The sequence below is a fragment of the Simochromis diagramma genome, unplaced genomic scaffold, assembly GCF_900408965.1.
Source record: "Simochromis diagramma unplaced genomic scaffold, fSimDia1.1 OVJJ01000085.1, whole genome shotgun sequence".
NCBI classification, from domain to species: Eukaryota; Metazoa; Chordata; class Actinopteri; order Cichliformes; family Cichlidae; genus Simochromis; species Simochromis diagramma.
This window is the reverse complement of record NW_024387315.1, coordinates 223,012-287,773: the sequence shown is the minus strand read 5'-3', so window position 1 is coordinate 287,773 and position 64,762 is coordinate 223,012. Positions and strand designations below refer to the sequence as shown.

At 41.7% G+C, this 64,762-nt stretch overlaps 2 protein-coding genes and 1 long non-coding RNA gene across 4 annotated transcripts; all 3 read left to right on the top strand.

Annotated features, from left to right (window-relative positions):
- The first annotated feature begins 7,552 nt into the window (after nucleotides 1-7,552).
- LOC120717240 lies at nucleotides 7,553-8,688 on the top strand. Its single transcript, XR_005692127.1, has 2 exons — nucleotides 7,553-7,884; nucleotides 8,304-8,688. It is a non-coding gene; the product is annotated as an uncharacterized LOC120717240 (long non-coding RNA).
- A 4,097-nt stretch (nucleotides 8,689-12,785) lies between these two features.
- Nucleotides 12,786-30,746, top strand: vstm2b (V-set and transmembrane domain containing 2B). Its single transcript, XM_040005139.1, has 5 exons — nucleotides 12,786-13,600; nucleotides 13,931-14,109; nucleotides 14,622-14,651; nucleotides 15,052-15,487; nucleotides 29,800-30,746. The coding sequence occupies exons 1-5, from the start codon at nucleotides 13,528-13,530 to the stop codon at nucleotides 29,886-29,888; spliced, it is 807 nt and encodes a 268-aa protein (XP_039861073.1). The 5' UTR covers nucleotides 12,786-13,527; the 3' UTR covers nucleotides 29,889-30,746.
- LOC120717235 (prostatic spermine-binding protein-like) lies at nucleotides 21,208-22,908 on the top strand. 2 transcript variants are annotated; one of them, XM_040005141.1, is made up of 3 exons: nucleotides 21,208-21,690; nucleotides 21,857-21,904; nucleotides 22,001-22,908. In XM_040005141.1, the coding sequence occupies exons 2-3, from the start codon at nucleotides 21,862-21,864 to the stop codon at nucleotides 22,615-22,617; spliced, it is 660 nt and encodes a 219-aa protein (XP_039861075.1). In that variant the 5' UTR covers nucleotides 21,208-21,690; nucleotides 21,857-21,861; the 3' UTR covers nucleotides 22,618-22,908. The 2 variants fall into 2 exon arrangements, with proteins under 2 accessions (XP_039861075.1, XP_039861074.1); XM_040005140.1 differs by having other exon boundaries at nucleotides 21,208-21,904.
- Nucleotides 30,747-64,762: the final 34,016 nt, after the last annotated feature.

Genomic DNA, 64,762 nt, shown 5'->3' with positions numbered 1-64,762 from the left:
AATATGTTTAATTCATTCATAATACTGATTTCTTTAGTGTCATTTCTTTTTTTAAATTTCTTTGCTTCGCCTTATTGCCGCTTCCCTTACCTTGAATTTGAAAAATTCCTATTTTAGTGTGTGATTCATACTGGTATCCCCGAATATCTGTTCTGCCGTTTTTTCCACTATACTACAAAATGTATCATCATTCAATAAATTATTATTTAGCTTCCAAAAACCACGTAGTTTACTTTGACTTTGTTTATTGCCAACTAAGTGAATTGTGATGAATTTGTGATCAGTTAATGGAGCAAAATCATGAGAAGATTCTGAAACAAAATGTAAACACGAAGAAGATACTAACCACAAATCAATTCTGGATTGTAGAGATCTATTTGCATTGCTCCAGGTAAACTCTTTTGTATCAGAGTTGAAGAATCTCCATACATCTATAACTGCAAGTTGTTCACAGAAAAATGCAGTGCTTTTAAATTTTGAGTGTTGAGATGTTCTTATTGGTACTCTATCTATAAGATCGTCTGGAGCATCATTATAATCTCCTCCAAGAATCATGTGGGCTCCCTTATATTTTGATTTAAAAAAATCAAGTTTCTCAGATAATTGTATGCACATAGATTTGGCCTGAGTTGTGTTATTATGACTGTATAAATTACAGACTATAAAGAAGGTGTTGTCCAATTTGAAAACCAGAATAATCCATCTGCCTTCATCTGAAGACAATGATTCAATAATATTACCTTTAAAGTTGTTAAGGAGAATGGCTACGCCTGCCGAATGTTGAGAGGCATGGCAAAAATAACACTGATCACCCCACTGTGTTTTCCAGAATTTTACATCATTATCACTCGAATGAGTTTGTAGCGAACCCCCCCGAATGAAGGATGACACTTTACTGATGACGTTTTGAAGGTTTAATGGCAGTAAACCATCAATCTCACCGTAAGAGCTGGGGATGTATACATAGAAACAGCGTGTAAGCAAAATAATCCACACTCTTACAATCGTAAACCTTATAACATGAAGTTCGTTTCAACGTAACATTTAACAAATGTAGCGACTGTCACAAAAACATCTAAACGTGTCCTCATTTATATCATAACCATACCTTGTGCCTCTATCAAGGGGGCTGCTAATGACAAAAGAAATCTCCATAGGCTCCGTTAAGCCATCACATTTCAAAACTCCCGCGACTGCCGCTGAAAACTGCGCCAAAAACAGTTTTACAGGAAATCGTCCCATCAAAATAAAAGCTTCTACACACGAACAGGAAGTTGGTAGTAGAAAACAGCAATGAGTGCCAAAATAAGGTGCAAGGAAAGGCATTCAGAGTTTTTTACACTCCCACCAAAATGTAGAATAATTGGTTTACATAAGAACCAAAATGAATAATTTTCCCAAACAAAATAACTCATGTAGGAGTTACCTTAGGAACTTTCTAACAACAATACAAGTTTTTGTACTGGACGCTCAACAACTGATAGTTTAGTAGAGCGTTGACCTTTATTATTGAGTCTCTTTTCTCCAAGTGAGATCTTTACCCTTCGCACAAGTCCATCTTTTCCACTGACAGTCTCTACAACTCTTGCAAGTCTCCATTCCCCTCTGGGTGCCAGTTCATCCATTTCCAACACAACATCACCTACTTTTAGATTCCTCTTTGGTGAGTGCCACTTTTGCCTTGAAATGATGTTGTGAATGTATTCTCATCTCCAGCGGCTCCAGAACTGCTCTGCAAGGAACTGCACGCGGCGCCACCTGTTCTTGCTGTACAGGTCCTCATTTGAAAAGGCACCAGGTGGGGGCAACGGTGCATTGGATTTCATGTGCAGCAGATGATTGGGCGTGAGCGGTTCTAGGCTGTTGGGGCTGTTCAAGTTATCTATAGTCAGGGGTCTGCTATTGACTATAGCCATGGCTTCGTAGAATAACGTCCGTAATGAAGCATCATTGAGTCTGTCATGAGCCAGTGACAGAGTGGTATTCAGCACACTTCTGACAGTCTTTATCTGACGTTCCCACACTCCCCCTGCATGACTAGCATGGGGTGCGTTCATCACAAAGTCACATTGTTTTTCAGTCAAGTATGTATTTAGTCTCTGAGTGTCTAGCTCATTTAAAGCTGCTTTAAACTCATTCTGAGCACCAACAAAGTTCGTTCCCTGGTCACATTGGATGTGTCGAACTGCACCTCTGATTGAAATGAAACATCTTAATGCATTAATAAATGCATCAGTAGACAAGTCCTCTAAGAACTCGATGTGAATGGCACGAGAACAAAAGCAAGTAAGTAGGAGTCCGTACCGTTTGTGTTGTTTTCTTCCCTCTGTTGTCACAAATGGACCAAAACAGTCCATGCCGCAGTGTGTGAAGGGAGGAGAGGGCTCTAAGCGATGTGGAGGTAGGTCACTCATCCTCTGACCCTCTGGAGCTTTGCGGAGTCTGTGGCAGATCACACATTGTCGGATGAATGAGGCAACTGTTTTACTCATTCCAGGAATCCAGTAGCCACTGGATCTGATTTCATTTATGGTGAATCCCTTTCCTTGGTGTTTTACTTTGTCATGACAGTGAGATATTATGAGTTTGGCTGCACAATGTTCTTTTGGGATCACGATCGGGTGTTTGAAGGTGTCACTCGTTGCATGCTGGAGTCTCTCTCCCACCTTGAGGAGACCATCTGTATCCATGAAAATGTCCAGTTTAAACAGTTTGTTATGATGTGGGAGCTGTTCTCCTTTCTTCAGCTGTTTTATTTCCTGTTCATACGCTTGACTTTGTACATGTCGAATGGTCACAAGTTCAGCATTTTTCTGCTCACTCACTGTAGCTGATGCATTTGACTTGATGTGTCTAGCCCTTCTTATGAGACGTGCTACAGCCTTAATTGCTTTGGACCAGGAGGAGAACTTACTTAGACATTCAGCAAGACTTACAGTGTCTGTGACTTTAGTTAACATTGTCTGTACTTTTCTGACTTCTGGATCTCCTATGGTCAGATCCAGCTCGACAGGTTGTGCTGTGGGCAGTTCATTTTTGTAGTTCTCATTCTTGTTCAACCTTCTCCTTAAGTGTTCCAGTCTGATCTCTGCAAGCCTTTTGTTGTCTGGTAAGTTTGGCCTTTGCTTGAATGGAAGAGGCATCTCACAGTGTCCTTGTTCGTTTTTCTTTATCCCTTCCTTAAGTTTTTCCAGAAAAACGAGATCCTCTTGTGAGACCGTTTTGTCACGTGCCTTTGTGTCCTTGAAATCCGATTGAAGAACATTGATCATGTCCATTGGTGTTACAGCAGGCATTTCCTTTACCATGACCCTATGGCACAGACTTGTTTCAGTTTCATTTGACTCTGATGAGCCACCAACAATGCTCCACCCTAGGTCTGTCTGTATGGCAAATGGCTCATTGTCTTTTCCGAGTAGAACCTGTTTTGGAGCTAGAGTTCTGGGACAGTTAAATCCAATGAGTAGTCCAACATCACAACTCAGGAGAGGAGGTATCTGATCAGCGATCTCTGACAGATGGGGCCATTGCCTTGCAGTTTCATTTGTGGGTATGTTGTCATAGTTAAATGGGATGTAGTCCTTTGTGTAGGAGGGTGGAAGGTCAATGTGAACATCTGAATTATAACCTCTCACACGTAACCCTGCTACTCTCTGACTTTTGACTGTCATGTGAACTCCCAGCATCGTGGTTAGTTTTAGCTTAACTGGATGGGATGCTGCTTGTAACTGGTTAGTTATCTCCTCACTGACAAATGTGTTGTCACTTTGTGTGTCTAATAAAGCGTACACGAGCTGCTCTTTAGATGGACTCTGAGTAGTGGAAACCCACACAGGAACAATCATGGAGGTACTACCTGATTGACCCACCTTAGTAACATTCAGAGCTGTGGCTGCCATGGTATCATTTTCTGTGGTTGAAGCGACGTTTGTAGAGCTCTGAGGCCTTTCATTTGCCATGTGACTCTCATTGTGCAAACAGGTGGGGTGTCGTCCTTTGCAAGTGTCACATTTGTGGCGATGACGACAGTCTCTGGCATTGTGGCCCACCTTTAAGCACCCGCAGCACAGTTTATTTTCCTTCACAAATGTCCGTTTGTGGTCTAGTGACTTCTCTGAGAAGCTTGGGCACTTTGACAACTGATGACTTTCATCTTTGCAGAACATGCAGGCCACCTTTAACCTTGTGTCATTTGACTTAGTTTTTTCTCCTTGTACTGTGGCTTGTGTAGTAAAGACTTGAGTCACAGATCTGTTTGGTTTGGTCTCCCTTATGTACCTTTTCTCCAAGGATGAGCTGCATGAATAGAGTGCATATGAAGAAGTCACAGGATTACATGCAATTTCTGCCTCGAGTGCTACAAACTCTGCAAAATCCTTGAAAGAGGGAAAATCTTTGCCTTTCATGAGAGCAACTGTGACTTGATGGTTCCAACGTGTGGCAAGCCATTCTGGAACCTTTTGCAATAACTTTTGGTTTTCCTCACAGTCACTTAGTATCTCTAAGCCCTTTACATGTGGTGTTGCTTGCAGACAAGTTGTGAGAAAATCAGAAAAGGCCCGTAGACCTTCTGCATCTTTTGAGTGGATTTTAGGCCACTTTGACAGTTTGTCTCTGAATGCCTTTTGAACAACAAATGGCTGACCGTAGCGTTGGTCAAGTCTTTTCCATGCATCTTTGTATGCCTCTTCATCACTGCGGTAGAACGTGCCCTCAAGACACTTAAGAGCAGGACCAGTGATATACCTTTTTAACAAATGCAGTTTTTCAGCTGGAGATATACCTTTGTGGCCCACCAGTGAGATGAAGGAAGCCTTCCATTCGATGTAGGTGATGGGATCTCCGCTGAACACGATGGGCACAGGCACTGGAATTCTGCTTACTGCTATGCTGTCTTGAATAGCTTTAGCCAGCTGCAATACGTCTGTGGGAGGCGATGGAGTGACAATTTGTGAGTGCAGTTGTTGTAGAGGATTATTGACAGGGATGGATGCATATTGTTCCACATGTGGGTGATATGAACCTGTAGAGAGCTCTGAGGCTGGTTGTGCAAAGCTTTGGTTGATAACAGACATCCCATTGCTCTGTAACATTAACTGACTGTCCATATCAACTTTAAACTCTTTATCATAAATCTCTAATTTTGCACTTGCTGCTTGCCTTTCCTCTTCTGCTTGTAAACGCTCTAGTTCAGACCTTTGTGCATCCAATTCCCTCCTGTGTTTCTCTTCCATTTCTCTTATTTTTTGTTTTTGTTTTATTTCCTCTTGTGTGATTTTATACTGAGCTTCTTTTGCAGCTAATTCTGCAGCAGCATCGATTCTTTTGGCTGCAATGCTTGCTTCAGATTGGTAACTTGACTGTGATGCAGTACCAAATATGGACTTAGCATGTTCATAAGCTAAGAGCTGATGAAGGCGCTGCCTTTCTCTATCTGCATCATACTCATCTATAGCTGCTAAATGCTCAGATATGATTTTCATAATGTCCTTTGTCACTGATTCACAAGAGTCCATTTTGCGCCTTATGACATGGGATGGTTCATTACGCTCTCTATATTCACTGTATGCTTTTGTCATATCATTTACTGTCCTTTCAATATCATCAGCCATTTCTGCTAACCGTGAATCTGATAAATCATTTTTCAGGGGTTCTCTGTATACTCTGACCTGGCCTTTCCAATGTTCATAAATGGTTAGCAGTTTCTTCTGTCTTTTATTCTGTTCATCCCTTTGATATAAGAGCATTTTCTCCGTGGGCACACTGGGCTGTTCTGATCGCCTTGGGAACGTTTCATTAGCTGTTTCATCAGCTTCGCATGTTAATTCCTTTCGTTGTTCCTTTTCGTTTAACTGACCTCCTTCTATATTTTCCATTTTGAGAGTAATTGCTTGTTACCGGACCGTTGCTGTAGCTTGCTGCTCCGTGCCGTGCCGTTACCGTTCCAATCGCAGGAAGCTCTCTCTTTCGCTGCTCCCGGAGGCAAGCTCTTACTGCTCCCGGAGGTAAGCTCTTACTGTAGCGAACCCCCCCGAATGAAGGATGACACTTTACTGATGACGTTTTGAAGGTTTAATGGCAGTAAACCATCAATCTCACCGTAAGAGCTGGGGATGTATACATAGAAACAGCGTGTAAGCAAAATAATCCACACTCTTACAATCGTAAACCTTATAACATGAAGTTCGTTTCAACGTAACATTTAACAAATGTAGCGACTGTCACAAAAACATCTAAACGTGTCCTCATTTATATCATAACCATACCTTGTGCCTCTATCAAGGGGGCTGCTAATGACAAAAGAAATCTCCATAGGCTCCGTTAAGCCATCACATTTCAAAACTCCCGCGACTGCCGCTGAAAACTGCGCCAAAAACAGTTTTACAGGAAATCGTCCCATCAAAATAAAAGCTTCTACACACGAACAGGAAGTTGGTAGTAGAAAACAGCAATGAGTGCCAAAATAAGGTGCAAGGAAAGGCATTCAGGGTTATTTACAGAGTTTCTTGTAGAAAAATCAAATCAGCATTTTTCCGTCTACAGAAAATGAAAATTGACTTTCTTTTGGTACTGTCACGAATACCTCTAACATTAAGGGATAGTATTTTTAAGGAACTGAAATGTAAGTCTGTCATAAGAGAAGAAGGGAATGAATAAAGTGAACTGGATGTCTGTAAAATTAACTAGAAATTTATAAGGTGCTAAGGTATAAACACCTAAAGAAGATACTCTCAAACAGGAAAACTAAATGTTGAGTACCTAAGTAAAAGTCTTCAGACTCTATTTGTTTTTCTTTTTCCCATTGAAGTGACCCAAATACTTAAGCAAATTAACATTTATACACCAATAAAAGTAGGATGTTTAACTACTCACACTGTAAAACATAATGTTACGATTCGGTGTTGTCAGTGTTTTGTTTTAGGCGTGACGGTTGTGTTTCCTGCTTTACTTTGAAAGTCTGTCTTATCTCAGTGTGTTCAGTTTACGCTTCCTTGTCTCGTCAGTTCTGATTTGCCCCAGCTGTGTTTCCCTCCTGTTGTCCATTCCCTGATTGCTCCCTCTATGTATTTAAGCCCTGTGTCTAGGCGTATGATTCTCGCTTTGGGTGCGAGAGGTCCCGGGTTCAAATCCCGGACGAGCCCCCATTATGTTACACCCCGGCCTAGGCAACCGGCGTGCAACACAGAAAAAATAAAAATAAGGGAAAAAAAACAAAACAAAAAAAACTACTACGGGTCTCCACAAAAAAATCCCAAAACGAAAGTATCGACAACTATTTACATCAAAGCAAAATAAGACATTTATTTACATCAAAACACCAAACTATTTACAACCGGGGGGGGAAGATCGCGACCATGACAAACTGAAACACAGGGCTTAAATACATAGAGGGAGCAATCAGGGAATGGACAACAGGAGGGAAACACAGCTGGGGCAAATCAGAACTGACGAGACAAGGAAGCGTAAACTGAACACACTGAGATAAGACAGACTTTCAAAGTAAAGCAGGAAACACAACTGTCACGCCTAAAACAAAACACTGACAACACCGAATCGTAACAATAAGCAAGTGTAACCCAGTAGAGAAAACTGCCTTTTGTTATTTTTTTTTCTTGTTTTCGCTTTATTTGTATAAATGTATTTTCATTCTTTTATTTTGAAAAGAAACATTTATTTTGAAAAAAGGAAGTGTGATCCTCTAGCAAACTTTATTTTTCTGTTGCCGGATCACAAGGGATAAATGCCTTTTTCATTGGCCGAAGGTGGTTTTAGCCCCATCTTCCGGAATACCAGACCATCATTTCACATGAGCTAGATCTTTTCGCACGTGGAAGTAGATGAGACAGGCCACGGATAGCTCGTGCGGAATTTTCTAACATTTTGGTGAGTTGAGCCCATGGGTTTGAAAAGTTAATAATGTGTTAGTCTGTTGCTAAAAGTTGTTTCTTCTGTTCATACCGATTCGCGAGTGGTAATTTGCTGTTTAAAAACGGTTGAAATGCTGTTTGTGGTAGAATTTGTTTAGCATACTTGAAGGATGATTGGAAAAATGTATTATCTTGCTGGTTATACCTATTAATCATAATTTCATGGTTAAAAAGAGAACAAGAAATTCATTTGTTGTTTTACATGGTTAAAATAATTTCATGTATGACGAGAGATATATTCAAAGCATGCATGTAATGTATTACTGTGGTAATGTGAAAGAAATGTGAAAAGAGATAAAGAACTAAAGCTATAGCTGTGATACAAGAGAAGAAACGGAGCTGGCTGTGTACAATAATGTTAATATTGTTGTGCAGGCTAGGTTTTTTTCCCTTGTCCGTGTGGAAGGAACTAAGATTTTGGATTCCGATGGATTCTCTCCGGATGGAGATGGCGAGCCTGAGCCCAGACTGAACTTTGCAGAGGAACTTACTCTTCTTCCTCGACGGAGACTCCCAAGTGGTAACACACAAACCACAAACGAAAGAGAAAAAGAACTAGACTAAGAGTTTTTGACTTGACAAATGACCAAAGACAAAAAGACAATTGAATATTGAGCTCAAACGACTATTTTTGGGGTTATTTTTGTTTTGCCGGCTTATTCTTATTATTGTTATTGTTATTATCACTACTACTGTCAATGTGGAATTTGTGTCTTGTTTATTTCATTCTTGTGCAAAATAATAACTGTTGCTGCTCAAATTCCTGTCTCCAGCCATTTCATTCTGCATTCGCCTCGCTTTCTATTGTAGCCCTGCCGAACCTAGCAACTGGTCCGTAGTTTGGCTGTCCTAAACTATTTAAAATGAGTCAGTGGTTACACAAGTCCAAACATAACCAAAATAATGTTTGCCAAATATTGGAACAACTAACTTGGAGGTATGAAAGTTTTATAGAAGATTTAAAGAGGATATTATTGGTTGTAAACATATTACCTAATGAACCTGAGGTATTTCAAGCAAAACAAAACAAACAAAAAAATACAATATACAAGTGCCTCAAAATTATTAAATATTGAACAGTAACACTGGGGGCCTGAGGTAGTTGAAATACCTGTTAATGTTAGGTAACTTACAGGGTGAACTTAAAGTATTTCAGTCATCTTGCTGATCTTTTAATAACCTCTTATTTATGCGGTGTGTCTTACACCATCAATGATGGCCACAGGACCAATCCATTTGGTCTTCTTTCCCTCGTCACGGGCTTGTTTGACAGTTGGCCACAGTTTATTTCTGCACTGTCTCTCCATGTAGGTGAGATCTTCAGCCAACCTGAGATTCTTCTTCTTCATCACATCAGAGTTGAGGGAAGCTCTCCACACTTTGTGTCGGAAGGTGCGCATGGTGAACTGTATGATGATGGGGCATGAGCGGTTTTCATCTCTTGTTCGACCAACTCTGTGAACAGCATCTATCATGAACTCGAATTTGTTTTTTTCCTCTGGGATGATCAGGGCGATTATATCCATCACCTCTTTTCTTATATCTTCGTTACTATGCTCTGGGAGATTCAGCAAACGCAGGTTCCACCACCGACTATATCTCTCCGTCTCCTCTTGTTTCTCTTGAAGAGCAGCAATGCGATCTTTCAGCTTCTTCACAGTAACCTCTGTCTCTTTGCTCTGTATTTCAAGACCTTTCACTTGATCCCGCACGGCAATAATCTCCGCCGTGTTTTTGTTCACCATTTGTTCGAATTTGGAGAATCTGTCATTCAGCCCATTAATAGCTTTCAAGATGTCGGCATTGGATACAGCTTCCTCTCTTACCTCATGCACTTCGATGTGGCTCTTCTTTGGGTTGGGGCTTTTTAGAGGGGTCTGAGGGAGAGGTTTGCATAAGCTTGCAAAGGTTTTATCTGGCTCCAAGTCCATTATCAGTCCTTCCTTTCTTCTTGCCTCTTTTTTGGCCATGCTTATCCCGTGGCTATTAGCTAAATGTTTCTATACAAGCTAACACTTCACCGTGTCAGAATTCGGCAGGGAAAAAAAAGAAAAGATGTCCTGTACGTGTGCAAAACACAAGTGCAATGAGTCACTTCTAATAAAGGAATTATCTGAGTCCGTTTAGATCATTTAAAACGTTAGGTACTCATCAGAAATTCATGAGCTTACAGAGAAGCGTCCACACAGGTCGCCATCTTGGCTCCTCCACCTGTTGTTGACGATTAGTACAGCTGGATGAAGTAATGTGAGATCACTGGGTGGCTTAACAGGGGCTACGCATCGATAGTAGAAACATTGATCGGCAACCCTTTGATTGGTCGGTGAAAATGTCGAAGGAGCGCGCTCAGTATTTTTCGGCAGCAGAGCAAGAACTCTTGATTGAGGGATTTCAGGAGTTTCAGAGTTTAATTAAAACGCAAGGGAACACTGCAAAGGCTGCAAAAGCAAGGAGAGAGGGCTGGCAGAAAGTTGCTGACAAATCAAACTCGTAAGTAATTTAATAATAATAATAATAATAATGGATTGGATTTATATAGCGCTTTTCAAGGCACCCAAAGCGCTTTACAATGCCACTATTCATTCACTCTCGCATTCACACACTGGTGGAAGTAGCTACGGTTGTAGCCACAGCTGCCCTGAGGCAGACTGACAGAAGCGAGGCTGCCATATCGCGCCATCGGCCCCTCTGGCCAACACCAGTAGGCGGTAGGGTAAATTTATTATATTATATTACATTATATCCTCTTTCACATTAGAGCCACAACAGGACCCACTAGAACATGGGAACAAGTAAAAGTGGAATATAAGAATATTCTACAGAATGGTAATATTTATCACTTATATTGCTTTTAGTCTCTTGAAAAGAGACCCTGAAATAATCTGTTTGTTTATAACAGCAACCAAGAAAAGGGCAGAGCAAAAAAAGACAGGTGGTGGTCCTGCACCCCCTCGTCAACAAGTTGGTTAAGTGAATAATACCCTCACGGGAAAATCGATATCTCTCTATGAGCACACTGTCGCGCTGAGCTAAAGGATCCTGTCTGTCCCGCAATATACGCTGAATTCTGAAAACTCTCCTTATCAATCTTGCACCTTCCGCAATGGGCTGCTCGCGTATACGGACAGGACATGGCTGCGACAGACTTCCCAAATCCACCTTCGCTTTTATAGCCGTGGTCTCTCATCTTGATTACACGAAGTAATTTACTATTACTACTCTAAAATATGAATTACATCTGAAATAATCAAATACATGAAATAGAATGATTAATAGTACATTTCCCTTTTTTAGGGAATGACCTGTGTGTATCTGTATGAAATCAATAAAAGAATCAAATACTGCATTAACTTTAGTTACATTGATAATATTTATTTATGGACAAACAGTGGTAAAATATCGCTGTTGCTTTCGTATAAATGAAGCGGACATACCTGAGTGGCTGCGATCTAATCCTGTTTACATAAAGTAAACCTGCTCCCGAGCAGGTTTACGCTTACGGATCTGTTGCTATGCTTTATGGCAGTGATGTCTGAGATGAAAGGAGAGAGATTGCTTTACTTTGGTATGTTTTAATGTAATTTAAGATAAGATAACTCTTTATTGTCATTGCACAGTCATATCTACTACAATAGTACAACGAAAGTGGAAACTGTTCCATGTTGGCACTATGCACAACTAAACACAACTGAGCACAACACAGTAACAACACAACACAGTAACTTAAAGTGCAAGAAAGGTATGAGCAAAAAAAGAATGACTTAATAAATAAATAAAAGAATGTTGTTGTTGTTTTTGTTGTTGTTGTTGTTGTTGTCCCCCAAAAAGTCCAGGGAGGTAGCCAATCAGGTTAGTTGTTAGCACTGATATTGAATATTGATGAGACTGGCATAACAACTGTGCAAACCCCAGACAGAGTGATTGCAAACATGGCACTAAACAAGTCGGGGCAATGACATCAGCAGAGAGAGGTTCACTGGTCACCCTTGTATGTGCAGTTAATGCCATTGGCAACACAACTCCTCCAATGTTTGTGTTTCCATGCATACGTTATGCAGACACTTGTCAGAGATGGGCCAGTAGGAAGTACTGGTAATGGAAATATAGGATGGATGGAGTTCCTCATCTTTCTGAAGCACTTTGCAAACCACACCAAGGTCAGCCATCTGATGGTGATTAAAAAATTGACACAAACGCATACAATTCAGTTAGTGAAGCTGGTGCACAACTACATTTTTTTCATCTTCATTATTATGTTCAAATCTTAGTGCAAGAGTTGTAGGTTACAATGCCCACTGAGCCAATGAGGCGAGACTGAATGAAGGCCAACCAAAATGAATGAAATATTCAGTTGGTGAAAAGTTGTTGTTGTTTTTGTTAGAATAGGTTCAAAATCCATATTTCTGCACTCTGTCACACACACACCTCCAGACACACACACAGAAATGTTTATCCGTGCATTTAAGTGTTGAATAAAAAAGATTACATATTAAGGTTTTGTCAGCACCTTTATTTCATTGTGTTACATTATGTTACAACGTACCCAGACTATGTGGTTAATTGTAAAATTTCACTCATGCCATGCAATTAGTAAATAAAATAAAAAATAGCTCTACTATTTAATAACAGAGACATGCAGATATTTTGGATTGCAGTGTGTTACAACTATCCCGTCTCCCCCACTTGAGCAGGGATGGAAAAATACACCCAAAAACGTGATGCTCACCTTGGATCATGAGAGAGAAATCACAGAGAGGCTGCTGCAAGATTTGAAAAAATATCTGCAGGCTGAGCTATTTTATGTCATCATTTGCACAAGTTTAAAATTACTTTTGAATAGGTTCATTTACAACTATACAACAAATCATAGCTTTGAACATGAAAAGTCAAGCATTTTTTTCGTTATCATTTTACATAAATAGATTTTTTTTAATTCACCGGCTTTGAAAAGTTGCATTTTCATTCATTTCCATTAACAACGTGTCGTCCAATTAATATGACTCAGCTCAGCTTTCACACTAATTCAGCAAGTGTGTGAGTTCAATGCATAAAAGAAAATTGGTATTTATATTTGGAGCCCTGAAGCAGTGGGAAGACAAGACTGGCGGTGTGTGTGTGTGTCTCTTTGCAGCGTGCACAGCAGCGGGAGGGCTGCAGGTCGGTGACAGCAGACAGAGGAGGCGCAGCGACGAAGCTCTGCACTTTTCAGCAGCGATCGCTGTTGGTCTCTGGCTGCCTCAGCTGCAGTGCTTCCGATCTTTAACACACGCACAAGACCGTTAGTGAGGATGGAGCCTTTCTTCTTTCAGGGAAGCGCTGTACCAAGGTAGAGGAAGTCCCTGATCAGGAAGTTCGTTTTCTCAGATGGTAGTCAGCTGGGAACGAAGGAGGCGCCTCTTCTCTGAGGGATCCACTATTTGTAATAATAGTTTAATTATGCCCGAGCTCAGCTTTGGATCCTACGTGTTGCTGCCGCTGCTGCGTCTGAATCGGGGTTCTTCTTTGCCTGTATTTGGAGTTATCTGAGTAGGCGGGTAACATCGCGTCCAGGTCAAATGACCGTCCAACGCTCGTGAACGTGATAAGAATTAACTGTGACATGGAAAAAACGGGACTCGACGGGATCCTTTATTATTTCCTTATCAACTCAGCCTGTATGATTTGTGCCAATGGTAAGTGAAGTGACATGAAGGAAACATCGGAGATAGATTGGCATTAAAAAGCTCCTTCAGCTGAGCGCCACTTGCCCTGCTAATGCTGATACTAAGCCCGCGCAGCTTATCCTTCTCTAATAACATGAATAGATAAATAAAATGCTTTCAATTAAATAAAGCCAGGGGAGATTTTTGGATACCTCAGTAGAAACGTGTCAGTCTATGAAAGGGATGTGATTTAAATAGGGGCAGATGAAAGACCAATCTGCAGAGGAGGGCATTACTCATTTAAAAACTTGCAAAATTGCCATCTCACCTTTTTCTCTCTTCTACCCTTACACACCAAAGCTACATTTACTGAAGTCCCTAAAGATGTGAGTGTGGGGGAAGGAGATGATGTTGAGATGCCCTGCGCCTTTAAAGCTGTCAGCTCAGCACCCATGTCTTTGGAGATCCAGTGGTGGTACCTGAAGAAAGATATGTCTGAAGATGAGCTGCAGATCACTGCTCCGACTAACAGAGCCAAGGTACTTATAGCCCTCACGCATATGTGTGTGTCTCTGTCTCTACCCTGCATCATCCGCACTACAATTTATTTTAACATCCTTTAAGCATTAACACTGACTATATTTGGGAATACTGCTAAAGCATTTCTCCACATTTCAGTAGCCATAAGCAGCACTTGTTGAACCATTTTAAAAGTGAACTGAAAATCCACACATCACTCAGACTTTGGGCACTTGGTGATTGTCAACATTATCTGATAGGTCTGGTGTTTCAAGCCACCATCATGAGCGCATATGGAAATTCATTTCCCCTTCAGCCCATTACAACATGTAGCAGGGGGGAAAGAAAGCAGAAGAAAACACACCCAAGGGACAAAGAGAGAGGCTATCAGCAGTGTCTTTGAGACAAACAGCTCTGCTTGTGCCATTTCCTCTCTCTGAAACAAAATAAAGGAAAACTCGTGTTGTTGCCAAAATGTGCAGCTGACATTCGGTGAGATTTTCAAAACTGATAAAAGTATCTCTTTTTTTAGGATGTTTCAAGAGAAGCCACAAAAATAAGTGTAAGTACCCGCTTTACTGTCCCATTGAAAGTGTTTTATTCCCTGGATTTATTCTATGATATTCACACTTTAGAGAGAGCATGAAATTCTTTCTGGCAAATGAAGATTGATCTGTGGCAGCACAAAAGTGAGGCTCAAAGATTCCTCTTGTGCACATTTAGTTTATGCTAAACAAGCAAATAATATGTTATATAGGAGTTAGTAACATGTGTCCTTATTACAGATAATGAAGGCTTTATAAATCTTTTGTGTTGATGTGTTGAGCAACTAATGAAGAGTCACATTTTGGTGGTTAGTCATAAAACATGGAACTACAGGTCGATGAATAAAATGCATAATAAAAGCAGATGTTACTGAGGCATTGCCATTTTTTCCCATGATCTCTGTGCCTGACTTTCAGACTGTGCGTGTTCAGGGCAATGCCATCTCTCACAGCCTCAGCTTGTCCAAGGTGAAGAAAGAAGACGAGGGCGTGTATGAGTGCCGTGTTTCTGATCTGTGGGCTGATGAAAGTCAGGAATTTAATGTTCATGCTACACTGCATGTCACACTGGCTGACAGCATGGTGGCTGAAGAGGCTGTGTCACACATTCAGAACCGTGGATCACTGAGGAATACCATCACAGCTTTGGGAGGTGCCTCATCTTGGAGGGCCACCTCTGAGCCTCGCAAAAATTTTGCAGGAGGTCAAATGCCAGGGCTGGGGAAGCAGCGGGTGTCTCAAGAGTCTCAGCTTGGTCTCCTGTCTCCCTTCATATCCACCACCTCAGTGGCCAGGTCATCAGCTTCACCCCTGTCAGGAGACGCAGGCATCCTCAGGCAGCAGTATGGGGCTGGTGAGTGAATGCTGGAGGTGGGTGGAGATGAAACAGAGCTACAGTGACCCCCAGGTGTTCTACAATCTGAGATTAAATGGTGCAGTTCATCTCAGACTGCGGCTGCTGGTCTGTTTCGAGCTTCATCTGTCTTAATAAATTAAATAAAAGCAAATGTGCTGTTTACCTCGTAGTTATGTTTATCTACAGGTGCACTTCTATAGTTTAAATGTACAATACTTTTTTACTTTTTGTTCTCATAACCCATTTATATGCCCATGGCAACACCTCTCATGCTTTTCAAATCTATTCTATTCAGATGAGCACATTTTTTGACGTCTCTACGCATGTCTAACACCTATTTTTAGTTAGAAGCTTGGCAGATGGTTAGCAAGGGATGGGAGGGGCGGAGAGTTGTAATCTGCCTCCCTGTAATTCATCTCCCTGCCCCAGTTTTGTTCGATGAAGCGTACTTGTGAATAATTAAAACTCATAGAAGTTTAGGTGCTCTGCTGATGTAGACTGCAGCTGGTCTGAATTGTATGCAGATCTCATGTATTGATTTGAAGTGCCTTTGCGTCGATGTGAATGTACTATGTTGGTAAATGATCAGTCTTTAGACAAAACGGTTAGGGTTAGGGTGTGTGCTTGTTCCTTTTAGGAAACTGTAACTCGTCAATATACCGTCATTCAGTGACTTCTCACAACGGAAGGGAGCAACATCTGATATATGTGTGTTATATTATTAGAAAGTATTTGAACAAAAAGAGAAAACTAGATTTCGTGTGAAATACATGGATGATAGCTGGATCTGGAGAACTTACTCTCTGATTATTTGCAAGAAAATCAGTTAAAGTGACTGTTTAGTGGAATCTTTTACAAATTCACCTGATAAAGAAGAAAGTAGCAGAAGCAGATATATGTCAAAACTTTCACATATCTGTTCAGACCCTCCTGTCACTATAAAACACACTGCTCCCAGCAAACTGTAATAACTTCAGACATCTGGAAGTTTGTCATCCTTCAGTGCCTGGGTAGCTTGCAGTATGCCCCCAAAAGCAAAAAGCAAACAACGATGATCTAAGAAGTTGTGAGGTCAAGTGTCCACTGTTCATTTATGTAAGCAGCATCTGTTAGCTGTCTTCTAGATTATTACTGAAAGGATCCATAAAAGCTCCCAGCCACAAGCTTCCATTGCTGCTGTGAAAGCTTCTGACTATTTTAGACATTTCAGCTGTGTTATGGAAAAATTTTGGTGAAAACACTTGGCCGCTTTTCCTGGCTCATATCCATTTCTGTGAACAACCAAACATTATAAGTGGATGGTAACAGAGGTATTTATTATACTTCATGAATGTATGTAAATGCATGCTGTTAACACTCCTGCATACATCTGGGTGACTCAGCTTTTTAGTCTTGTTCATTTCCGATCTGTATCTGTTGTCTGGAGTTGACATCACTCAGAGTTGTGATCTGTGTCAGAAAGGGTTCTCCAGAGCTTGTCAGTGAGAGACCAGAGCAAGCAATAGAGCGTGATTACACGAGGGAAGCATTTCTCCTGACCTCAGGATGTGGGGAAGCTTTTTTTTTTTTTTGCAATTTTGGCCTCGAAGAGTGCAGAGGCAGGTGAATCAGTGTGAAGCTGGGACATGAGCTTTGAAGCTGAAACTGTGATTCACAATCAGAAGGAAATTATGATTCAGCGGCTTATTGGGAGGGATAGAGGGTTATTGATTGCTATACATGCTTTTTCCTAATATTTTGTTCGGAGCAAACATTTCCATACAGGAGTTACACAATCACATTTGCTTCCTTCACTGTAAAGATTTGTTCTCTCACAACTTCACTTGCTTTCAAAAGCTGGATTTTTTCTGGTGTACTTCTGTTTTATTACTGCACTGTACTGACTTTTTGGACTTTTTAAAGCAAACTGGCCTTTCTTATAATCAGAATGAATCGAATAGACACATAAAAAATGTTCAAATACTGGGTAGTAAAAATATAATAATAAGATTCAAACAGTCCTACAAAGTCCTATATTGCAAAGTGAACTAGTTACAATTTCTGAATGATATATTGTTGAAGTTCCACTTTCTTGAGCTATTCAAAATAAATCATGTAGAATACTTTTTAACATAAAATCCTCAGTTACAAATATAAAGAAAATGCCATTTTATACAACTTTTATGCTGGATTGAGAAAATATGACAAGTTCTACCACAAAAACAAAAATATTAGTAGATAATCTAATCCAGGGGTTTCCATCTCCAGGCTGCAAGGGCCGGTGTCCCGCAGGTTTTAGATATCAAACTGGGTCAACCTGTTCATTATCAGGCCTCTGGAGAACTTCAAGACATGTTGAGGCGGTCATTTAGCCGTTTAAATCAGCTGTGTTGGATCAAGAACCAGTGTTGGGAAGGTTACTTTTAGAATGTATTCCACTACAGATTACACAATACATGCCCCAAAATGTATTTTGTAACGTATTCCCTTATGTTACTCAATGAGAGTAACGTATTCTGAATACTTTGGATTACTTAATATATTATCATGCTTTTTACAACTACATGAATGTACTACTGCTGTGTGATTTATTACTATTACTGAAGAATACTCACCATACCAACACCAACTAGATGTTTAAACCTTAATATAAATGAGTAACAGTAGGTGGACATTAGGTAAGGCTGCACTTTTTGCAGCGATCTTGTATATAAAACAGGTCCGCGGCGCTGAACCATAGTAAAGGGACCTCTGGCTAATATGTCGGGTTCTGTGTTGGACTCGTAGCCAAAAACTAGCTTTACTTTGTTGTCTGGGTCAACTTTGCTAGCGAGAGACAGAGAGAGGCGTTGAAAGGCTGCTTATTGTTTCGGAGAAAAACACGGACACAGTGTACAGACGAGTCTTAATTGCTTACTTACAACTGGGCTACACTGCCCATAAGGTTACATTCTTTAGGACTATGCCTGTAACACTCTGCCTATTGCTTTCATATTAAATCATTTTTTGAACAATATTTTTTCATTATGCGGGCCGCAAGTAGGGGTGACATAGGCCGCTAGATTCAGACACACACATTAGAGCCTCTTAATGCGTGTTTTGTTTGGGTTTCCAATGGCGTGGAATTATCAAAAATAGAGAGGGCATAGCCTAACATATGAAACAGGAAAAGACCGCTGTGTAATCCACTTATTTCAACAAAGTAACTGTATTCCGAATACCACCTTTTTAAATGGAAACTGTAACGGAATACAGTTATTCATATTTTGTATTTTAGATTTTGGGCTGATTGTGGCTCAAGAGTTGGGAGTTCACCTTGTAATTGGAAGGTTGCCAGTTCGAACCCCGACTTGAACAGTCTCGGTCTTTGTGTCCTTGGGCGAGACACTTCACCCGTTGCCTACTGGTGGTGGTCAGAGGGCCTGGTGGCGCCAGTGTCCGGCAGCCTCGCTCTGTCAGTGCGCCCCAGGGTGGCTGTGGCTACAATGTAGCTGCCATCACCAGTGTGTGAATGGGTGTGTGAATGGGTGTAAAGCGCTTTGGGGTCCTTAGGGACTAGTAAAGCGCTATACAAATACAGGCCATTTACCATTTTAAATACGCAACGCCGGTACATGTATTCCGTTACTCCCCAACACCGTCAAGGTCACATCTAAAACCTGCAACCCGCAAGACCGCAAGACAAGGCACCAGCAACTAGAATCAGTGCAGCTTAGAGCTTTTTTTTTCGGGACATGGAGTAGAAGAAATCCTGGGAGGCTGCTGAGACAGGCTCCCCACCACAAAGGTAAATGGACACACACTGCTACTACACATCAAACTACACACCATACACACACTGTACATGCATGCACACTGCCAAGTGGAGATCAAACCTCAACATTGAAGTTTACCGAAAGCCCACACACACGGACCAGTACCTCCTTTTTGGCTCCCACCACCCTCTGGAACACAAACTTGGAGTAATCAGGAACCTGCAACACCAGGAAGAACATGTTCCCTCTAAGCCAGAAGGGAAAACGAAGGAACACACACATGTGAAGTAAGCTCTTAAAATGTGGTTATCTCAATTGGGCTTTCATGAAAATAGTGAAGATGGGTAGGAAAGAAGGTTTCAATTAATTAGGGAGAAACAGAATGACAAATGGAACAACACTGTCATCCCTTATGTAGCAGGTTTATCAGAGGAACACAGCAGAGTCTTCTCCAAGGATCACATCCCAGTGCACTTCAGCCACTCTTAGACAAAAACTGGTTCATCCCAAGGACAAAACTCCCAACCACAAGCTAAACAACGCACTGTACGCTGTGCAGTGTAGTGAGGAGTGCTCAGACCTCTACATAATGGTAAAATGGTAAATGGCCTGTATTTATATAGCGCTTTACTAGTCCCTAAGGACCCCAAAGCGCTTTACACATCCAGTCATCCACCCATTCACACACACACACACACACTGGTGATGGCAGCTACATTGTAGCCACAGCCACCCTGGGGCGCACTGACAGAGGCGAGGCTGCCGGACACTGGCGCCACCGGGCCCTCTGACCACCACCAGTAGGCAACGGGTGAAGTGTCTTGCCCAAGGACACAACGACCGAGGCTGTCCAAGCCGGGGCTCGAACCGCACGGCACAAAATATAAGAGCCACCTCGATGGGACAAGACTCCGCTGTACATGTCACTCTTTCAGGGATGCTGACGTTCACATCTTTTACAGAGAAGACAGATGGTTTGAAAGAGGAATGAAAGAGGCCATCTATGTTCACTGTGAATGATGATCCTTGAACAGAGGTGAATTTTCTGCCACCTATAATGCAGTTTTTCCCTTCCCAGGCACCTTAACCTCCTAGGACCTGGCGTCCACATATGTACAGAGATGGGCGGGTTACTGTAATCTGATTACTTTTTTCAGGTAATGAGTACAGTAAGGGATTACTATTGCAAAAACGGTAATTAGATTACCGTTACTTTCCCGTAGGAACGCTGCGTTACTGCGTTACTAAAACCGTGATTTTTTGCGAGAATGTCTCACGACAGTGACGTAAGTGAGTGCGACGTTCGTGACAACAGCTGTGTGCAGATCAACAATGGATCACATATCGATTGTGGGAGACAGTATGAGCGTGCAGCGTTTAAAGCGTGGAAGTACTGACCTTACTTTGAGTTTGATTCCATAAAAAGTGACAAAAACATTAGTGTCCGTTGTGCGTGGGAAGAAAACTTCTTTTTACAGCGAAAAAAACCCCTAAACTTCCAAACAAGCACCGAGTAGCTACGACGTAATGGGAAACTCACAGAGAAACTCGCGGATTCTTCCACTGACCGCTGCACACCTGCACCAGGGTAACCCTCCGCCTGCCCCACTCCTGCTTTACAGGTGAAAATAGAGCAACAGGACCGCTAGTCTTTGACTTTATTTATTTTCTGCTGTGTTTTACTTGCATCTATTTGAAAGACTGAGTGTAAACACAAAAAATATTTTATTTTATGTGCTGGAATGTGCAGAAAATAGGTTTAAATGTTAAACTAATTTCTTCCAGTCAGAGAATGTTGCATATAATTAAATGTTTGCTTGATGCATAAAGTTAAAAGATTAAAACTAATAAAACAAGTTTTAAAAGGAGACTTTTCCATCTGATTACATTTTGTATGATGGATTATGTAGAAAAAGTAGAATTGGGCTGAAAGATCTATCGCTTTATCACCTCTTCAGGTTGTAAATCGTGTTTTTAAAAAGTAACTAAGTAACTAAGTAACTAATTACTTTTTTGGGGGAGTAATCGGTAATTAGTTACTGATTACTTTTTTCAAGTAACTTGACCAACACTGATCACTACTTAGAAATGGCTGTCTGTTAGCATGGTTATGTTTTTTAAATATCAGTATATTGTGATTTATACTGATTTTTGTGTTAGAAAAGGGCTAACACCTCCCTCCATCAGGGTCATAGGGTACCTGGAGTACAGTGGCTACATTGGTACTCCTGAAGTAAGCTTACATAAGCCCTGATGAAGGCCATCAGAGTTGGCCTTCCTGAGGTGGAATTTTAAGGAACAGTCATGGGATGGAACTCTGGTAGTTCTTATGACATCACAGCTATTGCACAGTTACAGTGCAGGTTTAAATGTTACAACTGAAACATATTTTTGACTTCAGCAACAAGCAGATACACACACAGCTGAAGTAGGACATTTTCATAGAGCAGTTTCTTTGAAAAAAAGGTGAGTTTTGGGGGAACTGCTTTGTAAGTGAAACTTACTTTTGATGCTGTAACTTTGATAGCTGATGGTAGATATTTACAGTGAGATTTTTGAGCATACCCTACAGTACAGATGGGAAATGTACTGCTTAACTTGAATAACTTATGTCTTTGTGGGATCTTTAAAGCTCAGATGATGGAACAAGGAGATGGGGCCCATGCTCAGCCTAATGAGGGTAAGAACTTGATCTGTTATTGTACAAAAGAAACATAATGCAGTGTTGAAGTTTCTTTTGATTAGCTGTGACTTTGCTAACTGAACTTTCATGTAGAGCAACCACTCTTGGCTGAAGGTGGTAACTGGGGAGATATGGACAACGTCTTTGAAAATGGTGTGGAACATGTTATAATATTTTTACCACGTGAAGTTGCGAGACTTTGGGAGCCAGAGCAGCTTAACAACAACAATGATCACATCAATCAGAATAATTTCTTCAACATTCGTTTTGAAATTGATGACAGCAACTCTGATGATGGACATGATGACAATAATGCTGATGATGAAAATGACCACAATAACAGAGATACTGAAAATGACCACAATTATTGCAATTATAATTTTGCCGATGATGATCAAAATGCTGACAGCAGCAACGATGAAGAAGAACGCAATGGAGCTCATCAAGATGAAAGTGACCTTGCTGCTGCTGACGTTGACTATGAAGCCAACCCGGATGAAGGAGAAGCAGCGGAGGATCTGCTTCCTGGAGGATTTAGGAGACAGTTTAGAGAGGAAGACAGTGATGATGAGAAAAGTAATGCAAGCGAACAGTTCCACTGGTGGGATGAATTTGCTGACAGCGACTCTGAAGAACAAGACTCCCTACTTGAAGGCAATAAAGAAAGCGATGAGGGTGATGAAGATGAGGGTGATGAAGATGAGAGGTGAATCCAAAAGTGACATGCCAACCGTCACTCAGAGTGACTGAATGGAACCTCTTTAATAAAAATGCATCTTCTACTCAGTTGTCTTTTGATTAAATACGAGCACTGCAACACTCTTGTTTTTAAAAAGATATAAAACTGCTTTTGTAAAACCAAATTACTCTTGCAGAATAGACGTACCAAGGTATGGTAGTATTCTGATTCTGATATTTAAACACAATCAATGTGCCATCCTACAAAAACAACTTTACAACTTTTTTTGATAAAATCAAAGACTCAGCGGGCCTGTTGCTCTATTTTCACCTGTATAGCAGGCGGATGTTTGCCCTGGTGCAGGTGTGCCGCAGCGGTCAGTGGAAGAATCCGTGAGTTTGTCTGTGAATTTCCCATTACGTCGTAGCGTACTGGGTGCTTGCTAGTGATGTGCGATACCACTGATTTCCTTTCCCATCCGATACCAAGTAATATTCAGGGTGGTATCGACGATACTAATCCGATACCGATACTTTGTACAAAAACGGATTTTATTTATTGTATCTCAAATTATAGCGTCATAATGATCACAGGACATCAGATTACTTGTTCTTATCGCGTAATAATGCAGAGTTCATCATATAGAAATAAAAAACCTGAAGTTGTGGCTATTTGAACACGTTGCCTGCCTGCAGCACTAAAGGACTCCGTGAGAGACTCTCACCCTAGCAGCACCCGTCCCTGTCCTCCTCTTCAGTCTCAACATACGCTCGTCATATTCTGTGATATGATTTACTCTGAGGTGTTTGACGAGGTTAGTGATGTTGCCACAACCATACATGCCAACCCTCCCGATTTTTCCGGGAGAATCCCACCTTTCTCCAGATTTTCCACCCGGACAACAAAGTTGAAAAACCATATCGCAGAATTCATAGCGCGGCCCAGCCAATTCCAGTTTCCAACAATGACGGCAGCTACTTAGTTTTAATATTACTCTTATTTCTCTTTCTGGGTCACAAAAAACTTTTAACATATTTTCAGGTGAGAATGTAGCTGTGTGAACTTCAAATATCTGAGCCGACACATCGTCTTCAAACCCCCACGGTCTTTCACTACTCGGGTTAAACATGATATATATGTCACTTTGATAACCTAAAAATGTTATTGTTTGGCTTTTTCAGTGTTTTATTTGTTCGTGAGTAAATCGGTTTGGCTGAGATTAAAGTTATTAGATTAGATTAAATTTAACTTTATTAATCCCTCGGGAGGGTTCCTCGGGGTTTTCACACAGCTGAATAAATGACAAACAGAAAACTAATTAAACAAAGTGTGAGACGGTCCAGAGTTTACGTCTGTTATATTTTAGATAGCAAGGAGCAGACGGCAGTTTGACTCCACCGAGGGAGCTCGTGACGTACTACCCGGCTTTCTTTAGACCGCGAAGGCCGGTCCTCAGGTGGAAGCAGCCTCTGAATTTGGACACCCGCGCTGTTTCCGGGCCGGCCAATAATAACGGTGACATTTAACGTATTTTATCTGATAAATAAACCCTGTAAAATATATTTACCCCCCCCAAACAGCCCTTTTGAATGGCTCCCTAATTCTGAGGTCTCAAGGTTGGCAAGTATGGCCCCAACACCTCACTTTTTTGCCACATGGATCGCAAACCACGTCTCAGCTGTTTGTGGAGGTAAAATACGTCCGCACAATTACGCTGAGCCATTGTTGTGAGTGCGCACGCCAGGGGGCTGCGAGACATTTATGCAGCAGTATTTCGCACAGTTTCTTATGAAAGGCGGAAGAGGAAGTAGTTCCTTTGAATGTAGACAATCCGAATGTTATAGTTTCTTTCCACTGTGTTCCTGTCAATGATAAACTACAAATTTACCCTAAATTACTAAAATATCGATATTTTAATGTGAGAATCGATTCTAGAACATAAATGATTGGTATCGGAGGAATCGATATTTCAGGATCGATCCGCACATCACTAGTGCTTGCTCGGAAGTTAAGGGTTTTTTCGCTGTAAAAATAAGTTTTCTTCCCACGGACTTTAGGAGGAACTGGAAACCTGCGACCACTGTTTCAATCCAGGGGGTCGATGTTGACATTGTGGAGGGCTATAAATACCTCAGAGTAGACAGAGACAATAAACTGGACTGGGTTCAAAACACCACTGCGCTGTACAGGAAGGGCCAGCAATGTCTCTATTTTCTGAGGTGGCTGAAGTCTTTTAACATCTGTCGGTCAATGCTCAGGACATTCTATGAGTCTGTGTGGTGAATGCCATCCTCTATGCTGTCGCATGCTGGGGCAGAAGGTTAAGAGTCACAGATGCAAGCAAACTCACTAGATATTATCCAAGGTAAGGACAACGGTAGACAATACCTCCCACCCACTGCATTACGTGCTGGCCAGTAAAAGGAGCAGGTTCAGTAAGAGACTGAGATCAACCAAATGCACCACTGAGTAATACAGGAAATCATTCTTGCCTGTGGCTTTCTCTCTGTGTATCTCTCTCTGATTCTGACATATGATCAATTGTGGGTCAACGACCTCCTTAAGGGACAAGGGATGAAATATCCCACTAGGGATTAAATATCTAGGACTCACCACCATTTGGTATTGGAACTGCAGAAGCTCAGATGAGAGGTGAAATGTCTTCAAGAAATTTAAAGAAGCCAAGTTTACTTTTTTTCACAAGCTCCTTAAATCTGTCTTTTTCACTTATTTTTCTGTGTTTCAGATGATTTTTTGAAAATATTTGACAATAGATTAAGGTTAAAAAGAAAATAAAAACTGAAAGATTATCTTTGCTAGTGACAGCCAAAGAGATGCCAGAGGAGGGGGCCACTCAAAAACACAGGCATCTGTCATTTGACTGCAATGTCATCTGACTTAGAGGCAGGAGGGTAATGGAAGGGGAAAGATAATTTGTCAGATGTTTCAAATTGCCTGTCATGTTTTCATCCTCTCCCTTTCATTACAGTACATTCAGGGGCGATTGTGGCTCAAGAGTTGGGCGTTCGCCTTGTAATCGGAAGGTTGCCGGTTCGAGCCCCGGCTTGGACAGTCTCGGTCGTTGTGTCCTTGGGCAAGATGCTTCACCCGTTGCCTACTGGTGGTGGTCAGAGGGCCCAGTGGTGCCAGTGTCCGGCAGCCTCGCCTCAGTCAGTGTGCCCCAGGGTGGCTGTGGCTACAATACAGCTGCCATCACCAGTATGTGTGTGGATGACTGGATATGTAAAGCGCTTTAAGGTCCTTAGGGTCTAGTAAAAGCGCTATATAAATACAGGCCATTTTACATCATATTAATGTGTTCACTGAGCCCTTGCAGCTGTTGGAGTGTGTAAATTATTACATGTGGTGATCATATTTATATTATACAAAGATTTTCTCTCTTATAAGTCATTGTCATTACCAAATGGACAACACAGGGTTTGATCTCTGATTATGAGATAACGACAAAGAACAGTGAGAGACAAAGATAATATATACACAAGAGGGAATCAGGGCAGAGTGGACACACCTGGGGAAAACGGCTGGATGGCCTGATAAGACGGGTGAAGCAAAACTGAGCAGAATTCACACGAGACAAGGACTGTCAAAATAAAACAGGGAACATAAACACAGAGACAGAGACCTTGACTGAAAAAATACAACTAGACACAAGGAAAGGGTAAACAAACAGGGATAAGACCCACAAACAGAGTGACACAGACTTGACACTTGTAAACAGACATGACTGACTACAGGGGCTACATGCTTTTCTCAATGGTGTTTTATTTTTACATTTTTATTGTTTCAAAGTGTAGACCTTCAGACCACAGTAAAACTTTAGAAGCGAGAGACAAAATGGAGGATCATGCAGTCGTTTTCCCTCCAGAACACCTTTCCAGGGGTAGAACTTCAGGAGAATAACGCTAGTCCCAATGTCTGAGAATGGTTTTTCTGTCTTATGCCAGATTGCGGATATCTCCCTTAGAGATGTCATGAATAGCATTGTTACCTTTATTGATTAAAATCGATTCTGGGTTGGATAACGTGAAATCGATTCATTAAAATCCTGAATCGATTTTTTAATATAAATTTATTTTGCCCGAAATGCCAGAATCTCAGGTTAAACCTCAAAATTTCAACAACCACCAAACAGCTAAGACAGTAAATGAGAGCAGGAACACGGATTCTGCACAAAGACGTAAACACAAAGCGCCGAGCCGCTGACGGATCAGAATCAGTGAGATGTGACTTTCTCACGGTCGGGGCTGAAAGCCGACAGCTCGCTGATTCTGATGTTTCGGCGGGTCGGCGCTTTGTGTTCACGCCCTTTTTGCGCTGATTCTAAAGCTGTTAGTTTGATCTCTCTCCAAACAACATTGACTGAACCAGATCCAAACTGCGCTTCACATAAACATCGTCATGAATTCACTCTGACTTTTGCTGTTTTGCTTCCACCAGGATAAAATCTCACTTCATGCACAGCTCTCTCTCTCTCTCTCTCTCTTTCTCTCTCTCTCTCTCTTTCTTTCTCTCTCTCTCTCTCTCTCTCTTCTTTCTTTCTCTCTCTCTCTCTCTCTCTCTCTTCTTTCTTTCTCTCTCTCTCTCTCTCTCTCTCTTCAAGAACAGTTTCCCGTCTAAAAATCTGTTTTCTGCATTATTCGCTTGCTTGTTACGCACAAGTCTACCGTTGTTTACAGGCTGTCGGTCGCTGTTATTTTTTCCTTTTACATTCTTCTGAAAAGAAAACCTCATTTCTGCCGTTCAATCCGGTTGTTCAGTGATGACGTGACGAATCCTACTTCCGGGCCTAAAGTAGTCTGCGTTTAATATGGCTTTTGTGTTGTTAACATGTTTAATGTTATGTATTTTCTTCTATTTGATCTCAAAAAGCTCCTAAAACAGTCAGTGATCACTGCTGACCTCCCTCGGCTTTTATTACCGCTAATCATTTATTTAAGCTCAGTTTTTAAAACCTTAGGATGTAACTACAGCCCAGCCCATGCAGCAGTATATGAATGACTAACCTCGTATTGTGGATGGATTATCTCAGTTGTTCTCCTGGCTGAAGTTTGGTCCTTTTACAGCATCCTGCCATGCGATTACATTTGTTCCTGACCACCGAGAACCCTCACGTTAACTTTTATCGAGTGCAAAAAAGTTAGCTTGTTTATATTATGCTAACATAGCTGTGTCGCTAGCGGTCACGTAGCACATCATTATATACCAGCTAGCCAAACTTCAGTAACCCTACAAACGTCACTGCTGTTTAGTTTTCTGTCTTCATTTATGCTGGAAGTGATAACAGAGCTGTACGTTTTAATTTGTTTCCAAAACCCCGCAGTCAGGACATGCTATATTGTATTTAGATAGAAGCTAGCGAGCTAACTCCCTGCTAACTTCTAACTCCGTTAAATGTCATAAATTCCGTTTTCATGGATGCCTGGATGTTAAACTCAATTGTTACACCTGGTAGAGCAGAACGCTGATCATTTTATTAAAGATGAAAGACTTTAGACAGTTTTTCAACTCTCAGTAATGCCATAGTGATCGTTTGATATATGGACCTGCAGCGGAGTTTAGGCCCAGACACGGCTAGTGACGTCAGACTTAACAACCGGATACTGAACAAATTTAAACTTTAAAATTATGCAAAATGCAAAACGCTTAGTGTGTCTCTAATAAAACCGCTGTAATGTCAGAGGTAACGTTTATATGTTGATTAATGGTTTTCTTTTGTTTTTGATCTACTGCAGAATATTTTTATAAAATCCAGGCCAGGAAAATCACCTTCATGTTTTTCTGTGTTTTATCCTCAGCTACTTTGACACAAAGGCCTCGTTGTGATGCTCACACCTTTGATAAAGTCTGGAAAGTGTCAGCTTCCTTTTTATAGATACAAAAATATGTAAATGTACTGATCTGAATTATAATATTTCTGACTGTCAAAATTTCCCAGATTCAAATTGAATTGAATCGAATCAAATCAAATCGAATTGAATTGAATCGAATCGTGGATCGAATTGATTTGGGACCTTGTGAATCGGAATTGAATCGATTCTAGAAATCAGTGACGATACCCAGCCCTACTCTCTAGGCTTTTCTGTGTAGAGTTTGCATGTTTGCTCAGTGCTGTTTTTCTTCCACCTCTGATATCATCACACAGTCCTAAAACATGCATGTTATTTAACAGGTAACCTAAAATTGGCCACAGTGGTGTTTTGAACTTGTTTCAAGACCTCCCAGAGTATTTTTGTATACACACACATATAAACACATATAGAAAGTGCAGAAAGTTTGATTGTTTTTACACCATTGTTGATTATTGGAATATTTTGTGACTGGTGACAATAGTGTAAAACTTATAAAGAGCTGTGTGTAAAGGGCAAAAATGGTTTGTACTATAAAGCACTGTAAGTGATGACAGCAGAAAGGTTCCATATAAATGCCAGAGAATCCTATCATTCATTTTCTTTACGAACCCAGGGTTGCTGAGAATGGCTACATTCAATTTTTAGATTAACTGATAGACTGTTTGATAATTTTTTTGTTAAATAAATAGAATCTTTTATTTGTTTATTTGTTCATTTCTATTTGAGTTATTACATTATATGTGGAATAAAAAAAGAGGAAGTGTGTGTGTGTGCGTGTTGCGGTAGTGGTGGTGGGGGATAGCACTAGGACCACAAAATTTAAAAGGGCCACAGGCACCCAAGAACCACCCAGCACTCCCAGTAAGGGAGAGGTCCAAGACACCCCGAGCTACCGAGTCAGTCACGCACCCCGAGTGGTGACCCCGTCTCACCCGGGCTCAGCAAGCCCCAGACCCAGGCTGAGCAATGCACGCACACATGCACACACAGAAACCATTCACTAACTCACTCACTTTCATCCACCCACTAACGACACACAGAGAGATAAAGACACATATACATGCACTGACCCCCCCTCCCCTGTGGTGTTGGCAAGCAGATGCAGCAAGCTATTCAGATGATCCAGTGATTTCTGTTACTATAGTTAACTGAACCTTCATAGGCCGTCAGCTGCCAAGGTTAATTAACACACTGAGATGAACAACTGTATATTACGATTCCTTTTGACTTCTTTGTATGTTATGAGCTTCGTACGAATCACTGTAGAGGCCAATGGACAAGCAGAAATGTTTGCATTATACAACGCTGTTGTAAATATTGCCACATCTTTCTGTGTCTTCCAGACTGCAGTGTGATGAGCACCATGGACCGGCTACTGTGCATCACTCTCGTGTTCATGCATAAGCTCCTCCCATTATTGCTGGCCCACTGAAGAGACATCAGGCAAACCTGTGAACCTGCAGCATTCTTACTTTCTATGTCAAACAGAAACCAAGCAGCACTCAATGGTTACCAGAAAGATCAGTGTATATCTATGGTGTTGCATCACATCTTTGCTAGGAGTAAAAGCAAAGCAACATAAAACGCAGGAGCTTGACACAAAATAAAAGAGATGGACCCCCTCTGTCATGACATGATGGAGATAAAGTCTTGATCAACCTGCTATTTAAAAATACTCAAAATACCAAAAGTACTAAAGTAGAGTGATCATTATCGTATGCTGTCAGTAAATTCAAACCACTTTATATAAAAGTGATTTGGTATGCTTTGAGTGATTTAACAAATTTCTAAACAGCAAAAACCCTTGTGGATATCCTAACTAGGGTATTAGGAAATATAGACTTTATGACAGGTCACAGCAATATGCATAAATAAGACCTCAGCAGGCAGCTGCCCAGAGCTTTGCACTAAAGCTCAATTTGCAATGCAGCTCTCAGAACTAATCCCATCTCATGGATGTTGATGCAGGCAAAGAGAATGTGACTAACCTGAATCTTACATAAGCCATGGCATGTCCTGCAAAAACAGGAACACCATGAGGACACATACTCACCTCATTTCACTTGACAATAAAATAAACCACGAGTTAGCAGAGCTTCAGGGCACACAGAAGCACTGCATGAATGACTAAAATGGCCAAAGCTATGTTCAAGATGATTCATTTTCACCTCTTTTACTTCATCAATTTTCACACCTGTACCACACATTATGAATTATTATATACTTGCCTTTACACAGGCACATTTGTCCTACTAAAGTGGATGGCAAATAGGGAAGGATTAATGCTTCTGAAAATCAAGGACACTCTTACCATCACCCCCTCCCCCCCCCCCCCCCAGTTTTAAGATAATAAGAAAACTGCTGTATTTAATAAGACAAAGCATTTTATTGACCATCAAAATTAATGTGATCATATATTGTATTATTAATTGACACTAATAAACTACTCACATGCTGTGTTATTAGGTGGATTGCTAATGCCAGTCACAGGAACATATACTGAGCTGATAAGAGGTTATTAACCCCTGACAGAAGAGCTATGACGGTATGACAGACATTCAGAAAATCTTAAGATAATGGCTCCATGTATAGATGTTATTACTTTGAGACAATTGCCCATTCCTTAGCCTGCCTTTTAAAAAAGTACAAAATTGTATATGTACAGACAGGAGAGATACATGCATGGGAAAAGCTGAGATGAGAAGGATACAGAAATAAATCAAGCACCATATGGCAGATGCCCCAGTGAACATCTGGCAGTGAAGTCTGTGGCAAGCTGAAGCTGACATTTCAGACAGGCGCTGTGGTCTTTGCACAGATCCGATTTGATTCCAGGTTAAAGAAGGTCAGAAGGGATAACACAGCGGAAGGCAGGGTATGGCTGGGGCAAAGGATGAGCACACACATGCACACAGACACACATGTCGGGTGTTGCTATCCTAGTGGGGAGATCTGATTGGGATAATGCTTTCCCTAGCCACTTACCCTAACCCTAACCATCAAAAATGAATGCCTAACCCTAACCCTTACCCTAAACCTAACCATAACCTAATAACCTAATCACACTAAAACCACCTGGACCTGGAATTTGGTCCCCACGAGGACTGTTGGTCCCACCAGTACAGTAAATTTCAGATTTTGGTCCCTACCAAGATAGGAAAAATCGGTATACTACACACACACACACACACACACACACACACACACACACACACACACACACACACACACACACACACACACACCATACTTGCACAGAAATACATACAGCATCATCTTGAGCTCTAAAAATCAGTCAACTTTGGCACCAAGTGTCTGTGAGCTATTTATAAAAAATGTTTTAGTGTTAGCTGGACTGAAAGTATAAAGTGAGGTTAGTCCAGCAGTGGCATTTTCATCCGTGTGCATCCTTGGCTTTCCTCCTCCTGCTGCTTTCAGACATGTGACTCATTTGCACTTGTTCTTGCTCCTGACATTGAACAAGCTTAGATTACACAGCCTTCTTACAACAGATATACAGCCAACAACATCATCAGAAGTAAAGTCTCTACTGTGAAAAGCTTAGCAAGAAAAAAAACCCTAGCCAATGGATATGGGGTGATTAGTGACAGAACCATGAATTGACTGCTTTGTCACATAGTGTTTTTTTTTGTGATAAATTAAGTGCTTAAGCTACTCGGCTTCCTTTTATTATAGTCCAAAGACATGCAGTTAGTGGGGTTAGATCCATTGATGATTCTAAATTGCCCATTTGTAATTGTGAATAGTTGGCTTGCTCTCTGTGTTAGCCCTGTGTCACACTGGCAACCTGCATTTGCCCTATGGTAGCTGGTATAGGCTTCAGTCCCCCTGTGACCCTGCCACAGTCATCCCATCACTTGCCTGAAGGATTATCGTCCTGTGGCCCTCACTCTGGTAATCATGAAATGCTTCAAGAGACTAGTCCTTCAGCACATCAAGGACTATCTCCCCCAAGACCTCTACCCTACTAGTCTGCATACTGCGTGAACAAAGCTATGTCCCGATGCTCTTCGTGGATTACAGCTCAGCTTTCAATACAATCATCCCGAACATCCTCATCATCAAACTGGTCAATCTTGGGCTCCTCCTCTCTGCCTGGATAAAGGACCCACACACATGCAAGGCCCCAGACTGTGGGACCTGACCCACATCTCTCTTCCACCCGCACGCCGAGCACTACAGGTGCACCAGTGCAAAGACTGACAGACTCAAGAACAGTTTCGTTCCATATTCGCCCTGAAGTCACACATTCACTGACAACACAGTTTCGCCCCCCAATCCAAAGACTTCCCTCTATACACAGACTATGCAAACTACCATCACTATTGTGAAATGTTACATTTACATGCAATTGGGTTATTGCACTGTAAATACATAATCCAATGTAATTATTTTTATATTTGTATACAGCGCCACAGAACTCTGCACCTTAACCCTAAATCCTTTTTTTGTTTTTACAGGTCTGCACTTGCTCTGAACCTCATTGTACATGTGTATAGTGGCAATAAACAGCATTCTATTATTTTATAAGGATAAGTGGAAGGAAGATGGATGATGCTGTAATTCAACTAAGTATTTCTTTTTTTAAATAAATATACCAAAATACACAAATTATAAGAAATTACAGAAGGAAAACAACAACAAAAACAACAACAAAACGTCTGTCCCCCTCATAACTATTTGTTTCCCCCAAAATTTTTACTTGGGGTGAGATCTGAAGGATAGACTGATAGCTTCGTAAAACCATTCATCAAGGCCTCATCGTTTTGGAAGAGATGATAGGGAAAGGCAGGTGATTTTATCCCTAGTTCCTCTAGTCCACATGTTGAAGTGTCCTTGGGCAAGGTACTTAACCAATGGAGTGTGTGTGTCTGTGTGTGACAGATACAAAAAAAGCTTAAAGTACATAGAATAAAAGCTGTATGAAGTTCTCAGTAAGAGTTAAAAGCATTACATAAATATAAATATATAGACAGCAACAAACAGTATTGCTGAAAATTCCCTCAGTAGGTAGAATGGTCTGCACTTGATGATCATTAACTCCAGCAGAGGTGAACAGTGTTTGCATGGCCAGCGTCACGACACCAGGCATTGCTCATGTAAACACAGTCCCACTCTGCAAGTCTTACCACCTTTGGTGTGAGTTCTGTCTGCTCAAAAACATGCTAGCTGGTCGAGTTGAATGCCGCTGTCATGTTATTGTTAAGCCAAGTTTCTACAAAGACGAAGACACAACACTCCCTCATTGACTTCAAATTGGACCGAAGTAAACATACATGATCCAGCTTGTTGTCCAGGGAGCGCACATTGGACAGTACGATGGTGGGAATAGCGGGTTTATGTGGATTAGCGGCTTACCCTCTTCTGTTTCCTGTTACCCCTGAGACATTTCAACTGTGGGTGCAATCTAGTAGCGGGGGTCGCTAATGGCTAATGCCTCATGCCTCCAAAGCAGTCCGCAGTTCCTCAGTTTATTTCGTAGCGCTTCCATGTGTAAAAGGTTTGTGGATTTGCTTCTGTTGATTTGGAGCAGGAGCTCACGACTGCACGAGCGTTCTTGTGAAAAACAGGAAAAAGAGCATAACAAAGATGGGAACGCCATTTTGTCGGTACAGAGAGCAGCCGCTGCGTGTGTCTGCGCCGCCATCTTGATCATGTATGTGTTTTATCCCAGGGTTGGGTTTCTGTTCATCTGGGCATATTGCTTTCAATGGGAGATTTACTTTAATTACTCATCCAAATGACTTCTTCAGTCTCAGCTGACTGCAGGTTTCCCCAACCTTATAAACAGTGCATTTGCATAATGACTGAAACTAGCACCACTGATTAACAATGGCCCTTGAGGTCAGTTTCATGGTCATTAATATGCAAATTGTCATGAACATTAATCCGTGGCCATGGGTACCATTTGTAGAGAGTTGGGGAATGGCTGCAATCACAGCCTCACAATTGTAAGACAGTGAAAGATGTACCTCCTCAACACAGAGATGGTCTTTCCTTTTTCATGTAAATGGCCTCTTTGACACCCCCCTCAACACACCATTCCCCCCTGCCCAGGATGTGTACATCCTCATCATCGAAAGAGTAGACACTAGCCTATAGGTGTAATTAGACTGCGAAGTCCTGGCCCAACGAGTTAGCTCTTTTGTGTTGTGTCATCCACTTAGCCAGAGGTTGTTTGATTTCCTAGATGTCTAAATCACAGACATCCTGCTGGCATTTAACAGCGTACATGAAATTACTCTGGCTGTCTCCCAATTCAGGGTCTGCAGCCTTAAAGTACGCATTTCAAGGCCGATTACGTCACAGCGGCGCGCCGAAGGCTGTCCCAATTCAAAGGCTGCTCGAAATGCGGCCCTGAAATGTGTCCTTCATTTCACTGAATTTTAAGGCTGTGGCAGTGTAGACTTCGTGGTCCCATATATCCCACAATTCATAGCGCGGCAGTCAGTGTAAAGAATTCTGCCGCAGACGGCAGAAGCGGAGCGGCCGAAGAGTAAACTGTGAAAATTAAGTACTGAATATTATGTCACTTATTTATGTGCAAATGTTTAATAACGAAGAACATTAAACATTCCTGTTGGCCACATGTCGGCAAAGTTATGTGACGTTAGTGACGTTTGTACTAACTTGGTTTTAAAGCCTTTACTTTAAAATATACGCCGTTCAATAGCTGAGCTTAATCAGAGAATGATCAAAGCTCATGTAGAAACAAACAAACAAATGAACAAAAGATTTTCTCCTTCATTTCTGTCAAACAAAGCTGTATGACACGTTTCCAGTGGTTAGTATCATGGTTGCTAGGCAACCTGGGCAGCGCAACGGAGGCTTTTTTTTTTTTAACTTTATTGACAAACAACAGTATCAGCGCAACGGAGGCTAGACCGTCCCATTTCACAAGCCTCGCACTTCCGGCCTTAGCGGTCTTTAAGGATCGTTGAGGCTGCGTACTTTAAGGCTGCAGGCCCTGAATTGGGAGACAGCCTTTGTCTGTGTGGTGGGACCCAATCCTTAGGGTGGACCATTTGTTTCGCAGTGTATTATGGGGTTTGAAAGCCACAGAGACGGGGTGTTTAGAGAGAATTTGTCTCTACTGTTCTGATACTCCTGACACATGGGATCAGTAAAGGCTTTCGTATAGGCAGCACTTGTCTTTCTTCTCTCTTGTATTGGCGAATTCTTCAGGTGCCTTCACATTTACTCAGGACTGTTTTTTGGATATGATGTTCTTCTTCCCTGGCCATCTGTAGGGATGGCATTTGCTCGGTGTGCATTGGTTTATACATCAACTTTTAAATGTCCACTATTACTGATGAAAATCTCAAAGTCAAAGCCTGTCATTTTTCATATCCCCCTTGGTGAACTTGATGTGTTTGACCACTGAGTTAATGTGATTAGTGAATAATGATTTGATTTTCATCCAGGTGTCATCCAGATACCTGAACCAATGACTTGGTGGTTTACAATAATACAGAGAAAACTCCAACAATCAGACAACCCCCTATGACTAAAGGACTTAGATGACAAAGGGAAGGAAGAACTCCCTTTTTACAGGAAGACACCTCAGGACACCTCATAAGACATCTCAGGAGGGGCGGCTATCTGCCACAAGCTTTTGGGGGTTATGGGATAGAGGCAGCACAACAGACATGCTGTGGAAGAGTGCCAGAGATTAATAATCACTCATAATTAAATGCAGATGATGCATTGACTGTTTCTTCTTCTGTCACCTTTTTCACTCACTATGTGCTTATACACCTCTCTGCATTATCCTATTAGTTATTATTAATCTCTGGATCTCTCCCACAGCACATCTTTGTTCTCTCTTCCTCCCCTCACTCCAACTGGTCTCGGCAGATGGCCCCGCCCCTCCTTGAGCCTAATTCTGCTGGAGGTTTCTTCCTGTTTAAAGGGAGTTTTTCCTTCCCACTGTTGCCAAAGCTCTTGCATATAGGGGGTTATATGATCGTTCGAGTTTTCTTTGTATGATTATATGGTCTTTACCTTACAATATAAAGCACCTTAAGGCAACTATTGTTGTGATTTCATGCTATATAAATAAAACTGAATTATGCAAACTAAATATTTATTTTTCTATTCTCAAGATGACATTTGTTGAGGAAGTAAAGCTTTTGTTATGTTGAGTCACTTTCTAAAGTAAATCACCAGTAAATAATGTTATAGTAGTTTGTCCACATCCATATATGTGGATAAAAAGTTGACATAAAAGATAGTGGACAGTATCACAACAGCCATTGATCTTCTGCTGGAGTGCATTGATCTGTATAGAGAAGATGAAAAAATATGTTATTGTGAGTTTTGTTTATAGGGCTCCTGGATCCCGTATTGATATATTCGGTACTACAACATTGATTTGTTAAATCCCAAAAGAACATAGAATTACAGAAGATTTCATCAACTGTAAGTAAAGTATGGCCCTATACCCAAAAATCGCTAGACCCAGTCAAATTACTTATTTATCTAACAACATAAATAAACATAAATGACCTTCCTGTTTTTATTGTTTACCACTGTAAATATAGGAAACAGAGGAAAACTAGTCATTTAAATTTTAAAGTAGTAGAGCCTCAGCAACTCTCTCTAACTGCCCACACAAGTGCAGGGCACACCGAAGGTAAGAGCTGCTCTCAGTATGAGAGACAGACAACATAACAGTAGGTGGTAGGTTGCTGCATATGGCCAGAACCACAAGCCGTGTTCTGAGGCAAAGCTCTTTAGCAGTATTCAGCTGCAGGATTTTCTGCCCGAGTTTCCTCCCGTAGCCTTTCTCTACCCAAGGTGTAACCCACAAGCACATGCACACGCAGACTGCAGAGACAAAAACTATTGTGGCTGGTATCTACTGTCTCTTCCTAAGCCTAATGGATCTGTGCTTAAATCATCCTAAGTTGTGGTAGATTCACTTTTCTTAAATCACTTTGAAAGGAAGATTAAAATGATCAAGCAAAGCAGGCCAGAGTAAAATACAATTACAAGTGTTTGTCAGCTGGTTTATTTTCAAAGCAACTCTTTGTGTCAATTACTGATTATCAGAAAGTGCTCCAGTGACTCTGTTAGTCTACTGAAATCAAGGAGTTATTGATCAGTAACATAATAATTTTCATTTGTTAAGTGCATCTACTGTCCATGAACTTTTAGGATCCCAGGACTTTGAGTTTTATGCCTTTTATTTTTCATTGTAATTCATTTTCTAATGTTTTGTTCACACCTGGTTCTGTTCTGGGTTTTAGTTTATTTTGTATCCCCTATATATTCTTGCCTCACTTACATTCCTGTGTCTGTCTCAGTGTTTTGGCTCACATTGCTCCGTGTCTGGTTAATGGATATTCCTCAGTGTTCTGGTTCTCCTTAGTTTTCTCATAGTGTTGTCTGGTGGTCCATGTTTCCCCTTGGATTCTGAGTTTTCCTTAATTTGTACTCCAGCCCTATGTATTTAGTATTCACTCCTGAGAGAAATAAAGCTGTTGCTGAATTTAGTTCTGCATTTGGGTCCACAATCTGCCTGCCACATGGTGACACATGACATGCATGCTTCAGCAGTTTAGTCATCCATTAATCTGAGAGTATGTTAAAGTTTTGGATTTATTTCTGAATGCACTGCTCGGTCTCATCGCTGTGAAAGTCACAATGACTATGTTACTATCCCATCTGTGTCATTTATGTTACAAAATTACACCTAGTATAACACAAAAGTGGCACTTTCAACCCTGCAAGAATGTAAGTAGTCACATGAGGTCATGTTTCTTGCAGCAAATTTGATTGCTGCAGTAGATTAAATTAAATACAATATGGTACCATTATACACATAATTTCTTTTCACACAACTATGCTGAGCCATCTCCACCACTAGATGGCAGCAGATGCTCAACACATCTTCATTAACGCTAAAGAAGCTGATAGGCTTAAAAAATAACCTGTCCTGCTACCAGCAGACTTTCTCTCCCCCCCCCCCCCCCCCTCTCTCTCACACACACACACACACACACACACACACACACACACACACACACACACACACACAGAGTTTACTTTTTAATTTTCTATATATTTAGTCCCACATGTGGTGGGAAGTCCAGAGTCAGGGGCTGTCCCTGAACATAATGTCAGTGGTTTGATCCCTAGCTTCTCCACTATGCATCTCAAAGTATGTTTGGGCAAGATATGCATTCATCGCAGTGTGTGAGAATGTTAGATAAGGTGCTTAGGTATAGAAAAAAGGACTGTATAAATGAAATTTAAAGTAGTAAGCCTTTGGGTACAAAATTAGAGCAGCAGATAGGTAAAGATACAAGATGTCACCACCTAAGAGGTCTCCTATGTGCAAGCACTAGGTGACAGAAAAAAGCCACAGCAAAACCACAGATGGGAAAAAGAACCATGAACACAAAGTACACACTAGAGTTCATGTCAAATAACAACATGAGTGTTATTGGTGGTGTCAAGTCTTCTACAATGTCCAGCCTTCCCATTGATGTTTTAATAATAAACTTCTGTAGACATCTACATCATCTGAGTGTAAAGTTCTTTTATTCTTTACAAAAGTGTTTCTTTCGGATCTTAAAACACAGCACAGCTGCACACAAGGATTCTTGTGTAGATGGACCTCATGTTGTAACAATTTATTGTAGGGTCTTTACCTTAAAATATGAAGCACCTTGAGGAAACTGTTGTTGTGATTTGGTGCTATATAAATGAAACCAAAGGATTTAACACGCTCATTCCACTGTGTGGTCTCCTCCTGCAACTGGTGAAGAGATCAGCAGTTTACCTTTCACTGAGGATCTGCTCACCAACAATGATGATAACAACCGTCATCATCATCATGTGAATGTAAAAGTTCTTCCCCACTCATCATTTGCATTGCTAACGTCAGTGTGAGCTAAGTCTGATTTCGTGTGAGTTTGTGTGTATGAGAGAGAGAGGATGAGTAAGAGGGCTGAATGGCTTGATCTACGGCAGGTTGAGGTGAACATGAGGAGGGTCAGTAATCCAGTGTCTTAGGTTTCCTATTAATTGCTCTTAAAGGAAGTGTTCAGAGGTTCCCACACACACAGAACAATGAAGCCAGTCTGCTTCTGGAATGCTGGTAAAGCAACCTGCCGTCTTTCTATCCATCCATGCATCTGTCTTCCACACTTCTTTACTCTACTTTCACTGTCCCTGTCTTTGTGTTCCTTTCTGTCTCTGCAGGCGCTATTGATGATTAAATATGCAGGTACAAACGTCGTCACCATTAAACGCAGTGTTTTAGTCGTTCAGCATCTCACCCGGTCAAATCAAAATTCCATGTTTTTGTAACCATGAATTTTGCAGACGCTCAAATATCAAAATAAACCAACGACATGTTTACACTTTATAAGACACAGTATGCAAAGTATAATCAGTGTAGTTTATAAGGCACATTTGTTTAATAGACTCTCTCTTACATGTGTCCAATATTCTGGACCAAAATGTTTACCCATGTTTTTTTATTGTTCTGAATTAATCCATGAGCTAAAAGCAACAGTATGTTGATCAGATTAGCGTGGAATGACACTGAATCGCCTATCTCATCTGTGGTGGTGTAGTCCTCGATCGTACGTCACAGATGTGGGCCTGCCATCATGGTCAGAGATGTCAGTTTGTTTAATCTGGACAGCTGTGCTTCCATGGTATACAGATGGATACTGATAATATTAATATAATGATGATGAGGTGGTATTAGTGTAGTAATGATTTATAGGGCCGTTGTGTAACATTAAAATGTGGACATTTAATTTTTCTTGCAGTATTTTTTAACTTGGTTATGAGGTCTATGAGGACAGTACATTACTGATTGTTAATGATGAACTTAGCTCTCCTTGGCTTTAGAAAGTAATTAAATAACATACTTAGCAGAGTAATTTAAAGATTTGAGTACATGTGGATTTTGTCAATTCAATTCAATTCAATTTTATTTATATAGCACCAAATCACAACAACAGTTGCCTCAAGGCGCTTACACACATGCTCACAGCTCATGCTTAAATTCAACAATGTAGCCTTTTCTGTTTCCACTCCTACAGCCAACAGTTTCAGCTGACTAACGATCAAAAATGATCCCAACCAACCACCCAGCATTCTGATTTCCACATCACAGTTATGACAGGAATTAATTATGTTGTTTAGGGGCTGGAGGTGTGTACATTGTCATTATATGAGTTACATTTCCCGCGTCTATTGCACAATAAAAGTTTGAACTGTGAGGCAGCAAAAGGAGAAATCGGAGCATTTGCATTTACAGTAACTGATAAACAGTGAGGAGCATATCACTGAGACCATACTGTCTGTACTGTGTTATATGCAACCTCTGAATCCTACAGAAAAGGAATAGCAAACTTATATAATTATGAGTTTTCAAAGTGAGCACAAGAAATTACTATACTGCAAAAAATAGGCAGTAGGCTATAATAAAAATGGTGATTATAAATGTTTTTGCAATAAAGTAAAATGAAGGCTAATGCAAACACTGTGTGTTTTACATTAAATGGACTGGACTTGCCTTACTAATCAACCATAGCCATTTGTCTTAACAGCACATTGACAGAGCACTTTAATCTCATCACTCATTGATTGGGGCAACTTTGGCCTGAAAACACAATAAGATGCAGACCAGCCACTTTTCCTCTGATCATTATTTAGCTTTAGAGACGTCATAGCAATCTTTTTCACTGATACATGAAGCCATTTCCAGACAAAGCTGTAAAAGGCTGCAGTACATGACGTGCTTAGCCGCACATGTGGGACAGGTAGCATCTGCCTTGTTAACACATTGGAGGATTTGCTTGATTAAGAGACAGATTTTTCTTTCTGATTATGGCAGAATAGTTAACAACTGGCAAGTGCAGTCATCTGAAGCAAACAGAATGGAAAAGAGGGGGGCTAGAAGATGGACAGCAATAGGAATAAAGAAGAACGACCAACGAAGACAGAAGCAACAGTTGTTGGGTTGTGTGCATTTGTGTTGTGAAATAGGGGCCTTAGATAACTATGATCAACTAACTTTCAATTCAATTCAATTCAATTTTATTTATATAGCGCCAAATCACAACATAAGTCGCCTCAAGGCGCTTCATAGATACAGAGAAAAACCCAACAATCATATGACCCCCTATGAGCAAGCACTTGGTGACAGTGGGAAGGAAAAACTCCCTTTTAACAGGAAGAAACCTCCGGCAGAACCAGGCTCAGGGAGGGGCGGGGCCATCTGCTGTGATTGGTTGGGGTGAGAGAAGGAAGACAGGATAAAGACATGCTGTGGAAGAGAGACAGAGGTTAATAACAGATATGATTCAATGCAGAGAGGTCTGTTAATACACAGTGAGTGAGAAAGGTGACTGGAAAGGAAAAACTCAATGCATCATGGGAATCCCCGGCAGCCTACATCTATTGCAGCATAACTAAGGGAGGATTCAGGGTCACCTGGTCCAACCAGGGAACCTGCCCTGCACAACCTTGCATTCAGACACAAGTGATTGCTTTCCCTTTTCAATTTACTAGCATTTATGTGCTCATAGTATACGTAGTATTTATTGAACTATTCTCAAGTCCTTCCTTCTCTGACCTGACAGCTAACCTTTGTGTGGTTCTATGGTCAGATGACAGAAATGATATTTACTGTGAGCTTGCCTGTTTCTAGCCTCATCACAGCACTCAGTGAGCTTGTTAATAGCTTTTATTGTTTTTGAGTTCCAGACAGCTTTTCAGCTGTCTCCACATCACACCACACACCTTCCCCCTGGAACTGCTGTCACTTAAGCAGGAAGAGCGTGAACACTTGACACGCTGCAGCTGGCGTACCAGCCTCCCTGGCACTGCCCCTCGAGCCTGCTGCACCACCCGTCCCCTGCAGCTGAGCCAAAGACCACACCTCTGCCACATCTAGCCTTTCTAAAAAATGAATAAAAACTGTTATTATTTAAAAACAACATGTGTTACTTCTGTGGAAAGATAGATTTTTCCTCACTTCCTCCTTCTTTCTTCAGTTGGGCATTCTTCTCTTATACAACATCCTCATTGCTTTCTCCACTTCACCTCATGGTAACTATGTTTTCTTATAAAAGCAGATTCTGTACAGATTGTATAAAACCCTTGTTTTATAATAATTCTGATTCACTAATATAAGCATGATTGTAAGAATAAAATTGGGCCATGGCCATATTTCATGCATCCAACAGTAATTTTGCATGTCCTTCTCTCTCTCTCTCTCTCTCTCTCTCTCTCCCCCCCCCCTTTTTTTTTTTTGAGGAGTTGACCTGGATATCAACAAGTCATTTTCACTTGGAGAACCTTTCTTTTTTGGACTTATCTCTGTACATGGCAGTGTATTTACATGATATCATATTGGCTTACTGCTGTTACTGCCCAGGAGGGCAGCCTAACTTGCATGTTAACCTCACAGCAAACCTCAACTGGCTAAGGACTACATACTTTTAGTGACACAAGTCAAAAGTTTTTCATTGGTGTTGAGTTTGTCTGGTTGAAAGGCTGCTGCTCAGACACCCATGGTGCCAAATGGGCAGCTGAACGGGCCAGGCCACCCAGGGTGCTTCACCCTGGTTCGCATACACCCACACACATTTGCACACATACATTCCTCGGCTACAATGGCATGTTGTCTGTGGAGTGTGCCATCTTGCACTGATCCTGGTGCATGCGCATACAAACTCACTTGTTTCTTCCAGATCAAAACAGCACTGGTCTTTGCCCATGTGGCTGATTGTCTTGACACTTTCTCTTCATTTTCTTTTCCTTTGCTTTCACTGACAGTAACAAATAAAAACTGAGCATGTATATTCTATTCTTGATTTACCTTCCCCCCCCCCATCCTGGCACCAAGCTGAAAGGTTCCTGTTAGAACGACTTATGTTTTTGTTCAGATATTTTTTCTTGGCCATTTTTAAATGGCAACATTTTGTTTTACAATTTCCAAACAGGTGTTACAAGGCTTCTAGTAGTTTTTCTTCACATTACAGTCTTGGCCATGGAGAATTTTCAGCAGCTGATGGAGGCGGTGCTGGAGATTTTGACTACTCAAATGCAAAAGCACCAAAAACAGGCAAAATAAATTCAAAACCCACTTTTAATAGTGGATGTAATATGCCGCTTAAGGCCCATCAAGTTGTATGGGGAGTATCAGTGGACAGTTGTCAGATCTCTCTAGAGATGTTCATTAAGGTTCAACTCTGGGCTCTGGCTAGGCCACTTTGTTATCTTGGCCTCTGCTTAGGGTTGTTGTCCTGTTGGAAAATTAACCTTCACCCCGGCTGGGTTCCTCTGGAGCAGGTTATCAACAAGTCTGTCAGTATATTACTGCATTTATCTTTCCATCCACCCTGACTAGTATCCCTGTTCCTGCTGCTGAAAAAAACTCACAGTATGATGCTGCCACCATCATGCTTCACTGCAGGGATGGTGTACATAGTTTTCAATGACGTGAGCACTTACTACCCTGGCGGGCAAAAACATTACTCCATGCTGACGGCTAATAGATAGATGAATAGATGAAGATATGAAGAGAAATGGCCAATTTTGAGGGCTTGTGATCCATATTCTGCTCCCACAGCTTTGGAGCAGAATATGGGCCAGAAAAGGTCCAGCAGTATTACCGTATTTTCCGCACTATAAGGCACACTTAAAATCCTTTAATTTTCTCAAAAATCGAGAGTGTGCCTTATAATCCGGTGCACCTTATGTATGAATTCTGGTTGTGCTTACTGACGTTGAACCGATTTTATGTGGTACACGGCGCTCAAAAATCTGTCAAAAAATGTTTTAGTACAACTTTGCTAAGCTACGAAGCTGCACTGCTTGATGGATTGTTGAAGCATTACGACTACCGTTGTCAGGAGACTTGTGGAGTAATCTGGGTCCAAAACTCCGTCCGCTCAGTTCTCAAAGTCAAACAAACACTGCAGCATCACTGAGAGTTACAAAAAACATCTAAATTCCTTTATCTTTAATAAAATGATCAGCGTTGCTGCTTTACCAGCGGTAACAATTAAGTTTAATATCCAGGCATCCATGAAAACAGAATTTATTAAATTTGACAGAGTTAGAAGTTAGCAGGAAGTTAGCTCGCTAGTTTCCACCTAAACTTGATATAGCATGTTTAGGTGGGGACACAAGGGACACAAGGGACACAAGCACAACGCATAACCCTGGCTGGGGACTGCCAGCACAAGGTAACCCCATGAGCACATGAGTCCTGAGTCCCAGGCACATGACAAAAATAGAGAAGATAACCCCCCTCATAATACATCCCGACCAAACTGGTTTCATAAAAGGTATGCACTTATCAACAAATACATGTAGATTACTTAATTTGATAGACTATTCATGTAGTAAAAACAGCATGTCATTACTACCAATCTCACCCCTGTGGGTCACTGCCATAGCCCACATCCATCCCCCCGGTAAGATAATGAAATCCCCAGATGGGGCAGCCTGCAGGACGCCATGCACTGATTCCAAGAATGCTAAGGCTGAACTGTAACTTTGCACAAATGTGCAAACAACAAACCAAACGGCACAGAAAACAACCTTGTCATCCATGGGGAAAACCCCCCCAAAATATTGTTGTGGTTATACCTACACTGTGGAACAGCCTATCTCTAACAGACTGATTCCAGAAACAGCTGTCTTTTGAGGTAAGTCCAGTTATATCTAACCAATATGTCTCATATTGCACTAGCACTAGCTCAGGCTTCTTCCCCACCAGAGAGATGACACTCCATGTCTCTGAAACCAGTCTTGGCAACCAGGGATCAAACCACCAGGACCTCTGCTCCAACCATTGCCCAATTCACATGACACTGAACTCTGGAATCAGATCTCTCTCTCTATATATATAGTTAATTTTCATAAAATACTAAGGGAACTGTCCTTAGTTGGCTATAAACTGGCCATTGTCCTGGGACCCCTAATACACACTTGTTTGAGTAGGTGACACACTAACACACACCATTTCCTGCATGTCATTCCTCCGTACTCCTTTACCACACAGACAACTGCTTGTTGTTGTTGAAAGTCTACATTTTATGGGCATCATAATATTCTGTGGTGCTGTACAGAGACAAAATGACAAAAACATTAGCTAAAGCTATTAGTCATTAGCTAAATACTTGGAGGAGTTGTTGGCATAAATACTGGCTGCCAGTAGAGCTCCGTATGGGAAGGTCAAACACTTCTTTTGTGAATGTGCTAGATCTGGAAATCCTAAGTTGGCTTACTAAGTAGTTAATAACCTTTATGTGACTGTGATTGCCAGTGTAGGTGTTAGTGAAGCCAGATAAGGAAAATATATCTTGGGTGTGCTTGCTCAGCTGTACAGGCACCAGGGTCAGGCAGGTCACAGAGATGGTGGGATAACCAATTCATGTAAGACTGCTATTGCAGGTGCATTGGCAATACGAGAGTCTGCACTGGTGCACCTGCTGTCACAGTAGCTTTCCCTTTCCTTTTTTTTTTTAACCTATGCATCCTAAATATGTCATCACAATACTAAATGTGAACATACTGTAATTGGTCCACGCTGTGTGTGTGCAGTTACAGGTGTGAACATCTGTATTTCTGCATCAAAGCCACTTTTTATTATTTTAAAATGAATGGACTTTTTAGTGAATCGTGGCAGGTACTTTGGAGGCTGTTGCTCTGGTATTCTCGTCAGCAGACTGTTTACATACAGTACACTTTATCAGTTAAGTCAAACCAAAGGCATCATTTCCCACAAAAGAAAGGTCTGAAGGTGGAACTGATTTTTTTCTCAGTTAAATACAGCCCATTGCTGTGATTTTATCTAACCTGCTCTCGGAAGGTAAGGCATATAATTTCATTTTTCATCTGTCAGTTTACATTTTTATGGTGATTATGGTTGTGTAGTATTGTGATTTAAATAGTCAAAATTCAAAGGAAAACAAATACTTCAGAGCTATTTTAATGACATCATTAGGCTAAAACATTTAAAGCTTTTCTGAGCCTCTTATGAGAGTTTACAAAAGCAATCATATGTGTTTTAGTGATAGCATATTAGTAGAACTTATAGTAGCACTTTCTAGCCCGGTATTAAAGGGGTAATAGTAGGGTAACAAGGGGGAAACAAGAGGGTAATTTCCAAGTTATTACTATGCAATTACCAAAGTAATAACCACGTAATATCCAAGTAATATCAAGGTAGCAACAGTTGTTACAGCTGAGTAATATTACGCTGACATTTATGTAATTGGATAATAAGGGCCCCAAAACCGGGGGTAACAATACTGAGCTGTAATAGAAACTGCTGCCAAATTCATTTTTCTTTTAAAAGTTAATGTAAATTCATACGTCTCATGAAAATCAAATAATGCAACCCCCCCCCCCCCCCCCCCAAAAAAAAACAAAAAACAAAACCAAAAACAGAAACATTAAAAAAATGCTTTTCCCAGTCAAGATAGGGACTGTTGGTATCCAGCGGACACAAGTTGCAAATAGTACTGGCTTCCTCAGTCATGAGGGGCATAGAGCTGAAAGCTCTTAAAATGGCATTTGTACAATGACGTTATTGTAAATTGTCACACTATTAACTGCACACTAGATGTGGGCATCACTCACAAGGTAAAGTTGGTTGTCTGATAATGTAAAAGGAAGTCAGTCGTAGACCAGGTTTTTATTTGTTTTTTGGCAACAGCTGCTTGCATACAGTTGTTGTGACCCTGGTAGTTATAGCAACATGAGACAAAGATTTGCGCAGTGATTTCTGTAGCGCTCCCCCAAGGACAAACCAGTCATTTCATACACCTCACTTGAAGTTATTTCAGTCAGAATGTCTTTCAGTTACTCCATTCCTACTGTAATATGAGCTGTAATGAACATTATAACCAGTGGGGGCTGCTAGCAGAGCTTTAGACTTGTTTAAACATGACAGAGCAGTGTAAAGGAAAATATCAGGGACAGTCTTACAGGTATCTGAGGGGAAATACTTTGCTTATGTATGGATTTAACTGCACTGGCAAATAATACCCCATGTCTAATGTACAGTCTCTGTGGACAACTTCATGAACTTGGAATTTGTCTGATTTTTTTCTAGACCTATATGAGTTCAACTCAAGGTGTCTGAAGATAAAGTGGATAAAGGTCAATTTTATTACACCCTTGCTCACAGTGTTGTGTTAAAGCCACCACTTTTTATCTGTAGTTAAATGTGCTGTCTGGCTGCAGTATTTGTGTGCAGTTGTCCCTTTATGTAGTCTTTTCAGCACACCAAGACACTGTGCATGTGCACCCACACACCCACCCGCCTGCAGTATAGTACAGTAGAGGGGCGACAGAAGGAGATGTGAGGCGATAGCTCCCTTTTTTCAGGGCAGAAAAAGACCCCAATTGTGTCTGAGTGCCCTCCTTTCCCTCGCCTCACCTCGCCTTGCATGCCTCTGGAAGTGCAAAGAAAAGAGAGAAAGAGATTTAGAGAAAGGGAGAGGGAAGGAGGGAAGGCTGGTTCGCTGTGCAGCTGCTCCCGCAGAGGCCTTTGGATTACATCAGAGTGTCTGAGAAGAAAGGAATGAGAGAAGGGAGAGAGAGGAAAGGAGAGAGAGGGGCACCCAGAAAAGAGGGGGCACCCAAAGGAGGGTGTGAGGCACACTCCACAAATCAGACCCCCCCCCCCCCCCTTTTTTTTTTACCATGCTCCCTTTATTCCTGCTCCCTCACTCTATCTCTCTATCAAGGGTTGTAGTGGTACGGCCCTCCACAGAGCTATCATTGTTATAAGACTGAAGAGGACACACAGTAACATAAACAGAGGGGAGGAAGTTAACTTTTCTTCCTTCTTTATTGCTGAATAAATTATATTCTAATTATTTTTCTGTGTCTACACTGAAGAAATACCTGGTTAACTAAACACAATTGTTAAACTCTAAACCCCAGCCTCCCATTTCTGTTTTTCTAAAGCCTTCAATTTGCTGATTTTCTTTTACTAAATCAACTAAATTTTGGAACATGCCAGTAGATTTGCTGGATACATGCTTCAGAAAGTCGCCATCAAAGAAAACGAAATAAATGAGGTGCCTATAGCTCAGGTGGTAGAGCGGGTCACAGTGGAAGGTTGGTGGTTTGATTCTCTGCTCCCGTCTCCATGCCAAATATCCTTGGGCAATATATAACCCTATGTTGCTCTCCGTTGGATGAATGTTAGATAGAAAGAACTTGGGTGAATGAGCCAAGCTGTGTAAGGCACTTTGAGAAAAGCACTATTTACCATTTGATAAAAATACACAGCTGTGCACAAAAAGCAATTAAAGCACAGCAGTTGACACAAAGATGGGAGGAGGAAATTAATTTCAAATAACCAGATTTGGTGAATTGTGCTTTACAGTGATAATGGCAGCACAGTATCCTGGCGTCCACAGGCTTCCTGTATGCTCTGCCTTTTAATGATACCTCCTAGGGAATGTGTGTATAAAGAACACAGAACTGTACTAGTACTATCCTAGTACAGAACCCTGTGGAATAACCTTAGTGTGTGAAAATAAACAAATTCAAGTCTATTAGATAGATGGGATTCAGACCACTGCACCACAGTATCTTCAATACCTACAGCATGCTCTAATAACTGTAATAAAATATTATGGTCGATAATATCGAACGCTGCACTGAGGTCTAGCAGGACAAGCACAGAGATGAGTCCACTGTCAGAGGCCATAAGAAGATCATTTGTAACCTTCACTAAAGCTGTTTCTGTGCTGTGATGAGCTCTGAAACCTGACTGAAACTCTTCAAATAAGCCTCTGCAGATGATCTGTTAGCTGTTTGACAACTACTCTTTCAAGGATGTTTGATATGAAAGGAAGGTTGGAGATTGGCCTATTATAAATGGTAAATGGACTGATTCTTATATAGCGCTTTTCTACTCTCCCAGAGCACTCAAAGCGCTTTGTACAACATGCCTCATTCACACAAGCACTTTCTTCTGTGCTTTTAAGTGCTTTCTATCTCACATTCATACTCCAATGGATGCATCAGAGAGCAACTTGGGGTTAGTATCTTGCCCAAGGACATTTGTTATGCAGAATGGGGGAGCCAGGGATCAAACCACCAACCTTCTGCTACAGCCACCACATAATTAGCAAAGATATTCACTGAAAACTCAGTTTCTGGGTGAAGATTGGCTTAAAACTGGCTTTTCAATTTCAGTGTTCATATAATGAATAGACACTCAGTAATACTGATAAAACAATAATATTGTGATTTATGTCTTTATTGCAGAGTGAACCATGTTCTCTGGGACACTTGTGGTGATATTGCTGGTTTTCCTCCTGTGTAGACGGGTTTTATGGCAAGGATTATGCATCTATATTTTTCACAAATTATTCAAGAAATCTGCACAAACTAGAGAAACTGAAGCAGGAAAACCCCTGAAAAAGTGATATGTAATGGTATACCTTAAAAATTATGAGGCCATTCTACATATGAGATAATATGAGTTATCTAAATGATAGTGCTGAGATGGGAAGGGCGTGGAGGACCCACAAGCTGCATGCACACCTTGATCAAGAATCTTTGTTCATCTTAAAACGATCAATTTGTGGGGTTTTTTTAGGAATAAAATGATTAAAGAAAAGCTGTTTTTTATGATTTTTATATACACATTGCTATGTGCACATTAAAGAGTTGGCACTCGATGTGATAAGGGTCGAAAGCTTCGATTCAGCACTATGACTGAGTTGATGTATTGTGAGTGACATGTAGAGTGCAGAGGGTTTTGCAAACAGGCCTACGTATCATAACTGGTTAAAGTCAGGATGATATTTTCTGTGCCAAGGGAGTCCAAACAGAATGTCCTGAACTTGAATAATAATCAGAAAGGAACAGGAATTGCCAGATTAATTAATAATCAAGGCTAGACGAGGGAGGTGTTTTTTGCAGTCTTTTCCTGGAAGAGGAGCAGATACGAGACGAGAGGAGAAGATCCGCAGGGAGACAGCAGGACCGCCACATCACTTCTCAGAAGAAAGTCATAATAATACTTGTTGCTGCAGTATAAAACTGTATCGCCCGCTCTGAGGGCCATCCTTTTTGTGAAGCAGACCACTGATTTCACATTGAGTCCAGCACTGTAACTTGTAATTTCAACTGCTGAAGCGAATTAAATCTTTTAAGCGATAGACGTTCTCCTGTACTTCTTTAAGAAAAGGAAACCAACACATCAGTTTTCAGAATTTTAAGATTTGTCTATTTTATTAGGCTTCATGCAGTCAAGAGATGTTTTAGGGCCATCTAGTGGTCATCTCATCATTGTTTTTCCTTTTTCTTTTTCATCTTTCTTGGTACATTTCAAATAATCCACACTGCTCATGACAGAGTGAAAAGACACATTTAAAATTAAGGAAAAATTCAGCTTTTCAGTGGGCCAAAATACCTGGAAGATGTCGCCCATAAAGCAAGGCATCTGAACCTAAATCTCTGTAAGGTAATTACTCAGGACCTCTTAGCTTCAGTTTCACTGGAGCTTAACAGCTTTAACTGATGCAAGCCAACAACGACAATATGTTTTATTGAACCAGAGTGTTAAACCTGAAACACAAACAGAGTAAAACAAAGGAGCAGAGTTCATGTTGTTTCCATATAACACATAATCCACCTTCAGGCAGCTGTTGTTGTGACTGAATTGAAATAAATTGAATTGAATTAAACTGAATATTCATGACAACTGTCCTCCATTTTGCCAGAGCTTCTGTATTGAACTACACAAGTTTATCTGTGTTACTACAAAATGGAACCAAAGTGAACAATACTATATATATACAATATCAGGTATTTTGGGTCATATATATCTTAGTGTGTCTTAATGAGCAGATGTAATATGTAATATGGACTTTAATGCCTAAATAATATAGAAAGTTATTTCCAAAACATATATCTTAAAGAACAAACATTATATCTGTTTCACAATGACTACTCATTATCCTGCACTTGAAGATACCCTTGCTGTTGTTCCCTTGACCCAGAAAGTTTTCAAGTCAAATCAAATCACTTTTATTGTCACGTCACATTACTGGTACAGGACATGTGAGTGAAACTCTTGTGTGCAAGCTTCACGAGCAACAGTGGTGTGCAAAAATACAAGAACTATACAAGAAATATACAAGAAATATAATACAAGAAATATAAGAAACAAGCCAAATATAAGAACAGGAATGTGAGAATTATAAGAATAAATATATGTACAATTTTAAGGATGCATGCACATTACTAATACGTATGCCATATATATATATATATATATATATATATATATATATATATATATATATATATATATATCAACCTGTGCACTGCCTGGATTGATTACAAGAAGGCCTATGACTCAATGCCCCACACCTGGATACTGGAATGCCTAGAATTGTACAAGATCAATGCAATGTTGCCTTCTGGTAGTTCAATCCCCTCAGTTCTGACTACCTTCCCTCTCTTTGTTACCATCCGACTACACTTCTCCAGTCCGAACGACATTCCAATGTCATTGCTGTATAGCTTGGTAGTGTGGATCAGTGAATCGATGTCTCGTTCACTCTTGGCATACAGCTTGATGTCATCCATGTACAGGAGGTGGCTGACAACTGCTCCGTTCCGTAGTCGGTATCCGTAGCCAGTCTTGTTAATGATCTCACTGAGGGGGTTCAGGCCTATGCAGAACAGCAGTGGGGACAGAGCATCTCCTTGGTAGATCCCGCACTTGATGGTGACTTGTGCTATGGGCTTGGAGTTGGCCTCTAGTGTTGTACGCCACATCCCCATTGAGTTCCTGATGAAGGCTCTTAGGGTCCCATTGATCTTGTACAATTCTAGGCATTCCAGTATCCAGGTGTGGGGCATTGAGTCATAGGCCTTCTTGTAATCAATCCAGGCAGTGCACAGGTTGGTCAGTCTGGTCTTGCAGTCTTGGCTGACTGTTCTGTCTACCAGTAGCTGGTGTTTTGCGCCTCTGGTATTCTTGCCAATTCCTTTCTGTGCCCCGCTCATGTATTGACCCATGTGCCTGTTCATCTTAGCCGATATGATGCCTGACAGGAGCTTCCATGTAGTACTGAGGCAGGTTATTGGTCGGTAGTTGGAGGGGACCGGTCCCTTCTTGGGGTCCTTGGGGATCAGGACCGTCCGACCTTCGGTTAGCCATTCCGGGTGTCTCTCGTTAACTAGCAGCTGGTTCATTTGTGCTGCCAGACGCTCGTGGAGTGCAGTCAGCTTCTTCAGCCAGTAGGCGTGAACCATGTCGGGCCCTGGTGCTGTCCAACTCTTCATACTGGAGACCCTTTCTTGGATATCTGCCACTGTGATGGTTACTGGACCCTGTTCAGGGAGGTCGCTGTGGTCTGCCCTCAGATCCACTAGCCACTGAGCATTGCCGTTATGGGTTGCGTCCTTCTCCCATATGCTCTTCCAGTATTGCTCCGTCTCCAGCCTTGGTGGTGCTGTTCTCTTATTGTTCCCTTGCCACTGAGAGTACACCTTTGCTGGTTCTGTGGAGAACAGCTGGTTTATTCTCCTGCCTTCTATCTCTCTGGTGTACCTCCTCAAGCGGCTGGCCAAGGCTGTGAGTCTTTGCTTGGCAGTTTCCAAGGCCTCAGGTATGGACAGCTTCCTGTATTTTTTATGCACCTTCTTTCTCGCACCTTTCTGCAACTCTGTTAGTTGGCTAACCTCCCTCCGTGCTACTTTGATCTTGCCCTCTAGCCTCCTTCTCCATGGAGGGTACTGCCCCTTGTGGCTGTTCAACTTGTAGACAAGCATCTCACTGATCACTGCTGCCGTATTGTAGATCAGCTTGTTAGTCTCAGTAAGCGTGGCTGTAGGTATCATCCGTAGTGCTGCATTAACATCATCTAGCAGACCTTCTGAGGGTACTTCACGTAATCTTGGTAACCGGCTACGGGGAATCCAGGTCTCAAGCTTGCCCATGATCCTATCTTTCAGGTCAGTTCCTCTCGCACTCAACGATCCTTCTCCTATCGCACTTGGGGCTTTGTACCCAATCTCGGGTGGGGGTGATGATATCTCCCCCTATATTTAAATATATATATATATATATATATATATATATATATATATATATATATATATATATATATATATATATACACACATACATATATATATACACACACATACATATATATATACATATACGTGTGTGTGTGTGTGTGTGTGTGCGTGCATATACATATATGTCAAATATACAGAGGTCAGCAGTTTGAATATTGTGCGAAAGAAATGGCATATATGTACAATATGGAGTGCATAGTGTTGAACTTCAGCTTTTTAGCCACACCAACGGACCAACAGTTGTTGCTGGTTTAAATTCCTGCTAAGTGACCTTAACTTCCTTTATCTGTCAAATAAGTCAAATAATATTGTTTAAATATATTCAAAATTAAATAAAAATGAGTTAATATTTCATAACTTACATTTAAAAACAATTTCATCCACTACAGTGAGTGCAGAATTATTAGGCAAGTTGTATTTTTGAGGAATAATTTTATTATTGAACAACAACCATGTTCTCAATGAACCCAAAAAACTCATTAATATCAAAGCTGAATGTTTTTGGAAGTAGTTTTTAGTTTGTTTTTAGTTTTAGCTATTTTAGGGGGATATCTGTGTGTGCAGGTGACTATTACTGTGCATAATTATTAGGCAACTTAACAAAAAACAAATATATACCCATTTCAATTATTTATTTTTACCAGTGAAACCAATATAACATCCCCACATTCACAAATATACATTTCTGACATTCAAAAACAAAACAAAAACAAATCAGCGACCAATATAGCCACCTTTCTTTGCAAGGACACTCAAAAGCCTGCCATCCATGGATTCTGTCAGTGTTTTGATCTGTTCACCATCAACATTGCGTGCAGCAGCAACCACAGCCTCCCAGACACTGTTCAGAGAGGTGTACTGTTTTCCCTCCTTGTAAATCTCACATTTGATGATGGACCACAGGTTCTCAATGGGGTTCAGATCAGGTGAACAAGGAGGCCATGTCATTAGTTTTTCTTCTTTTATACCCTTTCTTGCAGCCACGCTGTGGAGTACTTGGACGCGTGTGATGGAGCATTGTCCTGCATGAAAATCATGTTTTTCTTGAAGGATGCAGACTTCTTCCTGTACCACTGCTTGAAGAAGGTGTCTTCCAGAAACTGGCAGTAGGACTGGGAGTTGAGCTTGACTCCATCCTCAACCCGAAAAGGCCCCACAAGCTCATCTTTGATGATACCAGCCCAAACCAGTACTCCACCTCCACCTTGCTGGCGTCTGAGTCGGACTGGAGCTCTCTGCCCTTTACCAATCCAGCCACGGGCCCATCCATCTGGCCCATCAAGACTCACTCTCATTTCATCAGTCCATAAAACCTTAGAAAAACCAGTCTTGAGATATTTCTTGGCCCAGTCTTGACGTTTCAGCTTGTGTGTCTTGTTCAGTGGTGGTCGTCTTTCAGCCTTTCTTACCTTGGCCATGTCTCTGAGTATTGCACACCTTGTGCTTTTGGGCACTCCAGTGATGTTGCAGCTCTGAAATATGGCCAAACTGGTGGCAAGTGGCATCTTGGCAGCTGCACGCTTGACTTTTCTCAGTTCATGGGCAGTTATTTTGCGCCTTGGTTTTTCCACACGCTTCTTGCGACCCTGTTGACTATTTTGAATGAAACGCTTGATTGTTCGATGATCACGCTTCAGAAGCTTTGCAATTTTGAGACTGCTGCATCCCTCTGCAAGATATCTCACTATTTTTGACTTTTCTGAGCCTGTCAAGTCCTTCTTTTGACCCATTTTGCCAAAGGAAAGGATGTTGCCTAATAATTATGCACACCTGATATAGGGTGTTGATGTCATTAGACCACACCCCTTCTCATTACAGAGATGCACATCACCTAATATGCTTAATTGGTAGTAGGCTTTCGAGCCTATACAGCTTGGAGTAAGACAACATGCATGAAGAGGATGATGTGGACAAAATACTCATTTGCCTAATAATTCTGCACTCCCTGTACATGGAAATATAAGTAGTTTCATCACATAAAACATCATTCAAATAAGCCATAATTAAAAAGCCATCAGCCTTTTTAATTCTCATAAAGAAGTAGATGAGCTATCAGACATATGAATTTGAAGTCTCCAGAATAGTATACAGAATACCCTGCCTTGTCTTCGAACAAAATGATTGTAGACTTGAAAGAACAGCTGCCGAGTCAGAACATACTACCACCTGCCTGATTTTTGAACACTCTACCCATTTCAATGCTACCAAAATTGCTACCATTTCAACCGTGTACACTGCCAGTCCATCTGAAGTGCGTCTGTTTATTTCAATATTTTTTGACGGAACTGCTATTCCAAACCCTGTAATTCCAGTATCTGGACTTTTAGCACCATCTCTGAACACATGAATACGCTCAGGGTATTCATTCAAGCTGTGAAAATGAAATGCTGAAACAAGATCGACTCTTCCTTTCAATTTTCTCTTCAGATCCAGCAAGTACCAGTCTCCACAGTCTAAGGGCTTCCGATTGCAGAACATCCAAACGTCTCAACACAGAAGGAGCTGCTGAACCATATGCCACACACCCATAATCAAAGACTGATCTAATTAATGCCTGGTAAAGTCTTTTCAAAGCAGAAGAGCTCGCTCCTCAACCCCTCCCAGCTACACACCTCATAACATTAATAACTTTTTTGCATTTGGTTTCAATCCGGTCAGTATGCTCCCTCCATGTCAGTCTTGAATCAAACACAACACCTAAGTACTTAAAAGAGCGCAATATGGCAGCCTCGCTTCTGTCAGTCTGCCTCAGGGCAGCTGTGGCTACAACTGTAGCTTGCCTTCACCAGTGTGTGAATGTGAGTGTGTGAATGGGTGGATGACTGGGTGTGTAAAGCGCTTTGGGGTCCCTAGTGGGGACTAGTAAAAGCGCTATACAAATACAGGCCATTTACCATTTAATAATAGCATCAGTTGTGTTACGAGCTGTCCTGAAACCACTGTTCTAAAGCCCCTTTTCTTCCAGCTCAAAGGACAGTCTTGCCATTATCATACGTTCCATTAACTTGCACACATTTGATGTAAGAGCGATTGGTCTGTAGCTATCTGGTTTAGATGGATCCTTCCCGGGTTTTCTTATTGGCACAATAACAGCCTCCCTCCAAGTACTTGGGAGCTCACTCTTAATCCAAACTGTGTTAACCAAACACAGCAGTTTATTAAGCGCTTTCGTACCAAGGTTCTTCAACATTAAATAACAAATTTGAGCCTTTCCCGGGGGTGTGGGCTTTGTTTTTTGAAGTGCTCTCCCCATTTCCTCCCGAGAAAACACCGCATCCAAACTACTGTCTATGTGTGCCTTTCTTACTAAAGCCTCTGAATACCGTGTTTTAGTTTGGCACATTCTGTCTTTTCCCAACACTGATATGTTATCAGAGCAATGAATCTTAGCAAAAGTTTTCACCATAACCTCCACTTTTTCCTGAGCTGTTACAAAGTTCTGTTGGCCTGAAGATAGAACTGGGTAATCCCATTCCCGCCGGTCACCTCCCATTCTTCTGACCATGCCCCAGACCCTACTGTGGGGGAGTGGTTCTTCCTATTTTAGAATAGAACAACCTCCAACTGCTCTGCTTTGCTTGTCTCACTGTTCTCCTGACCACTCCCACTGCTTTTCTGTATGCAATCAGAGCTTGTATGTTAAGGGTTCTTTGGAGAAATATAAAAGCCTTGTTTCTTTCCTTTACAGCAATTCGACATTCCTCTGTCCACCATGGCACCAAAGTCCTACTTTTCTTGCCTTTACTGGTCGGGACTGAGGCCTTGGCGGCTACCATAAGTACTTCAATAAACTGATTATTCATTTGATCAACGCTACCAGACTCATCAACCTTGTCAATCGTTTCCTCACATAATTTTTGGAATTTTGTCCAGTCAGCCCTATGAAAACTCCACTTCTTATGCACCTCTCTTAGAGATACCTGTATCTTCCCTCCAACATCACAGAAAACAGGATAATGGTCACTGCCTATGGTAGTGTCTGTTCTGAAGGTCCACTGACTTATTCCTGCAAGGACAGTTGAGACTAGAGTTAAATCCAAAATTGACTCTGTTCCATTAACAACATTACATCTGGTCCCCCTACCATCATTCAGGCACACCAAATTGCATGTATCCATCCATTCCTCAATTACCTTACCATTTTTATCTGTGTGTGTGCCTCCCCACACTCTGCTATGGGCATTAAAATCCCCACACCAAATAACTCTACGACAGTCACTGCCTTCAATTGAACGAAGACGCGGCAACTCCAGTCTGGCGCAAGGATTGTAGAAATTCACAATAACATTTGGTTCATTCCTGTCCCAAACCTCAATAGCAATATACTCCAAATCATTGCCTTTACCCAGGAGTCTATATGGAAGGTCTCGTTTGACAAACGTTGCACACCCTCCCCCTCCACCATGGTCCCTGTCATTTCTTATTATCTTGTACCCATACAACACAAAATCCAAAGAAGATTTAAGCCAAGATTCCTGTACACAAATGACATCCAGTTTAACATCAAGTAGTTTGATGAAATGCTTCAACTCTTGGCCATTGACCAACAGACTCCTTGCATTCCATTGAAGAATAAGTACCATGATTACATAAAAGAACATCATGTTTCCTGACTTGACTGATAATTGAGGTTGTCCCTCACTTCTTCCCATGTCAGTCCTACTAACCCCAAGTGGTTAATCGCCGCCTTAACAATGAGCTGAATTTTCTCCTGCTTAGATCTCACATCAGCTGTGGTGTTTATCACTCCTGCAATGAATGTAACCAATGCCATCTTATCAATAACCATACTATTCGCGTTGATCCGGGTAACTCCTTGATCCCGAGATGCACCCTGCCCTGGGTTGACGTTGACCTGTTCACTCACTCTCATCACCCTCACTGCTTCAGCATAGGAGATCTTCTTCTCCACCCTCACTTTTTTCACACTTGTTTCATTCTCTCACATCCAGCATACGCAACACTGTGACTCCCACCGCAACTACAACACTTTGGTTGAACTCCATCTCCACATTTCCCATAATCGTGATCTCCACCACACCGAGCACATCTCCTCTTTTCCTTACAGTTTTTCGCTAGGTGTCCAAACCTTTGACAGTTAAAGCACCTCAGAGGTTTTGGAACATAGGCTACTGGATAACTAATGAAACCCAAAAACACTTTCCTTGGCAGATTTCCTTCTTCAAAGTGTATCAGGATACTTTCACTAGCTACCTTAAGTCCTTCTTTTGTTGCTTTCATTCTGACCACAGAAATCACATTTCCTCCATTGATTTTGCTTTTCAGATCATCCATTTTCACACTAATTTTCACACTCCCATCTGTGCACCCACTTTCCCAGCATTTCTACTTTCCAAATTGTTTTAAGTTCAAAGCCTTGTTGAGCTGCTCTTCATTCACACATTGCACAAGAAGATTTCCATCTGAGAGTACCTTAGCAGAAACTATATCTCCCACTTTACTGTTAAGTTCAGCTGTCAACACGAACGGACTCAGTTTTTTAATATGGACTTGTGTTCTTTCATTGAATCTCAGAACAACAAACAGTCTTGTTCTCTCTCTAGCTTCTAAAGAATCATCCCTACTGCTCCCACCTCTTTTACGCTTTTCCCTCCTCTGCTCACCTTGCACTTGCTCCAGAGGCATTTCTTCCTCTTCGTCAAAATCAACATAGTCTTCCGAGCTGCCCAGAGCTGACCCACTCACAGTTGTGCTCAACCGCCGCCACAGGTGGACTGCCAACCAGGTTTGAATTTTTGGCACTGCTCCAACCAATTTTGCCAGCAGATGCCGCTGCCATCCGTCCTCTCTCCTCCCTCCACCTCTCACCCAATGCTCTGTAGCCTCATCTGCATTCATACGGAATCTCGCTCAGTCAGCATAAGTAGGAGGGATCTACTTCTCCTAACCAATCACAGGCAAGTGTGTATGGTTTAAGCCAATAAGGTGAAAGGATGGCAAAATAAACTTGACTGGCATACAATTGAGCCAATAGAAAATAGGTTTGGCAAAACAGACCAAATAAACTATAGTGAATTATAAAAAAAATAGATTAGACAGAAAAGGAAAAAGAACAACTGTGGAAGCTCAATTCCACTGGGCTACACTGACATTTACAAATGCTCAGCACTTGCCCAACATAGAGACACAGAAATGATCGCTGTACACACACTCACACTCTCCATACATACTCTTGGCAGGCTTGGCCGGTGGCTGCCGATGGTGTGGTGTGGCGGAGGCTGAACGTGGCTTAGCAGGTGCCTGCCGACAACATGGCGTGGCGTGGCTGGTAGGATGTACCATGGTGGGTGCTAGACGAAGCTTGAGTTAGCAGGACCAGATGGCGCAATGAGCTCTGGCTGAGCAGGTGGATGGCCAGGCCCACCTGAGTCCCCAGCTGACGCAGTAGGACCCTCAACAAGCTTGCCTGAGCCCCCAGTGGAGACAGGAGGCTTGGGACAGGCTCGACTGAGGCCCCAGCGGAAACAAGAGGCTGGGCGGCTCAACTGGACTTTTAACAGGAAGAAACCTCCAGCAGAACCAGGCTCAGGGAGGGGTGCTGTCTGACGCAATTGGTTGGGGGTGAGGGGAGGGAGACAAGACAAAGGACATACTGAGGAAGAGAGTCAGAAATTAATAATAACTAATTATTAAATGCAGAGTGGTGTATAAACACATAGTGAGTGTAGAAGTGTGAGGCGAACGAGAAACGCTCAGTGCATCATGGGAATCCTGCAGCAGCCTAGACCTATTGCAGCTTAGGCTTCAGAGTCACCTGACTATATGCTTTGTCAATAAGGAAAGTTTTAAGCGTAATTTTAAAAGTGGAGAGGGTGTCTATCTATATATACACAGCACTATTTACTACATATTACTTTTTTTTTTTTAAACCGGCTTGTACATTTGTACATTTTATATATATATATATGTCTTTTTCCCTATGTTAATACTGTCCATATGTATATATGTACCCCCCCCCCAGCATGTTTACACTCAGTAGGAGATGCTCTGTATATGTCACGGCTGGCGGGGTGAGCCGTGTGGTGTAGGAGGAAAAGGACCCAAAATGCAGGCAGTTGACTGGTGATGAGAGTGAAGTTTTATTTGCAGAAGTGGAGCGACTGAACAGGTAGTGAGAAAAAACGAATGACTGAAAAAACCTAGACTGGGAAAACTAAATGACAAACCTAAGCATGAAACGGGGAGCGGAGAATGCAGAGAGACGTAGTTACATCGAGAAACACAGACGATCCGACGACGAACAGAAGCCAACACACACTATAAATACACACTAGGTAATGAGGAGATGACATGCAGGGGTGGATACAGCTGACACTAATGGACATGATGAGAGGCAGACCTACAAAGTAAAACCGGAAACACACAGACTGTTTTGCAACAAAAACGCAGGGACCTGAACGGAGCACAGAGGGGAGACACAGGTAGGGATAATAAACACGACAACCAACCCAAAGAATTAATACAGAATCAGAATAAACACCAAACACAAGATGAACCCAAAAAGAAACACAAAACGCTGGGTCAACGACCCAGGATCATGACAGTATAGAGCTCTGTAAAGTCATTAACATAAGATGGGGCCTGATCGTTGAAGACCTTGTATGTGAAAAGCAGGATTTTAAATTTGATTCTGAATTTGAGAGGGAGAAGGCAGTATAGGAAAAATATGTGCCCTATTTCTAGTCCCTGTCAGTACTCTTGCTGAGTACTGAGATAAAATAAAGTGAGACCTTTATTATTATATTCTTTAACAGTATTTCAATGCACACACACACACACACACACACACACACACACACACACACACACATGCAGGCACACACTCATACGCATGCTTTCTCTTTATCCTTTTGGTGCCCTCTTGATGGCTTTGTTTCCATGTCAGCTGTTAAAATGCTGTTAAGATTCTTCAGATGCCAGTGGCTGATTTGGGTCAGTGGACACTTTATCTGTTTGTGTGTATATGTGTGTAGACATCTGTTTTAAGAAATGTTTTTTTCAAATTAAGAAAAGAGCATGTTTAAAAGTGAAATGATGCACAACATGCATCCCAATCACTAGTTATTTTGTGATTAACCATTGTCACTAGGTGCATTAAGGGGAACCTTCTAAGAGCCTTTTCAAAAATACAAACTCAATTCTAAAGATCTGGGCACACTGTTGAAAATGTAAACAAAAACAGAATTCATTAAATTTGAAACTTGCATAAACCCATATTTTATTAATGTTTGCATTACGACATCAATTTTTTTAAACTGAGAAAATATATCATTTTAAAAAAAATAGGAGCCCATTTTGAATGTAATATTAGCAACACATCGCAAAAAAGCTGATATTCAATTTTTAATTCAAATTTATTTATACAGCGCCAAATCACAACAACAGTCACCTCAAGGCACTTTATATTGTAAGGTAGACCCTACAATAATTCATAGAAAGAAAGGCAATGTACTAAAACAAAATGCTGGAGAAAAATTAAAATTACTTGGCAGCATTTCAGTGACATGAAACATCAAATTAATCTCTGATACACTTGCCGTAATCTAACTCTGACCATGAACACCATAGCTCCTGTGCGTCAATGTATTCACAGTGCTTTGCTGTAAACTCACCACAGAAATGCAAGCTAACCTGTTTATTCAACACTAAAGTGCCGAGTAATTTTCATAACACAAAGTTAGTATACCTTAGTTTATTTTGCAGAACATTTCAAATCGCTCTCAAACTCTAATAGACCTGGTGTTTTCTAACAAACTGGATAGAAGGATAAAAACATATAACTTTTTAACTGGCTTGTCTGACCACAATGTCATATTCTTCTCTAGAAAGCTGACTAAAAAGCGACTGAGATGGGTCAGTAAAAGCATGAATATAAAAAAACATTTATTCCAACTAGTCAAAACAACATTTAATGGCAGCTCTAAATAATTTTGATTGGACTAACACAATAAATGTTGTGATCTATTATACTCTGCTATTAAAGAGGTCTTGTCACAGTTTCAGAAAGAGAGCAATTTAAAGAAACAAGTTTATTCATTGCCTTGGATTAATACTGAGTGTAAAAATGTCACGGTTTGCCGGGGCAAGCCGTGTGGAATATTTAGGACCTGGACGCGGCAGCTCTGGTGCAGGTGAGTGTTTATTAACGAAGGGAAAAACAAACAACAAAGGCACTGGGAACATGAAACTGGAACCTAAACTGGGTAAAACTAATAAAACAACCCAGAAACGAAGATGCAGGGAGGTCCGGGGAAATACACATGGAGAGATGCAGGGAGACCGAGGGGAAACAACACAGACGAACCAGCAACTACTATGACAGAAGACACAACTTAAATACACTCAGAGAACACAGGGAGATTACACACACAGGTGGGGAACACAGCTGGGAGTGATTAACGTGACGAGACTAGGGAGGCAAACTGAAAACACTCACATGAGACGCAGACCTTCACAATAAAACAGGAACTTACACATGAAAGGACACAAACTAAGAAACGCGGACTAGATACAGGAACACACGGGCAGAACAGAGTAAACACTAACCAGAGGAAGAACAGAACCAAAATCGCAAGAAGAGAAAACACAAAACGCTGGGTCAAAAGGACCCAGGATCATGACAGTACCCCCCCCCCCCCCCGTCAAGGGCTGGCCCCAGACAGCCCAACACAAGAAACCCAAAACTGACCAAAAACAAAAAACCCGACCCGGGCGGGCGGCGGGGGCCCAGGAAGGAGGGCTCGAAGCAAAACAAAACGGAGCACCAGAAGGCCAAAAGACAAAAAGAAAAACAAAACACGAGTCCAAAACCAAAGGAAAAGAAGCACACCAGAACACAGGAAAACAGTCCAAAACAGAAGAGGTCAGGGGGCCGGCCAGCACAGGAGTCCAAACAGTACAGGGGGGCCGACCGTGCGGACGGCAACGGTGGTGACGTGGACACAGTTCGGGAGGCCGACCGTGTGGAAGGCAACGGCGACGACGACAGCACTGGTCCGGGGGCCGGCCGTGCGGAAGGCAACGGCGGCCACTCAGGTGAAGAGGGTCTGGGGGCCGCCCACAACGACGATGGCGCCTGGCCAGCGGCCTAGAGAGTGGCCGTTTAGCTGCAGACCCAAACGAGGCAGGGCCAGGCGAGGCTGAAGCCACGGAGGCTGGGCCAGGCGAGGCTGAAGCCACGGAGGCTGGGCCAGGCGAGGCTGCAGGTGGCGGCGTGGAAGCCGGAGACGGAGGCGCTGCAGGCGGCGGCGTGGAAGCCAGACGTGCCGCAGACTGGACGGATCCCTTGGACCCTCCAGTGACAACAGGAGACGAAGGCCGGACGGGCCCCTTGGACCCTCCAGCGGAGACAGGAGACGAAGGCCGGAGCGGTCCCTCGGACCCTCCAGCAGAGACAGGAGACGAAGGCCGGAGCGGTCCCACGGACCCTCCAGCGGAGACAGGAGACGAAGGCCGGAGCGGTCCTACGGACCCTCCAGCAGAAGTCACCACTAAGCCAGCAGTCATGGAGGCCACTAGCTGACACAAAGGCGACTGGCAATGCACTGAGCACTGGCTCTGCCCAGGCAACGCTGACATGGTGCAGTTCTCAGGTGGCTGCTTAGACTTCAGGGGTCCAGAATCAGCTGGGGACTGAGACCTAGCCTCTGGGGACGCCCTGGAGTGCAGAACGGTGCCTGAAGCAGCTAAAGCGCGAGAAACACCCTGACTGGAACTTAGACTTTCTCCCTGCATAGAGTGAGTGTGTGAGACCGGTGACACTGAAGCCAGAGCTACGGGTAGCGGGGGCACTGGAGCTACGGGGTAGCGGGGGCACTGGAGCTACAGGGGGCACTGGAGCTACAGGTGGCACTGGAGCTACGGGGGCCTGAGCTACAGGTGGCACTGGAGCTACGGGGGCCTGAGCTACAGGTGACTCTGGAGGCACAGGAGCGCGAACTGAAAGTGACACTGGGGACTGGACTGAGAGTGGCTGCGGGGAGGCTAACTGAGAAGAGTGTGGCTGCTGAGCAGGTGATACGCTGTTCACACAATCATCCGCCGCACAGAACACCGCCCCTGAATGAACAGTCACACAGTCCGAAAACGGAAAAGAGTCCTCACTCACCACAGCCGGCGAATTAGAAGCCCGAACGTCCGGCTGTGGGGTGG

Bases quoted from the DNA above. Each gene is read 5' to 3' on its own strand.
- vstm2b (XM_040005139.1), top strand. From the start codon at position 13,528: ATGGAAAAAACGGGACTCGACGGGATCCTTTATTATTTCCTTATCAAC. The intron at 13,601-13,930 runs GTAAGTGAAGTG...TACACACCAAAG, and splicing joins CTGTATGATTTGTGCCAATG to CTACATTTACTGAAGTCCCT. The intron at 15,488-29,799 runs GTGAGTGAATGC...TGTGTCTTCCAG, and splicing joins CAGGCAGCAGTATGGGGCTG to ACTGCAGTGTGATGAGCACC.
- LOC120717235 (XM_040005140.1), top strand. From the start codon at position 21,802: ATGGGAAATGTACTGCTTAACTTGAATAACTTATGTCTTTGTGGGATC. The intron at 21,905-22,000 runs GTAAGAACTTGA...ACTTTCATGTAG, and splicing joins CCATGCTCAGCCTAATGAGG to AGCAACCACTCTTGGCTGAA.